At 35.9% G+C, this 72,089-nt stretch overlaps 2 protein-coding genes across 2 annotated transcripts in view; one reads left to right on the forward strand and one right to left on the reverse strand.

The window, feature by feature from the left end:
• nav2b (neuron navigator 2b) overlaps window positions 1–9,200 on the reverse strand; it is a 91,880-nt gene extending 82,680 nt beyond the window's left edge. The window contains exons 1-2 of the mRNA XM_058766618.1: window positions 9,072–9,200; window positions 8,238–8,707 (exon numbers count right to left, since the gene is read on the reverse strand). Coding sequence (XP_058622601.1) covers window positions 8,238–8,345 — 108 coding nt within the window. The 5' untranslated portion in view covers window positions 8,346–8,707; window positions 9,072–9,200. The remainder of the gene's footprint in view (window positions 1–8,237; window positions 8,708–9,071) is intronic.
• Window positions 9,201–24,756: 15,556 nt separating this feature from the next.
• Window positions 24,757–46,439, forward strand: mpped2 (metallophosphoesterase domain containing 2b). Its single transcript, XM_058767866.1, is given in 9 exon segments — window positions 24,757–25,327; window positions 25,471–25,584; window positions 26,203–26,415; window positions 28,719–28,900; window positions 29,558–29,783; window positions 43,346–43,461; window positions 43,601–43,696; window positions 43,699–43,713; window positions 45,267–46,439. Coding segments are annotated over 7 exon segments (882 nt in total). The 5' UTR covers window positions 24,757–25,327; window positions 25,471–25,584; window positions 26,203–26,287; the 3' UTR covers window positions 45,386–46,439.
• Window positions 46,440–72,089: the final 25,650 nt, after the last annotated feature.

Consider the following 72,089-nt stretch of genomic DNA (forward strand, 5'->3'; position numbering starts at 1 on the left):
TGTTATTAAACAGTTAGAAATATCTGATTATTATTAAATAATTTAAATAATCAAATAATTTATCATTATTATTATTGTTATTAATATTGCTAGAATTAGAAATATATTTATTATTATTAAACATTATCACAACATTATCATTATTTTTAATTCTAAATATTATTATTATTATTATTATTATTATTATTATTATTATCAGGCTGTCTCTAATGAACAAACCACCAAGTTGAAAAACATCAGGATACATTTTTAAATACATTTTATAAATGTATAAATCAAATTATAGCCAAATAAGTATTAAAATACATTTTAAATTAATTATTAAAATAAATTACATTTATTCAAATGCAAAAATAAAATAACAATAATAAATAATAATAGCATTTAATAAAATAAATAGATTTCTAAATTATTAATAAAAATAGAAAAATTAAAACAGGTAGTAGCAAATATATCTTAGAGCTCAACTGCATATTCTAATCAAATTCAACCCAGAAGTACTCATTCATACACTTACACTGTGCCATTTAAAAAAAAAAAAAAAAAACTGAGAGACAGAACTCAACTCAAATCAGTCTTTACGGTTTACAGCACTTCTACACATGCTGAATGATCTTCCTTCCTAGGCTAGGAGGTCAAAGCCATCGGCAGGGCTGCTTGAACAGAGAGGAGGTATAAATAGAAAGAGATAGAGAAAAGAATCACAGTGGCACGCGAGACACAATGGCCTGGAGGAAGCAAACGTGTGAAACGGGAACACACACGGAACAATGCCTCCGATAAAGAGATAAGACAAGAGGCCTGTGAGCGACCAGAGATTGTGTTCCTCTCCGTCCCATCGGAGAGCTACGACACAAGTGAACTGCAGTGAGACGTTGTATACATGGAGCAACAATGCTAAAAGCTTGAAGCTTCTCAGAAACTTCTAGAAATTAATATGCCTCTAAAAACCTCTCCAAATTGTCTCAATTAGGGGGTTTGAAAAGGTTTGAATTAGAGGAAAGGAAGAACACATGTTAAATCAATTGGCGACAGCGCCAGATAGAAATAAAAACAAACCATCCGATTAATGTCATTTTTGGGGCTGTTCAATTGTAGACTCCTTCACTGCCAAATCCTCATGGCTTTGATATTTGGTTAAACACACCCCCGTTTCTAGACTCCGCAGTCCAACTTAATGCTAATTACAGGAAACACACAAAAACCCAAAAACACGTCAACCTATGTGTGATGTCACTCATGCCCAGAAATTTCTTAGCTCATGGCAAAATAAACCAGAATATACCAGCCTACATGCAACCACTGGGACAAATGAAGTCAGGAACTACTTTAGAAAGAACATTTACAACCTTTTTGTGAGTTAAATGTGGCAACGATTCCAGAATATTCAGCAAGATAAAAGTAAAAGACAGTATTTCAATTTTTAGACTTCAAAACTAACAAGTACATTTTCAAAAAAAAAAAAAAAAAAGAAAAAACGTAAATACATACATAATTTATTTTTAATTTAATTATTTGTATTTACTTACTTTTCCCTTTTCATTTAATTTTGAACATTTTCTCGTTAGTTTTGCAATGTACAAATTAAAATACCATTTACTGTCTTTTACTTCTTGCTGAATATAAATAAAAATGAAAAATTTAAGGAATAAATAAATAAATATAGCTAGCTGGGCTCCTTCTTCATCTATGGGATATTTCTGGACCATTTTAAAATACAGGTTGCAATTTTAAGTTTGCACACATCATATTTTTGAATATTTAATATTTAAGTATTAATTAATATATATATATATGTGTGTGTGTGTGTGTGTGTGTGTGTGTACAGACAGTAATAGAGTCAAATTTAAAATCAGTCACAGAGAATAATCATTAGCTCAGCAGCAAGTTTCTTTGCAATTTGCAGCAGTGCTGCCACCTTCTGTTAGACTGACTCCATTACAACAAGTGAAGCAACATGCATTACATGCTGTTGTTGAAATATTTATAAAAACAGTCTTCAGATACCATATGAGACTGGAAGACTCACAATATGACATCAGTATGTCACTTATGCAAGGGGAATATACTTTGGATCTGGAACGCAAGCACTTCGCTTCACTGAAAATTCAAGGGTGTAAATACAAAAATGTGATTAAAAACAAGTGTCTCAAATAAACATACACAGTAATCAAACAGGCTCACACTAAACACACTGATGTAAGTGAACTACCCACTCATTGTGAAACTATTCAATTGAATTCCATCTGGGGGTCTTTGAGAGGCTTGTGTTCAGAAGCCCCTTACTCTGATTGTGAGGCATTTCTGAGACTTCATCTATTATTTAGAGAAGCAAAGCCATGGATGGGGGGAGGTTTGCCCTTTGAAAACGCACCAGTGCCGTGAGGTTCTCTTCACACCCAGTCCCAGTCACTTACTTATTAAAAAGCCACATTCTCGTTTCTCCACAAGGAAAAATGGAGGAGGAACAGATGAAAGAGGGTTAAAATACAGCACCCAAACACTTCTCATGCCTTCAATGAAGCCCTGTCAAAGATGAATTCACCCTATATTTGTATACATATCCAGTGTGCTTCTGTACCACATTTAAAAAAGAAAAAAAGAAACAAATCAGGCTGAGAAACAATAGTAAAGCCAAAGGCAGAGTTAAAAGGAAAGGAAACTCAGCTAAGTCTATCAGTCATCTCCCATCACATCACTGGGGCCATTTACAGTGCACTGTGCCACTGAGCTTCCAGCTCAAAGGAAGGACATTAAGAAACAGAACGGAAAAAGACAGGGGAACAGTATCTGCTAAGAATGACTTGGAATTTCCTTATCATAAAATGTTTACGACTCTTAAATTCCAATGGATTCCACACAGACATAACATGCCTATCATAAAAATGATAATGGAAAAAAAATATTTTGTGTGAAGGTGCAACGATGCACTGATAAGCATAGCATCCATCTTTGTTAAAATTCCAAATTATACATTACATTGCTAAGAACACAATTAAAGGAAAATCACCCAAAAATGAAAACTTCCTGAAAATCTACACACCAATTTACTGTACAACACCATAATATTGCTTTCTCCATTGGAAAAGTTAAACTTGTCTGAATCAGGAGAGAAATATTCTTCTAAACAAAGATGGATTTTAATGTAAGATAACAAGGAATGGAGTTTTTAAATGGAGAAAGCTTATCATGTTTTTGTTTTGTTTTTTTGGCCAGAAGTGATGGTTTAAGGTTAAAACTCCTTTATGATGATTTTTTTTCTTACAAACATGCCGCTTTTCACTTCACAAAACATTCATTGATGGCCTGGAGTCGTGTGGATTATTTGTGGATCATTGTAAAGTATTTATCAGCTGTTTGGACTCTCATTCTGACGGCACCCATTCACTGCAGAGGATCCTTTGGTGAGCAAGTGATATAATACAAAATTCCTCCAAATCTGTTCCAGTGAATAAACAAACTCATCTACTTCTTGGATGGCCTATGAGGGATTTTTGGGTGAACTATTCCCTTAATAAAATTTAATTTGAAATCAAACATTGCTGAGATTTAAAAAAAGAAAAAGAAAAAAGAAAAAGAAAAGATTCACATATTTATGCAAGTTTGGCTAGTCACTCACCTAACTTAACCCAAACCACAGCTGATTATACTAGAGAAGAAAAAAAATTGTGAATTAGCATTACAAGAGGTAAATAGAGAAGTCACAAAAGTGTCCTACAGAGTGTTATCCAATGGCACAGCAAGAGAGAACGATATTCAACCATAAATATTTAAAGAAACAGTTCAGCCAAAAATTAAAATGGCCACTTTTCTCCTTTTTTAAGCATTTGAAGCTCCACTATCTCTATTAAATTGTAAATACATGGATAAGGCAACTGCTTTCTTTTGTTTCCAAAGTCATACAGCTCTGAAACAAAATGATTACAGAATAAAAATTTTGGGTTAACTGTCCCATTAATTTCATCAATTTAAAACACCATTTTATAACGAAACAAATAGAAATTATACTAAACGTCTGTTGTTTAGGTTCAAATCTGAGCAAAACTGTTCACCGTCCTTCTATTGTGCTAAACATCAGTGATGAATGTAGCATCGTATAATGAAAGGCAGCACATGACCCTGGAGACCAAGTCCCAGCTCTTAGCAAACACCAGCGCGCCTCAAGCCTTGACAGTGGGACAATACTGGGAGCTTCTTTTGAAAAAAGAATGTGAAAAAAGCAAAAAATTACACACCCTCAGCCTTTCCGAGGCGTCCACATTTAAATTGAAAGGGCAAAGGATGCCCATCTCTTTGATTTGTGGAGATGTGGTGTGACACAGCAAGAGTTGGGACTTCACCATCGAATGGTGTCCTGGTGGCAGAGCCATTTTAACTCTGCTACCAATTCATGCCATTAATGAATTATGCATTTAGGACAGACATGTCTGTTTACAATGCAAAGACGTTTATTATACTTAAAAAAAAAAAATTAAACCAAGATAAATTCACCTGATAAGCAAAACTGTGACATTAAAATTCATTTTGTTTGTTTTAAAACTATTCCATAGTTTTTTTTTTCTATCCCATGAGGCCATGGGAACTGAGGAGCTGTCAGATTTGACTGCAGGTTCCAAGAAATTTGTTCCTTGTCGTTAAAATGTACTTATTTAACAACACCTGAGTAAATTATTTTCATGGTTATTGTATGTCAAAGGTCAAAGAACATAGGAGTCAAATAACAATACTTACTCTGAAACTACATTGTAAGTATATCGTCTTTTTGCAATGTATCCAACTGACTTCATATGCAACAGTTTATCAATAAAAAGTACAGAACATAAACGCTCTCGTGTGCTATAATTACGAAGCACAAAAGGGTTAGGCACAAACTTACAGTTTTTTTTTTTTTTTTTCGTTTTTGACATTATGATGATAGGACAGTTTAGACAAAGAACAGGTTGTTCTCACCAACCCTTGGCATACCCCATTTCTCTGAATTAAGAGAGAGAGAGAGTGGAGGTGGGATCAGGAAAGGTCCTCAAGCTGGATTCGAACTCGGGATGACCATAGAGCAGTGGCGCTGTATGTCGGCACCGCCCACAAAGCTATCGGCGCCAACAGGGTAGGCACAAACTTGATTGTGCTGGAAAACAAATGTTTACTGTGAAATATTACTGTATAAACTGATATTAGCTTAGCATCTCATTAGTTTGAATCACCTTGGGCTAACATGCATATTTATCTCAATATCACAGATTAATTTGACTGGTCTCATTTGGGAGTGATAATTAATTCCCTTTACATACGCCGTAAAGTTAGCAACAAGAAATACACTTAATACAGGCTATTTAATGCTGCTAATCTTCCAATGCAACTTGAATTACGAGAAAGAACCATCTCTTCAAGACAGAACCATAAATCTTGACAAAGGAACCCTCTCAACATTTAAAGATTGAATAGTAAATTCATCTTTGCATTGCTATGTTGTTTTTTACAAAACGCAACTTAACCCAAAACATATAACTTAAATGGCACGTTGATAATCGAATCTAAAATGACAACAGGGATGTTGATTTAATATGATTTAATATTTGATTCAAGTTACTTACATTATTGGCACAATATAGCCAGTTTCTTTGCTCAATTAATCAAATCCGAACGATTCGAGTGAACGATATAAACACTCGCTCGTAAAAACAGTTCCATGGTTCGTTCCTGAATGCTATTGAACGAATCAGTTGACTAAATGATTCAATGACTCACCCATTTGTTTTGATCTTGAATGAATCAGTGTTTTTGAAGGAATCAGTTGAAAGAATGAATGAATGAATGAAGACAGTAACTTCTCGCCATCTACTGGCGAATTGTCGTATAAATAATAATTTACAGGTTGTGCTGTAATTATGTTTTTTCCATCAAACACCCTTCAAAAACAATAAAGCTAATTATTTGTAAAATTTCAATCTGTGTAACTATTCAGACAGTGGCTCGATGCAACTGTTGGTTCAACAAGGTCATTTAGAAAATGTTCAACCTTCAGTAAGCTGCACTGGTTTGTTGTTGCCAATGATTAATAGTTGAAATGTGTCAGAATTGAATATGAACACATACACTGGACCATACTCACTGTTTCTAAACACAGGTGAACCAACAACTGAAAAACTCAAAAGACTTGAAAGCAAACCACAAACTTCAAAACGTTGATCTTCAGCCCAGTGGAACCTGGTTGGGCGAGTGCCTGGAATATAAAGCTAAATCAGAACAGCTCACATGCAAAGCTCACACAGCTCACACTCACTGCAAAGTTTAGCGAAAAGTCAGGCCGGTAGAGCCTAATGTCTACTGGCAAGCTCGTCTTCATTGAGAAGGAGGACTCTGGACAATTCCCCATTCCTCACGGCCCCTATAAAGTGATTAGATTCCGTGTCAGTGGAACCAGTTAATGGTGATGACAGGGCTAACAGTGAATTAACACAGAAGTCCACAGGCCGAGCTCAACTCGGTCGTGAAAGAAAAGCATTCAGAGGGGGGTGATCAGACGGGCTTCGACATTTTAATCTGGATTTATGTTGCAGACCTCAGTGGAAATTTTGCTGGAAAACCACACACACACATCGACAAACGGTTTCTGGAGAAGACCTGCATAAATAAAATCAACATCTCGTCTTAATTCAGAGAAATGGGGTATGCCAAGGGTTGGTGAGAACAACCTGTTCTTTGTTGAACTGTCAAGCTGTGACTCCCTTATAATCATAATGAATGTGCAGCTGCACTGCAGGTGAACTGAGCAAACACTCCTTCTTCATTGGAGGGGGAAAAAACTGATGTTCGATATTTCATAGAAACATTTTACAAGGAACAAGAACATGTCAGTATGAAGTGGCCCTAAAAAGTATTATAACATGTAGGCCAGGCATAATATTAGTATATCATTAGATATTAAAATATTTATTAGATATAAAATATCACTTTTGAGGTCTTTTTTAACCAATGATGTGATATTACTTTATTCATAAGTACATAAAAATGCATGACTACAGCTCTAGTATAATGAGCAAATTTTACATTTATGAATTAAAATTCACTTACAAAAATGTATTCACTAATTATTATTATTTGAATGCCTAATTATTAATATTTTAATCAGTTTTGTATACTGTATATATATATCATTTGTATTTAGATTTATAATAAAATACATTTTACCTGGAAAACTATACTTAATTAAGAAATAATAATTAAGAAGAGTACAATTAAAGCATCTAAATCAATTACATTCAAACATTTTATGTATCCACACTTTTTGAGGCCATGATATGCATGTAACTTTTAGGAAAACCACAGAAACAACTCAATCTAAAATATTTTTGTGCCATTTTTAAGTTAACACATAAACTATCATCATGCTTTGGCTAATCATAAGCCTAGTTCATCCAGACAATTAGCCTGGCATACATCAGGAGGGATTTGAGGCTGATTCTTTATGATGTTTAAGTTCCTACAAGGGCCTCTAGGTCTGTCTAACACCCAGCAAATCATTAGACATAATCACCCTCACTTATCATAGCAAATTAACTAATGGATTTGACAGTTAACATGGAATGTGGCTTCTTCAAAGCTTGCTAGCATGGATGTTGCCGCAGCTGTTCGAATATGGGCATCTGGGGTACCAGCATCAATAGAAACACTCCACCATCTTAAGATGAAGACCATATGGATGACATGCTGCTTGAACATCAGCTTTAATTCTAAACACATCCATCTCGGAATATTCCATGAATAAATGCTCGGAAATTGCCATGCATGTGGAAAAACAGAATTTTAGGTGTGTATTTTATCTATCAAAAATGACAATTCTGCTATTGTTTATTAACCCTCATGTCGTTCCAAACCTGTATTACTTGTTTTCTTATGGAACACAAAAGAAGATGTTTTGAAAAATGTGTTTCAGACCCCATTTACTTTATTACATAAGCAAAAACATTCTTCAGAATACCTTCTTTTGTGTTCCACTGAAGAAAAAAATTCATATGGGGTTGGAACGAGTAAATTAAGACAGAATACAAGACAGAATTTTTTGGGTGAACTAAATGTCTTAATTTTAAAAGTTCTTCAAGCCTTCTTGAATGAGACAAAAGTGTGAATAAAAACAGAGTTTGGTCCGATATAACCTTGCACTTTTCCAAACATTAGAGATGTTTTTGCAACAAATACGTAAAATAGCCATGGATTTGAAATAAATATTCCAAACTTACTTTTTTCTGGTCTTCGAGAGCATGGGTGACAGTCTTCCTCTTCTGCTGAAGCTGCTGTTGCTGGTGATGAGGACAGAGGTGCTGGCATGTCTCTGAACCTACCTCCATTATATCGGAAACCCCAGGGCACCCAAACAAATTTACACTCCGAAACGTGCGGGATATTCCTCGATCAAGATATTCCTTGATCCTCCTGATCAGACATTAAATTTGGTCATTAAAGCTACAATCAAACGACTGCTAACCTTCATTTTGGCTTCTCGGCTGCTCAGTGGATCGGTCCAGCACAACCATAGTTGAAGGATCAGCAAACACAGATCTTTGGTTCATGATCCCAAGTGAAGAGTAATGTAACTTGCTGAGGGTGTCTCAGTCCTAGAAAGTCCTTTTTTTTTTTTATACCAGTGATGCACGAGTGAGCATCTAATGTCACGTTTCATAGAGCTGTCATGTTGGAGATTCTCTGCCACCTAGAGTCACGCATGGATTGAGAAGTGTGTGTTGGAGAGAGAGGAAAAGAGAGAAAAGTTAAGGTACAAGTGTCAGAAACTGGTTCACTGTCTGTACATCTTAACAACAACTTTTGAACCCTGTTCAAGATAAGTTTTGAACCTATGAAGTTCAGTTTCACTCATCTGAATTTGGAATTGAGTTCAGTTCAGAATGCAGTTCATTTGCATTAAATTCATTGATTCAGTTGCACTAAATGACTTGCACTTTCTAACACTGTCTAGACAGTTTTAGATTTTGCATTCCCTTGCGATATCGTAACTCAGCAGACAACAAAAATAATATTTAATAGCAGAAAACTAGTAGAAGTAGAAAATAAATTACCGTGGTACGTTTTATCCCACTTCCATTTGGTTTACAAAACCGGTGCAACTCTTCTTTCGGATTTTGCACGCGGAGCCGGCTGGGAAAGTAACGGCGTTGTCTATGACGTCATGAGCAGACCGACAGAACACCCCCAAAACCAGGAGCATATTATGAGCTCTTTCAGAAGCGTTTATTGTTACCATGGGAACTTTATTGGTGAAGAATTTGTACGCCATCTAGAGGAGCCAATCCAGATCGACCCACGGACGCACACTTTCATTATAAAGGAGATTGGGGATGGATTTACTTCAAACTTTTTATTCCAGTGGATATTTGTCAGGGCAGGTTTCGTATGACTAAGAAATATATAGAACATTTTTTTTTTACTATTTTTTTTTTTTTTTTTTGGTGACAACATGCCCCAAAAGTCTCAGCCAGTGTAACAATGGCTGTTCAGCAATATTTTTAACATTAAAACAATTGTGCAAGAAAACTCTGCAAAAAATGAAACGGTAACACATAAAGATACAAGAAGATAACGTACACAAATATAAAACCACAAAAAAACAAACAAACAAACAAAAAAATTAAAACGCATGTTAATACCTAAAATGACAAACAGCCTGCCCATGTCTTAAAAACATGGTTTCTACCCTGTCGGTTAGTTAAAATATAACTGTATTATATAATTTAGACATTAGAATGTAGAATTATTGAAAAGAATAGGCTATTTCGGAAGAATGAAATGAATAAATCCATAAATTGTCATGAATTGTGTTGTGTTCATGATATAACAGCAAGAGGCGCCAGAGAGCTATATAACTGACATTATAATATAATAGAGTAAAACGCCTATACATTAGAGAAAACAAGAAAACACTCACACACACTCATTTAAAACAGCTGACTCTTTACATTTTAAATGTGAGGATGGAGCAAAGCAATACCTTTTTTCCATTACAAAAAAAAAAAAAAGAATTACTATATGGACACAAATCTCTTTAATAAAGATCCTTTAATATGACACACAGTGATCTCATTCAGAGGGCATTAATTAGACAGTGAGATCCGAATAAACTTTATTTTTAATTAAGCTCAGCAACAGCCGCTTTCAGGGCTGTTAATTGGATTTGGGTCATCCTCACTCTGATTAAGGGTTTAATTTGTGGATTACAGCAAGAAGACAGAGAGGAGGTGTCATGTTTACTTGTGGCTTTCTGAAGATCCATCATCTGTGATCTTGAACAGAACTCCTCTATTCAAATCCGCCTGAATTCTACAGAATTAGTCTGACTGTGTGATCAGATGGCCTGAAATCCCATGTAATAAATATTCACATATTTGTCCTTACTTTTAGGCCTACGGGATTTTATGATTAATGGGGTTGTGAATTTTGAAACCTTAAAGGCATAGATCAGCCAATAATGAAAATTCTGTTAGCATTTACTCATTGTCATGTGATTGCCATTACTATGGCTGGGAATCTAAAGGGTCTGGAGTGATTCTGGATGAAGGAATGGTCTCTGATCTCTTGTCAGGTGTTCTCTAACCTCATCAGGCATTATAGGAGAAAATTTAGAGCTGTTAAACTGGCAAACGGAGGTTTCAAAAAGTATTGAATAAAAGGGTGCCATTAATTGTGGCCAATGTGTATTAGAGAAAAACATTTATTTCATAATGATATCCCCCATTTTAAATTCTTATTATCCAATGAAAGGTTAGATTTTTTGTGAATTTTTAAAATAAAAGATCAAAAGGATTAACAATGCAAATTAATTTTCACAGCCTTCTTTGATCATATTTACCAAGGGTGCCGATATTTTTGGCCATGACTGTATGAATGATATACAGTAAATGATATTTATAATAATGAAAATAGATCATTATATCAAATGCTAATAAGATTACAAAAAGTAATTTAAGGTACTCATTTGAGTGAATTTACCTACTCATAAAGACAGTCATTTGTTTTGTTCTTGAGTGAATCAGTGTTTTGAAAGAATCGTTTGAGCAACTGAATGAATCATCGAATGCAACCTGCAGAAAGCTAAAGTCGGTCTTTATGAAACATGCAAACATACAGTATAGGAAAAGTAATGTTTGAACATATATATTTAAATGCAGGCTACTTTTAGAACGTCAATCAGATTGGAAAACCAGAATTGTTGTATAATAAGGAACAGAGGCTATGATTTGTTATCGCTTGTTATCTCTGTTTGACCGCCACCAAACTATATTCTTATTTCGAAGGCGGAACACAAAAGCATCCTTTGCTTTGTCTCATTCCATCCAAATTCATCAGGCCATTTTGAACTACGGCCGCGGAGGTCTGTCCCGTTATCGTTGTTTTTATGACACAGCAAGAGAGTTTGTCACTGATGTGAAATTGAATACCATAATTCCTCAAACAAAGCTCCTATCTGCGCTGTCAGTGAGTCGCGACGAGGCAGTTCATTCGCTGCTTTGCCAACGTGAGCACATAATAACCCGACAGTTGTCAGCAGCGCCCGGAAATTTATGACACAAAAAGATGCATATCATTGCAGCAATCTCTACTGCTTCGCAAGCTCCCCACTTGAAACACATATTAGAAGTGAGGCATTAAAATTCATGAAGGTTCTCGGTGGTCCTAAACGCATGCGGTCTGGAGGTATTTACATGTGTGACACGTCATGGAAAGCACTGATAGTGTTTGATAGAATTCAATTCTTTAATTTTGGCAAATAGTAAGTACGTCTGTCCTTTGTGGAAGAACTGTAACCTTTGATAAACCTGCTCTGGCAACATCAGTGATTGACGACAGAAGAATTAATTGAATCGGAGATTGAGAGAGACAGAGGTCCTGAGATGACAGAAAGGGTGGGAACGAGGTTGAGGTCTAAATAAGCTTTTTACCGAGACACACTGTCACTCTCTCTCACTCTCTCACTCTCTAGCCCATAGAAACAAGTCAGTGTATCACAGCATTGAGGACAAGGTGATAGCAAGGCCAGAGAGACACAAATCAATACTTCATTTGCTGGGCAAGATTTACTTTCCGTTGTCATATCAAACCCATCAGATGTTGTGAACAAAAGGGGTGAAAATTAAGAATTGTTGAAAAACTTCTTTTAAGACCTTTAAATTTCCTAAGACGTGCTAAATGTCAGAGAGGGCGCAGGCCTATTATAAGTCAAGACACATTTGCGAGGTCAGGCCCTGTATATGTTTAAACTGTTTTAACATATCAGCGAACAATATCTCTTTGGGGAAGAACATTTACTGCAATTCACATAAAGGTTGTTTTGCTAATTGCTTGATTTAATGGAGGAAAGGGAAAGAAACCAAAACAAGCCTCTGACGAATGTTCTACTTAATGTAATCCATTTGTCTTATGTGGTGATTTCCAGTGCAAAATTGGCCACCATGACGCTAGAATTTTGGTAGGTTGTTGCCAGGGTGTTTATGTGGTTGCTAGGGCATTGTTTCACACTCTGGGATCTTCTATGTGGTTCTTCCTGAAGAAACTCTCTTTATTTGACCCTCTAACTCTAGCACTCTCTATTCTAATTCTTAAAAACAAAACAAAAAAAACTTGCCCCTTTTAGACTTGCTAAAAAAAAGAAGAAAAAAAGAACACTAGCTTCTCTAATTTTTTTGTATTCTGTCTATTTGTTTCCTTTTTATTTATTATACAATTAACAAAAGCAAAAAAGGCCTCTAACACTAGCTTGCTCTATTTTTTATCTGTTTTCTTTTTATTTATTATATAATAAAAAAATAAATAAAATAAAAACTTGCTTCATGTTCTGCTTTGAGCTAAGTGAGACTTGTTATAGCACTTGCATATAATTGCTCTTTTGTTGATTTTGATTGCTTCCATTGTCTTCATTTGTAAGTCGCTTTGGATAAAAGTGTCTGCTAAATGACTAAATGTGAATGTAAAAATGTAAATGTAAATTAAACTATAAGTGGTGTTTGTCAGCGCCAAAGCCGGCACTATGTTAGGGTGTTGTGAATGGTTGCTAGGGTGTTGCTATGCAGTTGCTAAGGTGTTCAGTGTGGTTGCTAGGTGGTTTCTTTACACTTTGTGAAGAAATTGTAAGTGGTGCTTGTCAGTGCCAAAGCTGACACTATGCTAGGGTGTTGTGAGTGGTTGCTAGTATGTTGCTATGCAGTTGCTATGGGATTCTGGATAGTTGATAGGCATTTATAGGTGGTTGTTTGGGTGTTTTAGGTTGATGCTAGGGTGCTGCATTACACTTTCTGAAAAAATTGTGAGTGGTGCTTGTCTTTGGATGCCGGCACTATGCTAGGGCGTTGTGAGTTGTTGCTAGGGTGTTGCTATGCAGTTTCTAGGGTGTTCTGGGTGGTTACTTGGTGGTTTCTTTACAGTTTGTGAAGAAATTGTGAGTGGTGCTTGTCAGTGAAAAAGCCAGCACTATGCTAAAGGTGTTGTAAGGGTTGCTAGGCTGTTCTAGGTAGTTGCTAGGGCATTGCTTTGCAGGTGATTGCTATGCAGTTGCTAGGCTCTTCTGTGTTGTTGCTTTTGCAAGTGGTGCTTGTCAGTGCCAAAGCACTATGCTAGGGTGTTGTGAGTGGTTGCTAGGGTGTTTCTATGCAGTTACTATGGGATTCTGGGTAGTTGCTAGGCATTTATACATTTACATTTGGTAATTTAGCAGAGGCTTTTATCCAAAGCGACTTACAAATTTATTGGTGGTTGCTTCGGTGTTTTAGGTTGATGCTATGGTGTTGCTTTGCACTTTCTGAAAAAATTGTGGGTGACCCCTGCATATGCTGGTTAGGTATGTTTTGAAGCATGGCTGCTGGTTTGAGCTGGTTTAAGCTGGTCCTTAGCTGGTCATGAGCTGGTGTAAGCTGGTCTTTAGCTGGTCGTGTGCTGGTTTAAGCTGGTCCTAAGCTAGTCCTAAGCAACTAGCTCCTGTTCAGGACCAGCTGTTCAGAACACGCCAGCACCATGCTAGGATATTCCTATGTAGTTGCTAGGCTATTCTAAATGGTTGCTAAGCAATTACCTTGCAGTTGTTAGGGTGTTGCTATGCAGTTGCTAGGGTTTTATGTGTGGTTGCTTAGCCTTTCTGAAGAAATTGTGATTGGTGCTTGGCTGTGCAAAGCCAGCACTATGCTAGGGTGTTGTGAGTGGTTGCTAGGGTGTTGCTATAGTTGCTATGGGGTTGCAAGCCATTTTTAGGTGGTTGCTTGGGGGGTTTTGGTTGAAGCTAGGGCATTGCTAAATGGTTGCTTTACACTTTCTGAAGAAATTGTGAGTGGTTCTTGTCTGTGAAAAGCTGACACTATGCTAGGGTGTTTTGGGTTGTTGCTAGGGTATCACTAGATTGTTGTTAGGGTTTTCTGGTATCATTGCAGTCAATTGTAAGACTATAGACTTCTAATCCTTAGTATAAGCATGATAATCTTTGAAATAATTTTGCAAACCAAGTGTTACAGTGGATGTGTCTGGAATTGGAAAGCAGCATCAATAATGTGAGAAAAGCTTAAGGGAATCTCTTCTAATGATTAGCTAACTTCAAAATCAATTCGCAATCTACACAGCCAAAGTAAACAGCACCTACTGTACATTCTACTTCGATTGGTGTATGTTCTTGATCAATAACTGTACATCTCTGTTTGATCAGTATAGTTCTTATAACCCTCATTCATCCGGTACTGTCCCCTTGATAATACAGTACACATCCTATTGTTTGACTTATATGCAGAAAATGTACATTTACTATTGACTACATGTCGTTTATAATGACTGACAGCTGCGCTGGAGAAAAGCCCCCTCTTTCCTTATTCATTGGTATAGTCGAGTGCCCCATTATTATACTCCTCAGACCTCCAGTAATTATTGAAAAGGTCAAAGGGCACCGGGCCTTCCTCCTCCAAGGGGGTTAAACTGTGTACTGAAGTTCCAAAGGCCCAGGAAGTGACAGCGTCATGTGACCTTTGACATATTGACAAATATTCATGTTCATAAAAGACGCATAAACTGGGTTAGCTGGGTTGCACAATCAATATCAAACTCTACAGCAGTCAATGACGGATAATACATTTTCATTTCATATTCATGCAACTTTCAGTGTGATTTATCCATAAATGTATTATTCTCTCATATATTACAAAATATATAGAAGCCTTTTTTTAATACCTAAAATTCCAAATACTCACAATTCATAGTACAAAAAACAATCTGGTTTGAATCAGCAGCTGTCTTATTGTGAAATGAATGTGTCACTGTCAGAAAAGAGGGTCTAAGAAAGTGTGGACCTGTGCTGCCCTTTACTAATTACCCCAGCCTCCCTTCAGTCAATTCATTTCATAAGGGGGGACTCCTGGCAAGCTGCTGCAATTGTGAGGACTCTGCAGGGGACAGCAAATGCCCGGTGACTACTGCTGAGGACCCAAACCCCACTGCATTAGGTGGAATTAGTGTGTATTGATTCATCCTTTCTAGATTATGGATTTGGTCCTTTATTCATTACTTTGGAGGTCAGCTAGCGGTCATGTTTTAAAAAGGGTTCACTTTTACTGTACTGTACTTTGAGTGTGGTTTTTAAAGCTAGAAATGTAGTGTTCTATGAATATTGACTTTAATTAATACTTCAATAAAATCACTATGCAGCCTATTTAACATCCATAAAGTGACACATCTGAGGGAAGAAGAATATTCAACTTTTTTATCCATCAGGAATTAATCATATAATATTATAATATAATATTGTGAAAAGTGTTCTCTAAATGACCAGTGACACTTTTATTATTATTTTTTTTAACTATCATGGGCAAATAAAAAAATGATTAAAAATTACATTAACATTTTTTATATTAATAAAAAATTATTATTATTTTATATTAATATCACAATTTTCAAAATTATTTAATCATATTAAATTCAAATGTTTATATTTATTATTACTACTACTTTAGGTGTTAGCTAACAATGATCTTTTAAAAAGTTGGTTTTACTTAGTTTTAGTTTTACTGTACTTTGTGTGTGGTTTGTGCTGCTATAAATGTAATGCTCTATGAATACTGATTTTAATTAATACTTCATTAAAGTAAATATGCAACTGACGTTATGTCCATAAAGTGACAAATTTCTCAAGTCATATTAAATTTTTTTTTTTTTAAATTAACATTTCTATATACACTGAGCAAAATGATAAACGCAACGCTTTTGTTTTTGCCCCCATTTTTCATGAGCTGAACTCAAAGATCTAAGACTTTTTCTATGTACACAAAAGGCCTATTTCTCTCAAATATTGTTCACAAATCTGTCTAAATCTGTGTTAGTGAGCACTTCTCCTTTGTCGAAATACTCCATCCACCTCACAGGTGTGGCATATCAAGATGCTGATTAGACAGCATGATTATTGCACAGGTGTGCCTTAGGCTGGCCACAATAAAAGGCCACTGTAAAATGTTCAGTTTTACTGTATTGGGGGGGTCCGGGGGGGGGGGGGGGGTCCGAAAACCAGTCAGTATCTGGTGTGAGCACCATTTGCCTCACACAGTGCAACACATCTCCTTTGCATAGAGTTGATCAGGTTGGCCTGTGGAATGTTGCTCCACTCCTCTTCAATGGCTGTGTAAAGTTGCTGGATATTGGCAGGAACTGGAACACGCGGTCGTATACGCTGATCCAGAGCATCCCAAACATGCTCAATGGGTGACATGTCCGGTGAGTATGCTGGCCATGCAAGAACTGGGATGTTTTCAGCTTCCAGGAATTGTGTACAGATCCTTGCAACATGGGGCCGTGCATTATCATGCTGAACATGAGGTGATGGTTGTGGATGAATGGCACAACAATGGGCCTCAGGATCTCGTCACGGTATCTCTGTGCATTCAAAATGCCATCAATAAAATGCACCTGTGTTTGTTGTCCATAACATACGCCTGCCCATACCATAACCTCACCGCCACCATGGGCCACTTGATCCACAGCGTTGACATCAGCAAACCGCTCAACCACACGACGCCATACAGGCTGTCTGCCATGAAAAGTGTTTATAATTTTGTTCAGTGTATATTTCTATATATATATATATATATATATACACACTCATAGATAATTGCATATATATGTATTTTATTATTATTATTTTATATTTTACATACATTTTTAAAGCTCTTTTGAACATAGATTCTGAGCAGCACAACATCACAACTTACAGTATCCTGTATATGGTACATCTCCTGAGGGAAAATCATCCTAACATGAGAGGATTTGATCACAATCCATCCTTTGAGAACATTCATCACATATTTTATCACCCCAAAAAAGCTCATGGATGAATATGCACAACAAAGGCACCTAATATTGCTGTAGAACCAAGCAAAACACCCACCCACCAGCACATCCACAATCCCACATACACCAATACAACTGGGCTCTGAATGGAAAACAGCAGTAATGATCTGACGCTCACTCTCCTGTGCAGAACAGACAAGAGAGCAGTGCTGGTGATGCCAGGCTCTGTCAGTATAGAGCTGGATGACAGAAGGCACGGAAGCCCGAACAGCCTGGTTGCCATGGAAGTGAAATTCTCTTTCAGCTTGCTTTCCCTGCCTCCCTCACCCTCTGTTCTTCAAAGAATGCTTCTTCTCTCTCACACACACACATGCATACACACAACCTCAGTCAGTAATGACAACATGGCCATGCAAGAACAAAATCAGGGGTTCATTGTGCATGTGAAAATGTGTAGGTTTGGTCTCTTTCACTGTCACTGCATTAATTAAATAATTACACAATGGTATTTCAAAGTGTTATGCGACTTCATCAAAAAGGAAATAAGACATAAAAGTCAAGTTTAACATTTTTTAAGAAGATAAATGTGAATAGGGAAAATTAAAAATTGTTTAGGAGACAAAGTATAAATAAACGGACATTAAGTAAAACAAAATAATGCAGTGCAATAATATGGGAGCTGGTTCTAGATATAGGTGGTATAAGAGGTGTATAATGTTTATATTCTACAAGTATATCCGCAATGATTTATAAATAAGCAAACTTTAAAATCAATTTTAAACGTGACTGGAAGTCAAACACTGAGGCGATTAGTTCAGTTTATTTGGTTCTGTATGAATCATTCTGTATGAGCTGCAGCTGTCTGATGTTTTTTTGTGGGAAGGTTGGTAAGGAATCAGTTACAGTAGTCCATTTTGCTGCTAATGAAAAATGAGTTACATGTTTTGTAATGTTGACACAGCCACTGCCCTTATCAACCAGATGCAATGGCTGATTTTATGCACTCTGTAAACTGATGCACATAGTAATAGCAAGTTTCAAGCAAGATGCCCAGCAAGTTGCAAAAAAAAAAAAAAAAAAAAAGTTGACGTGTTAGATGGATAGACAGACAATAAATAAATAATAATAAAAATGGATATATGGATAGATATATACAGGTGCTGGTCATATAATTAGAATATCATCAAAAAGTTGATTTATTTCACTAATTCCATTCAAAAAGTGAAACTTGTATATTATATTCATTCATTATACACAGACTGATATATTTCAAATGTTTATTTCTTTTAATTTTGATGATTAGAGCTTACAGCTCATGAAAGTCAAAAATCAGTATCTCAAAATATTAGAATATTTACATTTGAGTTTGAATAAATGACCATCCCTACAGTATGAATTCTGGGTATCTCTTGTTCTTTGAAACCACAATAATGGGGAAGACTGCTGACTTGACAATGATCCAGAAGACGAACATTGACACCCTCCACAAAGAGGGTAAGTCACAGAAGGTCATTACTGAAAGGTGTGGCTGTTTACAGAGTGCTGTATCAAAGCATATTAAATGCAAAGTTGACTGGAAGGAAGAATTTGGGTAGGAAAAGGTGCACAAGCAACAGGGATGACCGCAAGCTTGAGAATACAGTCAAGCAAAGCCGATTCAAACACTTGGGAGAGCTTCACAAGGAGAGAACTGAAGCTGGAGTCAGTGCATAAAGAGTCACCACGCTCAGACCTCTTCAGGAAAAGGGCTACCAAGCCACTTCAGAACTGTGGGCTGTGGAGAAAAAGAACTGGACTGTTGCTCAGTGGTCCAAAGTCCTCTTTTCAGATGAAAGTAAATTTTACATTTCATTTGGAAATCAAGGTCCCAGAGTCTGAAGGAAGAGTGGAGAGGCACAGAATCCATGTTACTTGAAGTCCAGTGTGAAGTTTCCATAGTCAGTGATGATTTGGGCTGCCATGTCATTTGCTGGTGTTGGTCCACTGTGTTTTCTGATGTCCACAGTCAACACAGCCATCTACCAGGAAATTTTAGAGCACTTCATGCTTCCTTCTGTTGACAAGCTTTATGGAGATGCTGATTTCATTTTCCAGCAGGACTTGGCACCTGCCCACACTGCCAAAGGTAGCAAAAGCTGGTTCAATGACCATAGTGTTACTGTGCTTGATTGGCCAGCAAACTCGCCTGACCTGAACCCCATAGAGAATCTATGGGGTATTGTCAAGAGGAAGATGAGAGACACCAGACCCAACAATGCAGATGAGCTGAAGGCCACTATCAGAGCAACCTGGGCTCTCATAACACCTGAGCAGTGCCACAGACTGATCGACTCCATGCCACGCCGCATTGCTGCAGTAATTCAGGCAAAAGGAGCCCCAACTAAGTATTGAGTGCTGTACATGCTCATACTTTTCATTTTCATACTTTTCAGTTGGCCAAGAGTTCTAAAAATCCTTTCTTTGTATTGGTCTTAAGTAATATTCTAATATTTTGAGATACTGATTTTTGACTTTCATGAGCTGTAAGCTCTAATCATCAAAATTAAAAGAAATAAACATTTGAAATATATCAGTCTGTGTGTAATGAATGAATATAATATACAAGTTTCACTTTTTGAATGGAATTAGTGAAATAAATCAACTTTTTGATGATATTCTAATTATATGACCAGCACCTGTAGATAGATAGAATGACAGCAACAGGGATGACCGCAAGCTTGAGAATACTGTCAAGCAAAGCCGATTCAAACACTTGTGAGAGCTTCACAAGGAGTGGACTGAAGCTGGAGTCAGTGCATCAAGAGTCACCACGCTCAGAAGTCTTCAGCAAAAGGGCTACCATGCCACTTTTGAAACAGAAACAACGTCAGAAGCATCTTACCTGGGCTAAGGAGAAAAAAACTGTTGCTCAGTGGTAAATTTAATTTTGCATTTCATTTGGAAATCAAGGTCTGGAGTCTGGAGGAAGAATGGAGAGGCAAAGAATCCAAGCTGCTTGAAGTCCAGTGTGAAGTTTCCGCAGTCAGTGATGATTTTGGGTGCCGTGATGTTTGCTGGTGTTGGTCCATTGTGTTTTATCAAGTCCAAAGTCAAGGCAACCGTCTACCAGGAGATGTTGGAGCACTTTATGCTTCCATCTGCTAACAAGCTTTATGGAGATGCTGATTTCCTTTTCCCGCAGGACTTTAGCACCTGCCCACAGAGCCAAAACCACTTCCAAGTGGTTTGCTGACCATGATATTACTGTGCTTGATTGGCCAGCCAACATGCCTGAACCCCATAGAGAATCTATAGGATGTTTTTAAGAGAAATATGAGAAGCAGTGGATCCAACAATACAGATGAGCTGAAGGCTCAATAGTGCCTCAGCAGTGCCACAGGCTGATCGCTTCCATGCCACACCTCACTGATGCTGGAACTTGTGCTAAAGGAGCCCTGACCAAGTATTGAGTGCATAAATCAACATACTTTAAAGATCTTGAACTTTTCTGTTTTGCAAATACTTTTTTTGATTGATCTTAGGAAATATTCTAATATTTTGAGATACTGGATTTTTGACTTACATGAGCTGTAAGCTATAATCATCAAAATTAAAACAAAAAAACTTTTGAAATGTTTTACTCTACATGTAATGAATCTAGAATATATGAAAGTTTCACTAAATAAAAAAATAATGAACTTTTTCACGATATTCAAATTTTTTTGAGATGCACCTGTATACACACACACACACACACACACACACACACACACACACAAATATATTTAAATTTTTTCATACATATTTACATACCTCCAACATTATTCTTTTTTTTTAATAATTATTTTTATTGAATTTTCACTGTTATACAAAAATGACAAGACATCACCCAAAACAAACAAACAAACAAAACAAACAATAAAAACAAAAAAGAAAAAGCTCAGATTTTTACATAAAACAGGACTACCCCATATATAACAGATTACGGAAAGAAAAGAAAAAAGATCAGCAGAAAAGTTAAATGCCCAGAGAATTACACAATTACAATATTCCTTGTAGTATAATATGGCGAAGATGAGGTTCTATATAGTCCAGATATGGAGTTCAGACTTTATAAAACTGACCTGTTTTTTGATGTAATATATAGGGAAGATGCTCCAGGGGAATCAGCTCAAAAATTATCTTATGCCACCCTTTAAGTGATGGAGATTTATCACTAATCCATTTAAGTAAAATATTTTTTTCTGGCAGCAAAGGAGAGAATATTATACAATTTCTTGTTAGCAGATGAAACAATGCATTTATTAGGTATACCCAATACCAGTGAGACTGGGTCAAAATCCAACTGCATATTAAAGATCTTTTCCATTTCCTCCAGCACCAAAAACCAATACCTTTGCAGTCTGTTACATGACCACAGACAATGTGTTAAAGTACCTACTTCAGTTTTACATTTTAGACACATAGGCGATATAGAGGGGTTAAAAAAAATGCCTGCGGTTAGGAGAAATATGGAGTCCATGTATGATTTTAAATTTTATTTCTCTCGTACGTGTACAAACAGATATTTTCTTAGCATAAAACCAAATGTCATCCCATGTTTCATCATCAATATCAATAGCTAACTCTTCCTCCCATTTAGTTTTAATTCTCTGTGTCTCAGCAGAAGAAATTGAACACATAGCACCATAAAATCTACCCAAAGACATTTTTCTCGAAGATTCCAACATTATTCTAACAAGAAGAAAACTTTATTCCTTTTTACATATTTTAATAATTTGTAATAATCTGTTTAATATTTTTTATAATCTTTAGAACAATTGTTATATAAATGCCAATAGTTTAAGTTTGAAAAAAAAAAGTTAAAATCATTATGTTGACATATGGCTATATTCAGAGCTGGGTAGTAACTGATTACATGTAATCTGGATTACGTAATCAGATTCCAAAAATTAAGTACTTGTAATTAGAGTAAGTTACATTTTAAAATACTCGTAATCAGACTACAGTTACTTTTTTATGGATTACATGATTGCATATTATTCACACAATAGCAATAAATTATTCATAATTCATTGTTTCTCCCTAATTTCTCTTTTTCATCTTTTAAATTTTCCTTTCTAAAATAGCCTACTGATTATATACATATTATATATGTATATATAGTCCAGTTTTGTGGACATTCACACAAATATCAGTCATTATTAGTCAGGTGGTGAAAGAATTTGACCACTGGATTTACAAAAAACTTTTCAGGTTTAAGAGGGGTATCAATATTGCATCAACTACTGATGAACACATTCATTTTTATTTGAATTATTACTCTGTAGGTTTTTTTAACCATGTATTATTAATTATAACTAATTCAAATGCACATATTCACGTTATTTCTTAGTTACATATAATGCAGGCATTCCAAAACCTTTTGTCATCTAAACCTTACTCACCATATATATTTGTTTTAAGTACTCCTGAGATTTAATATATATATATATATATATATATATATATATATATATATATATATATATATATATATATATTTCAATAATTAAGTATCACATTTGTATGTTCACAGTTTCTGTGATGTTGATTAATGATCACATGGCATGCAGGTAAATAAAAATATTTCATCTTTTTTAGTAAGTGTTTTATTTACTCCTATACTTATGAATGGGAGAAACTGCAACGTGCAATATGGAGGAATAGTTCCACTTTCTAAATGAAAGAGCCAAATTTCCCATAGAAACCTGACTAGAGTCAATGCACATGCGCAGTATAAGCACGTTATGACTCCGCATGCGCATTGGCTGGTCTAGCCTGAAAAATAAGCTTTTTAAACGCTATTTAGCATAAGAAACAACATTCATGGGGCAATTAATTTCAGATTTTTGTTGTTGATTTGACATATGTAATCCTTGAAATTTCAGGATTCCCCCATTCATTAAGGTCTTGTACGAGCTGCCCGGAGGCATTGCAAATATGGCCACTGAGTGAAGAGACTTTCCTCGAAAGGGAGTTTGTTTTAAAATTATTTATTTTCATTTAAATTTTTTATGATTTAATTAATTGTCAGCTTTTCATTAAACTCACAACCACCCTGCAGTTACTTTATGAACCCTAGTTTGGGAAACCTTGATGTAATATAATGTTTAAATTACAATAAATAGAACAAGTTTTCTTACACTTTGCATTTTTTATATCATTATGGTACAATATAATGCTATTTAAATCGATGTGATAAACGAGTTAAATCAAAAGTAATCTAAAAGTAATCCAAAAGTAATCTGATTATGTTACCTTAAATGTGTAATGTAACTGATTACGTTACTGACTACAATTTTTGTCACGTAATCTGGAATCAGTAACGGATTACAATTTGTAAGTAATCTACCCAGCTCTGGCTATATTTATCACATAGCATAAATGGGTCTGTATACATATATAAAATTTGAAACTGCCTTCTGCCTATATGGTAAGTTGGGGCACTTTTTCATTGAGATGATAGGGAAAATGTCCCAATGTCCCAACGTGTGTGTGTACCTGTTTTTCTATTCAGGTGGGGACTTAAACCTGAATACACTCAGACTCGTGGGGACTCGTGTCACGGTGGGGACCTAAATTGAGGTCCCCACGGGTAAACAAGCTAATAAATCACACAGAATGAAGTTTCTTTGAAAATCTAAAAATGCATAATGTTTCCTGTAAGGTGTAGGGTTGGTGTAGGGCGATCGAAAATACAGTCTGTACAGTAGAAAAAGCATTACGCCTATGGAGAGTCCCCACAAGGATAGCAAACCAGACATGTGTGTGTGTGTGTGTGTGTGTGTGTATGTTGAGGTTTGGAGGGTGTTTCTGTATTCAGCGTTAAAAAGTTTGATAACCCCTGTTGTAGACCATAAAGACCAAACTGACACATGAACCAGCTGTTGCTTATAAAAACAGACCATAAACAACCCAAATACAAACCCATCTTAATGATAGACTATTTGCATTGTAATGTATGCAAAAAAATAAAAAGCTGCCAAATTCATTGGCTGTCTGACCTATCGCGTGCGTTTCCGGTGAAAGGTGCCACCCAATGGCCGTCCGTCTTTTTCCCCCTGACTCGACTGCTGTGCTCTCTGACCCCAGTGGCAGCGAGCGTTCATTGCACTCGTCTCTCTCGGGCTCCCCCTCTTCCCACGTCGAGGCTGTTCTCTCTCTCCTGTCTCCCTCCTTCCTCGTCTGTCGCATTTCAGTGAGAGCGCTAGTGGAGAGAGACCCCGGGGGTCGAAGGTTCTGCCCTGCCCGCCGCGACCTCAACCCCTCACGGCTTCCGAAATATCCGATGACCGTCGTTTTTTGACACATCAGCGGACAACCCCCGAGCGGTTTTGGGCCAAAAGAGAAGGTACACTCAAGTCGCTTTTGAAGAAGATAGCTGGGGGAAAAATAGCGAGGCACAAAGCGGTAATGGGTTAGAGGTGGCTGGTTGTCATGTTCGAGGGAAACCGTTTAGAACGTTGCCTCAGATACATTGGAACATTTTTACATCAGCGCAACGGATACATTTTAACATTTTCGCGGCAATATGTTGTAACATTTTCGCGCCGTCAAGTTTCTTTCACGTTCATAGCTCGGCGTCTGAATAAAGGAATTATGTAGAAAGCGGTAATATTAATTGGGTTCTATGTGCTCCTGCCTTGCTTTGTGCACAAATTATGCGTTATCAATGGGTTATTTATGCTATTTGAATGAACGTTTTTGATTCAGCTGTCTCGTAGTAAGCAGAACAGATTTCGCATTATCCGTACAATGAAATATAGACTTTCCTCGTGCAGTCTGACGCCAGTTTAGAAGCTTGGCTTTTGTTGACAGATAATTATGGAGTCAGAGGCTGCCAGCTCACCGCAAGCTGTTGGTCATAAGTGTTATTAATGTGGCCGGTCTGAAGTCGTCCAGGGAGGGTGCGAAAAGTTCAAGTTTATGGCAAAAGGTTAGCCCGCCAGAGACGGTGTGAGGCGGCGCAGCTGAACAAAATAAATGAATGCAGGTAACAATGAGGGAGATTTGTTCTTAAAACAGTCTTGTGTATGTGTTTAATTACCCGCAGAACATATTAACACGACTTAAGATCAATAAATAGACATTCATTTTTTTAAACAATGAATTGAGCTTTTCTCTTTGTTGTTATAGGGAGAAGGCTGTAAAGCGTTGTGGGAAAGGTGCATTTGACAGTTGAAAATGCATGTTGCAAAAACAAACAGGAAGCAGAGTATAGGTTTTCAAACTCCGAAAACATTATGAAGAGTAAGTTATGTATGGAATAATGTACAGTTAGTTGGTCATTAACAATAAATATACTCTGACAGGGTGGTTAGGACCCCGATGCAAAAATATTAATTATTATAACTATTACTCCATGTCACTTCTTCTATGGACTAGTTATGTGTTACATTTATTGCTTTATTTGAAGTTGTCTGCTATTCACCTTTTTTTTTTTTTTTTTTTTTTTTTTTTCCTTACCGGTTCTTTGTTCTTCCCAGCATTTTTGGTGACCTCTAAAGTTCTAGCATCTATGAAAGGGTTTATGCTCATAAAATTAATACTGGAGTAAAATTCATGCTTGTGTTGGTATGAAAATTATTTAATCCTGCCTGGTAAATTAAAAAAATCCCAAAATTAAGATTTACATAATTATAAACTGAAATAATACTTTTCAAAGGGATATGGTGATGGGGGAAACCGTATGCAAGGAAAAACTATGTTTCAGTGTTTTTGCACTTGCTTAAAAAGCTTTTGTGTTTTCTCTCATTGATTATTTTATGATCAGATTACTGAAAATATTGATACTGTCTCAGTACCATCTCGTTAGCTGTATTTGGTTTTGCATCATTGACATCTTGGCATCTCTGTTTGGTGACTCAGATCCAAGCCTTGGGACTAAAGGATGCTTGCTCACCGGATCTGCACTGCACTGCTGTGACCTGCTCATGCCCCATCCCGAGGTGCCATGGCACGTAGAATATCCTCCCAGGGGAAGGTCACCATCTCCGTGGATGAGTACAGCTCCAACCCAACCCAGGCCTTCACCCACTACAACATCAACCAAAGCCGCTTCCAGCCCCCTCACGTCCACATGTGAGTGTCTGTGTACAGTGTTCCTGTAACTGAAACATTGATTTAACTGATTGATTGAGGACAGAACAGAATGTTGACAGAGAGGACATCTGGTGGCTTTTGTCTCATATCGCCCGACAGGTGATCCGGAGGCTCCTGCAGCTTCACTTCTGTTGTAATGAATTATATTGACCTTTCTAACTTGATATTGTTGCGACGTTTGCATATTAAACATTTTAATGAGATTTTTTTGAAGGCATAACAGGGTTTAATAATGCTCTCATGTCTAAGAAAATGGCACTGTGTAAATCTAGTCCAGTTTCAAACTGGCTATTTATTATTTCTTTGTTGTTTTTTTATTTTCAGTCTTGTAGACTGAATGCAAAAACATTTTAGGTCATGTACACTTTCAGTCAATAGCTTGGAATAATTCAGATTTACTTTTAGATATATTTTTTATGTTATGCTCACCGTTATGTTCACCAAGGCTGCATTTATTTAATGAAAAATATAGTAAATATTGTGAAATATTATTACAGTTTAAAATAACTGTTTTTGATTGCTATATATTTTAAAATGTAATTTTCCTGAGATGACAAAGCTGAATTTTAAGCAGCCATTACTCCAGTCCTCAGTGTCACATGATCCTTCAGAAATCATTCTGATATGCTTAATAATTGTAATTATTATACAAACTTTCGACCAATAATGTGTATATATAATCAGTACACATACATCTTTTTCAGCAATAAAGCATTTGTATCCACAATTCTTTATTGTAATAGAGATGTTAGGGTTAAAACAGTGTAAGACGCGCCTCGTGTTCTTGTACTTATTAACCAGAGGGAGGTCAAAGGTTAGTTGAGTTGATTAGCTCTTTAACAATAGCTCTTTGACCCCAGGGTCAGAGCTCACCTCTAAAGAAACCTGACTATTGACTGATGCTGATGATGGCATAATGAGGCTTGGTGCAGATACTAAAGAATGGACCAACCTGATTAGCTGAGCCTTTGCTGCTTTAATGATACCATGCAATTAAGGCACATCAGCACAAGCAAAAGGGATCGACCAGGATGCATGTGCCATTGAATTGCTTTTAGCTCAAGTGTGGAAGAAACAGCTATTTGTCATTAAATTAGGTAACTCAATGCAGTATACTTTGAGCAACAAATGTCCAGTGCAGAGCGATTTATCAGTGCAATGTATGGCAATAATCCTGGAAAAATAGGTAGACTGTGACATAATTCAAATAGGAAGCTCAGAAAGTGGTTCTTTCTCCTGCCACTTTCAATTCACACAAATTTTGTTGTAAACCTGTATGACTTTCTTTTGCAGAACACAAAATATATATTTTTTTGTCCATACAATGAAAAAAAAAAGAAAAAAAAAAGATATTTTGAAGAACTGTTTTTGTCTATACAATTAAAGTCAATGGTGTGCAAAACAATTTTGCACTCAATTGACTTTAATTGTATAGACAAAAACAGTTCTTCAAAATATCTTTTTTTTTCTTTTTTTTTGTAAGGTTGTAGAATTTTCCTGGGCATCTTTAAAAGGTTAAAATTGCTGAAAATTAACCCTCAAGCCATCTGTTTCTTCATCAGAACAGAATTGGAGTAATTTTGCTTTACAGCACCTGCTCACAAATGGATCCTCTGCAGTGAATGGGTGCCATCAGAATGAGAGTCTAAACGGCTGATAAAAACATCACAATAATCCACATGACTCCAGTCCATCAATTAACATCTTGTGAAGTGAAAAGCTGTGCTTGTAAAAAATTCATAGTTAAGATATAGTTCTATAATATCGGTTTCTCCGGTGAAATAGTTGTCTGACCTGAATCAGGAGAGAAATATGCACAGATCAAGCACCATTTACAAGCAAAAAAACATTTTAAACAAATATGTTGGTGGATTTTGATGTAAGAGGACAATAGCGAATGGACTTTTTTTTACTGGAGGAAGTGATATTATGGATTTTGGACACAAGTGATGGATTTGTTTCTTTCACAAATTTTCATTTCACAAAACATTAATTTTTTAACTGAAGTCATGTTGTGGATTATTGTGGTGTTTTTATCAGTTGTTTGGACTCTCATTCTGACGGCACCCATTCACTGCAGAGGATCCATTGGTGAGCGAATTATGTAATGATACTTTTCTCAAAATCTGTTCCGATGAAGAAACAAACTCATCTACATCTTGGATGGCTTGAGGGTGAATACATTTTGAGCACATTTTCTTTTTTGGGGTAAACTATTCCATTAACCTTTCCTAACTCACTAATAATCTTTACATATAAAGAAATGTTCCTTTTTTCCACAGGGTAGAGCCCCTTCCCTACGATGCACCAAAGCCTGCGGGTCATACACGTTTCGTCTGCGTCTCAGACACACACTCGAGGACAGATGGAATCCAGATGCCTTTTGGCGATGTGTTGCTTCACACGGGTGACTTCACTGAACTCGGCCTACCGTCTGAAGTGAAGAAGTTTAATGACTGGTTAGGTAAGTGTGCAAAACCAGTCCTGTTACCTTTGCTGACATGCACTTCCCCTGTTCTCACAACATGATTTTTTTTTTTTTTAAAGAGCCTGTGCTATGGTGGCCTATTTTAAGATTGATGCATATCAGTGTTGTATGTTTTGTAATTTCAATGCAAAAAAAAACATTATTATTGTTACCTGATTTTTACTGAATTTAATAAGCTGCAATGCACACAGCATTTCTAGCGAGTAGGAAGGCCTTTGTTATTGCTGAGGGTGAAGAAGGTCAAAATGGAAATTGAAAAATGCCCAGCTGTTGGCTTTAATAGGTGCCCTTCAGCCTGGTCTTATTGGCCTCGGCAGCAATTCACTTTGATGAAATCAGGGTTCTTTAAGGTTAGGGAGGTCAAAAATATTGTTTATCTGGTGAAATCAAAGTCATGCTTCCGCCTACAATTGGCAGCCACAGTGAGCTGTAAATGTCTCTAGTCTGTCAAAGCTATTAGAAATTTCTATATTTCATTTTATTTCAGATGCTAGGTCACTAAAGAATGTGGTCTAAAATGTCACTTCTCAACATCTGAATAGTCATATGGCTGTAGAGAGCATGATACTGTGAAATATTGTTTTCTGTTTGCTTCCAAAATCGGTCATTCTCATTATCTGTCTCCTCTTACAGGCAGTCTTCCCTACGAGTACAAAGTTGTCATCGCTGGAAATCACGAACTTACATTCGATAAAGATTTTATGGCGGAACTTGTAAAGCAGGATTACTACCGTTTCCCCTCAGTTTCCAAGCTGAGGACTGAAGACTTTGACGATGTTCAGTCCCTCCTTACAAACTGTGTGTACTTACAGGACTCTGAGGTCACCATTAAAGGATTCAGGATATACGGGACTCCGTGGTAAGCATTTCTAAATAATTGCTGTCATCACATTGCTTGTTACTTCCTGTTTGTGACATCTGTCATGCAGAATATTAAGTGAGTTATTCAACATTTGAATCGGATATCCTCAGCCAAGGCCATAACCAGGATTAGTTTATATAAAGTGAATTATGAAAATCATGCTCTGGATTACCCACTTTTCACAATCCAGTCAATTCCAGATGGATAAAATCTTGAAATCTTGTCCTACATGTTTTTTCTAGTGGAATATTTTCATGTTCACTACAGTAGATGGAGTATAAATAAATACCTATATATATATATATATATTAGTAGTGGTGTAACTGTTAAAATTCCTCACGGTTAGGTTTAAGTCACATAACATTGCATATTTGACTGTACAAATTAAAGATTAATTTTCATTAAAGTTACTTTATTATGTTATTTTATGTTATTTTACATTTGATAACTTTATTCAGTTTCTGTACCTAAAAACTAATATTAGACCTACCTAAAAACCTTAAATAATTTAAATAAAACACATATACATATATACACACACACACACACACACACACACACATATATATATATATATATATATATATATATGTATGTGTGTGTGTGTGTGTGTGTGTATGTGTTTTATTTAAATTATTTAAGAAATATAAAATCACTTATTAAACTTAAACTCCTTGCATTTATTTGACTTCTTACATTGGTAGTTAGGGGCACAAATGGGCTACTAGGTGGTCCCTGAATAATCTGATTTGATTAGACATGGTACTTGGTCTGAAAAGATTAGGAACCACTTCTGTAAAATATTTAGAAAATCCAGCAAGATCCTTTTTGGTAAACCGTATTTCCAAGAATACATTATTTGGTGCTGTTTTCATATTTGCTTTCATCTTTTTAGGTTAATATAGAATCAGTAGCTGCAGTTCGTTTTGATAAAGCTCCATAAATCACAATCAGTGCTATGTATATACAAACCATATGCAACATATGTCAAGTTCGTTAGTTAAGTAACAGATGGCCGATTGACCTACATTAAGTTTGTATTTGATTTACTGAAACTGAATAAGGTTTATGTCTCTTGAATGATTTCTCATGGCTGTCTTATACCTTGAGATAAACTGATTATCTTCAGCCATGGACAGAAAGACCTTTGTAGACCTGGGTTATGTTAGACGCTGTTGTACTCTCTGCTCCGCAGGACACGAGACGTGTTCTCACTCGCTACAGATAGTGTTACACACACACACACACATACATACGAACATTCACTCTCTCTCTTTCATTCCATCTCTGTTTCTCTGTTACTCTTTACGCACACACAGCCGTCATCACACATTGGCATCTTTCATACGAAGACCTCATCGTTTGATGAGCAGACCATTATCTCAGTTAACCCTCACCCACTGGGCTGCCCCTCTCTCCCATGGGACGCCAACAGAGCTGTGTTAGATTTCAGGTGTGAATAGATGCCTAGCAGTGTTTGGCACTGAGAGCATTGTGGCAGTGTGACACAATTGTCGACAGCTACTAGAAGCAGTTTATCACCTGGAGACGACGCTGAAGAGTCAGCTGAAAGTTGATGAGAATTGCTTAAAAAGTTAAAAAGTGTGTATAAATTTAATGAGGTTTTTGTCATCTATTTCACAAATGATTCACATATGCACATAATTGTTTTCCTACCCTCATTCTAATGCTAATGAACCCAGATTATTCAAAATAAATATTTTAAATATATTCTGAATTTGCATAAAACATGCCTAAACAGGCTGCATTTTAAAAATTTTTTTTTATATATTATTAGTAATTTTTAATATTTCATTATATAAAATATAGTTAGTACTTTTTATTAACTATATTATAATTTATATTTCTGTTTCTACTACTACGAGTAATAAAATTATTTTTACATTAATTGGTAATGATAATAAAAAAAGTAAATCTCATTTGCATAACTGTCAAACAGGCTGCATTTTGTAATTTATTTGTATTTTATTATATAAATATATTAGTGCTATCAAATCGATCAATTTTGTTACATACAATATAGCTAGTACTTTTATAGAGTAATTTAAGTATTTTGTTTGTAAGAATAATATCATATGTTTATTACCATTTTAAATTATGTATATTGTTTTCATTTATTTTATTGTTTGCTTAATTTGTCAAATTGTTTTTTTGAAAATTTGGGATAGTTTTTAGTGCTAACTTGCTGATAATTTTGATTTCTGTGTAACAAATATTACACAGAAATACTCACTATTTGAACCACCACATTGTGATTTATTTAGCTTGATAGTCCAGACACAATACTATCTAGTCTATCTGAAATATCTTAAGGTCTTCAAGCCAACCAGAATTAGAATGCTAATTTTGGTAAGAAGTGGGAAAACCAGACATCTGCGATGGGTGGTCTTGGTGGGGGTGCACTTTGGTCATAGTTTTCCCAGCCTCTCCTGCAGGAAGTGCTTTTTGTTCCAACACATCCTGGTGCTTTGTTGAGAGCCAGGATCAAAACGTGAGGCTGACCCCGGTGTGCCCCTCCAAGTGCGTGCTCGCAGTGGGCCACTCTGACCCTCCTGACCCCGGCCTCAGCTATCAAGGAGGTCATTTACGCAGCTTCATTCTTCTTCCTTACAAAGTGCTCAGTCAGGCTTGACTCTCGTCTAGCCCAAGGTAGAAGATGAGAAGGTTTTATGTACATTTATTTATCGGCATTCCCTTTCATGGCGGTACTCCCGTCAGTACATTGACCTTGACTTGATTACTCTCTACAAATATCCAATATACCTTTGTATGCCTAACCATAACATCTAATAGAAGCGAGGCTGTCTTGTATAGCTTGGCAACCACTATCCTGATAACGCTACATGTGGTAATCCTGCTTACGATACGCCAGATATCTACACTGATATGTCGCGTATATATTCCAGCTTGCAGCTGTGATTGGTTTGATTAACGTGTAAGCTGGTTGTGCAAGACGTTGGTTTGGCTTTTGAAAATCAAAGGCTCTTTAATCCTCTTAGGAAAGGCAGACGCAAGTCATGTGACCCGAGTTCATCTTGGGTGAGTGTTTGCAAGGCCAGGCTGTAATACATAGTGGGTGTGTGTCTCTTGCTGCCATAGAAACCGTATCACTGCTTCATTCTTATGATTATGATGTGCTTGTGAATGAATGATCGGGGATGATATAACAGTCGATTGTGGTTTTTCAGGACACACAACAAAGCTGTTTATCTGCATTAGTATGGATACTAGATATAAAGTGTAAGGTTTTCTCTCTGTGTGTGGTCAGAACTGTGTGAAGCTGATAGCGCTGATTACTTCATGATAGTATTGGTAGCATTAATATGTCATTTAAAGTGAGGACAGTTTGTCCCCATTACTTTATGCTTATGTCAATTGTCCCCAGAATTTTATGAAATGGCTCTACTGTTTGAAGTCAGTAGGATTTTTATTTTCTTCAGTAGGGGTGGGTGATATCCCGGTAGACACAATTAACCAACAGAAATTTGTCAAACGACAGAGATTTTGGAATGTCGTCTCTATCAAGGTTTCACACTCACATGACGCTGTGCTATGTGGTCATGAAAACGAATTGCTTGCAGGTATTTTTAAGCATTGTGGTGTTGAAACGACAGTATGTTGGATCCGGGCAGCTCTTAAAGTGACAGCAGTCTAATATTCCCGCTGTCTCTCATTCATGTCAATCAAACAACTAAAGAGAGAAAATCTCTCACTGCTCTTGACTAAATCACTTTTGTAACTTAAATAAGAAGAAATAGCTATATATTTAATTCTTATATAAAATAAAAATCTTAAATTTTCATATTGCATACTTTTTCTATTTTAATTTTTGTTTTGAAGGTATGGTAAATACTGGTAAAATGTACCAACAATGACATTTAAAAATATACACTTTTTGATATACCATAAAAATAACAGGTAGTCCATCTGAATTATATAACATTTAGGCTATCCATCTCATAGTAGCCTACCAAAATTTTATTAACAGTGAAAGTGAAATCTTATTGTAGTCTTCAAATCTGGGTACTGTCTTGTGTTTTAAAATCACTTACAGAGGAAGTTTGGTCCCATTAGTCTAACATAACAACTCATGCTGCTGTAAGCTTTTCTTTCTTTTTTTTTTCTTTTTTTCTTCACTCGCAATCTTTACAACACACATTACATTACTTCATGGCACACTCGTTTTATGCATATTTGGCACCACCTATTGTTGTCTAAAGTCTAGACCCTGAATAAGATGACCGCATTTTTTCAGATGTATTTCCAAGAAAAAAACATTCTTATATTCGGGTCAATATGGCAGTTTTTTTTGATATTCATCAAAGAAAAAATGCAGTTTCCACTAAAATATTAAGCAGCACAACTGCTTTAATCATTGATAATAAGAAATGTTTCTTGAGCAGCAAGTTGAGTATATATTGAGTCTGATTTCTGAAGGATCATGTGACACCGAAGACTGGAGTAATGGCTTTTCGGCTTTGCCATCTCAGGAATAAAATGTATTAAAACAGAAGGCAGTTATTTTTAAATGGTAGTAATATTTCACATTATTACTGATTTTACTGTGACCAAAAAATGCTTAGAGAGACTTATTTCAAAAACATACAATAAAAATGATTATGCTATTAATAATAATAATTATAGTGATATTTATACAATTATTTTTCCCTTCTCTGTATGATATATATTATATGATATAATTGGGTCATATGTTTCCTTTCGATCAGGTATGCAAACTTTTCTCAGAAGGCTAAAAACAGATGTGTTGTGTTTAAAGTAAATAGTTTGAAAACTATTGGACCTTTATTACTAAAACTGAACTTATGCACAGTTTAAATGTGAAAAACATAAATTATGCATTGTTGTAATCTTTTTAACAGTACAGAAACCAATGCAATTTTTACAAATGGCTGTATTGATTGCTTTGGTCTAAATAGCCAGTGTAGCATATTGGGTCTCCTGTGTAAACTGACCACCTTTCTAGATGATTTCATTCTCACCGGCAAGGTTGAGAGAAATATAAACATTTTGTGAAGTGTTAAATCACATAATGCACTGACTTTACTACACACGTAGACACACAGGCTTGTTATAACATGTTGACAGCTTAATGTGCTTTAACGTACTGTACCTCAGTAGTGTTGACTCTCGAAGGCCTGCTAATGAATAATAATGAACTCATCTGAATTGACTGAATTAAGGTGTTGACATGTATCTATAACAGTCTGATGCTTCTCATCTCTCCTCTGATTTCACATTCACCCTTCCACAATGTGATGGCTTTCACATGTTCACCGAGCATCGATCCCATGGCCTTGTTGTTGCAAGTGCCACACTCTTGCAGTTGAGTCATATGCTTCTTGTTCTTTAGCTTCCCCATGTTAAAATTTTTTTTCATTCATCATTGACCTTCATGGAAAATTCGCAGAACTCGCATACTGTGTGTAAATGTAATTACCCCGTCCATCCGGTCCTCTCAGCTATCAACAGGAGCCTCTATAGAAGCAACAGTTTTCTCCGGCTCCTGACGACAAGCTACCTGCTCACGTCACTGATTGTAAGCTGACCCCTGGCCCAAAGGTGGCGTCATTTGTCAGTGGTAATTAACAGCTGACATCTCCTCTGCTGGGCCTGAAGGCTGGTGGCGGTTGCGGTACCAGGCAGGGAGGATTGAGGTGGAGGGCATAGTGAGGGCACAGTGAAGGAGAGAGCGATGGGTCGACCAAAAAAGGGGTCAGATGCTGTTAGTAGGCAGGCTGTACAAAAATATGTCAGCCATATAGAAGTTTCTCTTAAAACTGATCTATTCACAAGCATAAATAGTTGAGTGGGCCACAAGGTTTTTTTTGGGGGGGGTGGGGTGGGCAATGTGCAGACGCATGTTTTATTTAGTCGTAGTCTACCTTTGTGGTCAGGGTTATTTTAAAAGTTTGTTGACAAGTTGTTTTTGTTTTGCTTTGGTTTAACTGCAGTCTGGTTAGCTTTAGTGCAGCATGACAAATGTATTTTGGCCTGTATTTTGTTTGGAGAGGAACAGTTTTTTTTATTGTATTTCAGTCATCAAGGCTGTTGTGGTAAACCAGCACTATCAAAGAGGGGACAGATTAAAGTTGTTTTAATATTTTTATTTTAACTTGTTTTATTGAGAGGCTAGGTCTTGTTTTTCTTTCTTCCTTAGATTTGTTTGGATTCAGGGGGTCAGTCTTTTTTCTTAGCAAATGAAAGAACAGCTTTAAGTTAACATGAAGCAGTCTTTCCTAAGCTATTTCTCATCCATAATGTGAGATTTTTTTGAGTGCAACAGCACTAATTCAAAGAGAAACAAACTACACTAACTGTTAAAAAGTTTTTAGTTTTTGGAAAGAAATGAATAGTCCTGTTCAGAATGGATGCATTAAATTCATTAAAAGCGACAGTAATTTATAAAGAATTCTATTTGAAATAAATGCTGTTCTTTTGAATTTTCTATTCGTCAAAGAATCATGAAAAAATTATCAGTTTCAACAAAAATATTAATCAACATCTGTTTTAAGCATTGATATTAATAAGACTGAGCAGCAAATCAGCATATTAGTCTGATTTCGTGTGATACTGAAGACTGGAGAATTAGCTGCTGAAAAATCAGCTTTTCCATCACAAAAATAAATTACATTTTAAAAATATAGTAAAGTAGAGAACTGTTATTTTAAACTGTAGTCATATTTCACAATATTGCTGTTTATACTGTATTTTTGATCAAATAAATGCAGCCTTGGTGAGCGTAAAATACTTTTCGAAAACCCCAAACTTAGACGTAATGTATTTTCAGACTTTGATACAGGAGTTGTTTTTGGATTCATTTACATCGAAATGTAAATGTTACATGTCTGATATTTGCACCATATTATTAGGAATATTGAACAGATTTGCTGTCAGACTTGCTCTGGGATGTGCTCTGCGTGGGACATTCACAAAATCACACTAGACAGGAAATCCCAACAATGTCTCATTTCCTCTCTACTCTCATTTCTCTTTTTGTTCCATGTCCAGCTCTGCTTTTCTCTCCTGACCGTTGATAACCTTCTCCAACATCACTTTCACAATCACACATCTTTCCCTGATCCCCCTCTCTTTTGCCGTCCTGCTGTCAGGGGCAGATAAATATTTCAGTAATCCTTTTTGCATGTGAGGTGTTTGAAGGACTGGCAGGCCTGTGCATTAGAGTAACACACTGATTCCAAAGTAAGCACTGGGAGTGTGTGTTTGTGTTTTACTGAGGCTCAGCCGGCTGCTCCTGTGTGCCACTGTGTGTGTATGTGTCCAGGTCACCGGGAGTTCATCAAAACAAAGTGCTGACGCAACCAAAACAAACACACACGCAGACACAAATAATACACTTGTGTCTCTGTACTGAACAGAGTTTCTGACAGTGAAAGCTTTCTTTTCTCTTTTCTCTCACTCTCACTCTCTCTTTTTAAACTTACATGGTTAAACTTTATTTAATTTCTTCTTCTTTTTTCTTCAAAAGTAATGGGCTTAAGAAAATATAATGATTATATTAACTTTATTCATTATAATTAGAGGTCGACCAATAGTGGATTTTACCGATACCGATAGCTAGGTTGGAGCACACTGGCCGATACCGATTTATCAACCGATAGTTTTCAAAATGGATACTGAATGAAAGCTAGTGCTTTACTATTTAAAAAAAAACAAAAAAAAAACAGTAACAGTACTGAACCATACTTTGTAAATGAATAAAAATATTAATATTATTTACTATATTGATCATTTAAAGTTATTTCATAGTTTGCTAATGTTAAAAGAAGAAACTTTAAAATTTTAAATTGTAGCTAATAGTGAATGTTGAAATGAACACACTCTAACAAGGAACAATACTTCTACAGTTTTCATTAATGCTACCAATGGACTCTTATTGTTAAGTGCTAACATTTAATTTCAACTGTCATGCTTAAAGATGGCCATCTTTAAATATCTACACAAGGACATAGCATTAAAATTACATACATATGGATATTGTATGTGTACTCACACACTTTATTTGCTTCTATTTTTTTAACACTTGATAATTATCTAATCAAAAAAAAAAAAAAGTTAGTCACACACCGGGCAAAAGCTCAGCGCTGCGTCTAGGAGAACTCAGAGGTATCACACACACACACCAGACGCTTTGCGTTCAAATCAAGTGGCGGTCTAAAACCATTAATTTAATCACCAAACAGACATAAGTTTGCTTCAAAAATGAACAATGTGGCATAAATGAGTTTGAAGTTCGGTGTTTAAAAAAACAGAGCAAGCTGAAAGAGAAATCGCGATCTATTACAGCTCTCTATATGAAGCATACAGACTTTATTAGAGCCACAGAAAGACAAATGTTTTGCTGAAAAATGTACAATAATTTATAGCCCAGGGTGAAGTCATTATGTACACTCACAGCGATTTGAGACAAATATAATGTAATTTAATAGAAAACTATGTGAATGGCGCTCTGTTCCATGACATGTCAGCTGTATTTAAATGCGAGTCTGGAGTTTCCCGCTCTGTGCCGCGCGCAGTGTCACGTGTCAAAATAAACATGTGCTGTCAGTGATTTCCGCCTCTATGCCAGTGGACCCTTCTCAGCCACTCCAGCAACAGTTGCAAACCGGAAAACTATCGGCATAGATTTTTGCCGATAACCGATAGTTGCAGCAATCAACTATCGGTGCCGATGAATCGGTCAACCTCTAATTATAATAATGTTTAATTATGTTAATTATATTTAAAAGTCACTGAAAAATGTTTTGGGTTCATTTTACATCAAAATTTTGTAAAATAATTATTCATTTAATTATCGGTGATCTTTAAATTTACCGTAAAGAGTAAAACCAGAGGTTTATTTTTGCAATAATTACCAGCTGTGCTATAACTCTGTTTAACAAATAATAAACAGACATTACATACTGATAATGAGATATTTATATTGAGAACAAAGAGACCATAAAGTGATATAAGAGGCATGAACCTGGCACAGTGTTTGAAATTGGTCACTAGGGACGAATGTATAAATTGAAATTTAGATTGACCAATCAGAATCAAGTATTCCAGTGCGCCATGTAATAATAAATTTCCTTTTACACTGCCTGCCTTTATTTGTTTTCTGTCTGTGATTCCCGTTTTTATGTGCATGTCGGGAAGTAATGATATCTCATTGTCGACTAGCTTTGAAGTACGGATGAAAGCCTGACTCGGGTGCTGACGTTTATGTGTGAGTTAAAGCAGATGGGCCTGAGTATGTTTGCATGAAAGCTACCAGGGTTTGAGAGATTGTACCCATGAGTACCAGCCTGGTGCACAGTGTTCGAAAGCAACCACTCGCCTTTATTTGCCTTCCCATCAATCAACCACGGACAAGCCCGGCTACCCAACATACACACATACACTGAGACCTCAGCAGCCATTTCCTGTGTTCAGGCTCTATTTGATCCACTATCAACTCCATTCTCTCAAATCTATGATGAAGTGCTAATGGATAGACAAACAGTAGACAAGCCTGTGATGATGGACATTAAAATCCAAAAACGACTGCTCTTTAGTTTGGTTAATGACGGAGGATGGCAGTAAAGCAACTGCTTGTATTTGAATATCTGGTTATAATCAATGTTAACCATGTAAATCCAGGATTAGTCCTAGACCATGTACTAACCTGGAAATTTAATCAGTGTTGTTATTGTAAGCTAAAACTGTTAATAATTTGAGTAATTAAAACAAAGCTGAAATAAAATAAGATGATAAACGGAGAAATTGTCTAAAAAATGCTGCTTTGGAAACTGACTGAAATTAAAATCAGTTGAAGTACTAAAGTTACTAAAACTGAAACAAATCAAATAAATTAAAGCTATAAAAAATAATAGAAAAAAAATAAATTCTAGCTATAGAAATATTAATAAAACAAAAACAAATAAACAAATGACAAGCATGTAACGAAATTACTTAAAAATTAAAATAAATTAAAAACTGAAAATATAAAAGCTAATAAAAATTGTATATAAATAATACTAAAATAACATTGGATGCAATAAAATGATAAACAAAGGCTGTGTTTTTCATGTAGCTTACAGTTTTTGTCTGACAAACAGCAATGATTGACATTTTGTTGATAGCTTGGTTCCTATTTCTATAACATTACTGTGTGTGCCCACAATGAATCTCATTGGTCCAAAATGGTCTGCTCTCATTTTTGCTTTCAAAGTTTCTTTTTTTATTTATTTTTTTGGTTTTTGATGATTGATAAGTATAATTCAGCAATTTTATCTTCCGTGTGTGTGTGTGTGTGTTTTTTGTCACGTCTGATTAGGAAACGTATTTGGAGAACAGCTGTCTTATTTGACAGACCTTGTTCTTTTGCAAGGTTTAACTGGGTCTCTAAGTTTAATTTGCAGTTATTTTAAAGCGACAGTCTCCATGCTTTTCCATTTTTTTTTTCCCTCTAAAACCTTTTTCACTCTCTCTGTAATTGGTTTTCAATACTCCGCTCCAGGGCTGTCTTTCTATTGTTATTCTTAGGTGGTACAAATGACTGGGCCCTGGTCCCTTGTCTATTTCAACATAATTCAGTGAATGAAAAAGAAGATCCAGGCCTCGGGTCTCAGAGAACATGTTATGAAAACCCTTTCCCCCTCTAGTCTTAACCTTCTGCTTCTCGGAGGCTCTGACTTTGTCAAGTGCTCGTTGTAAAATGACCTCTGGACAGCTGGGCATGTGAGCTCATACATATATGTATGTCTGTGAGTACAGTAGAATCAAGCTCTTTAAGACTCATTAATGTGATTAGCTGCTACAATTAAGCTGTTTAGTATTTGTAATCTCATCCTTTCAAATGCTGCTTTTGTTTCAAGCAGTTTTATATTCATCAGATTCATCCGTCAGGTCATATCACAACAGAATTCACAAAAGTCTTGTTTTGTGTAGTGATGTAATTTCTTAAGATAAATTAGAATTAGTTTGTAAGTCAAAATGCTGCGTTTTTGCGCTGCCTGCAGATTACTGTAATAATAATAAAGAGGCACAGTGTTTTTGATGCGACTGGCTTCATGGGAGTTCATCACTTGAACATGTCCTATGTAAGAATGCTTTTATATGTGCTGAATGCTGCTTAGAATTTTCATAATTAGACAATTGGAATTGGAAATTAGCAGATTTTACCTTTGTGGTTTTAAGACAAGTCTTCAAGGGTTAGTTCACCCAAAAATGAAGATTCTGTTATTAATTACTAAACCTATAAACACAAACCCATAAAACCTTCATTCATCTTCGGAACACACATTAAGACATTTGTGATGAAATCAAAGAGCTTTCTGACCCTGCAGAGACAGCAATGCAACTGACACGTTCAAGGCCCAGAAAGGTAGTAAGAACATCATTAAAATAGTCCATGTGACATCAGTGGTTCAACTGTAATGTTCTGAAGCTACGAGAATACTTTTTGTGCGCAAAGAAACTAAAATAATGACTTTATTCAACAATTTATTCAACAATTTCTTGAACGTGGTAGTTACTCTGCTGTCTATGCAGCGTCACAAAAAAATTGGTATTTCATCAAAAATATCTTAAGTTGTGCTCTGAAGATGAATGAAGGTCTTACGTGTTTTGGAATGACATGAGGGTGAGTAATTTTTGAGTGAACTATCCCTTTAATTTAAGCAGTTGTAAGCATGCATACTCACAAATTTTTGCATAAAATCTGTGTATGAATGTCTTTACGAATGTCTTTACATCTTCCAAATGGAAGATTAAATTTCTATTTCCCAATCTTGGGCACATGGTTGCTCATTTAAAGTACTCCAAATTCATTAACATCAGAACAGAGGTGTGTGATATTGACAAAAAATATCTCAATATTTTCTGGGATTTTATAGGTAACTATAATTAGACGATATAAGTTAGTTATTGTGCTGGTATCTTAAGGACTGCCGTGGACAGCTGACTCCTAAAGTTTTTGATATTCTTCATATTCTGTGCAGTGGTCAGTTCACACTGATAGAAATTAATCTTTTCCAATAAGTTTAAATAAATTTTTCCCTTTTAATTGGCATTTTTACCTTTCTAAAATTGTGCTTTATCTTTTGAGTCAATTTCTTACATTTAAATCAGTGAATTAGAATGAGACATTTGGGCTCTTACCAAGCAAATGAAATCAGTATCAATAAAATGTATCTTTGCAATGCAGGGGAAACACTGAAGCTGCATCTGATTTGGCATTTAGATGTATTTACACACTTATTTCTATCCTAAGATAGAAATAAGACAAAAGTAGCAAAATTGTACTTTTAAGACTGGAATCCAACCCCAGGGGTTTCCTTGCATCCAGACCATTCATTTTAGCTATGCTGAAAAAATGGGCCATTCAGAAACGGTTGTGATGTCACAACTAGGGGTGTAACGATAAATCGATTAATCTAATGCATCGCAATTCTCTCTGAAATCGATTCTGAGCTTAGTTTTAGCAGCAGATGGCACTGTATGCTTGAGAAACAACTTGCTTTCAGTTCCTTACACACACACACACCACTTGAACTTAAAATAATCATTCATAAAGTTCAAAAAGGTTGAAGCGAATTACAAGAGTGTTTACAGTGGGTTGTGTTTACATTAATCTTGCGTCATAAAAGCAGAGGTGCAAGTACATTTAACAACTCAGTTGAAAGCACAAGCGGTCTTCTTCGTGAGCATTTGAGTGTGCAGTTATTAGAGCGCCATCTGCTGTTAAAAACTAAGTTCAGAATCGATTCAAGGGAGAATCGCGATGCATTAGGATAATCACAGACTCGATCCATTAATCGATTTATCGTTACACCCCTAGTCACAACCATAAGCACATTAACATAGAGGCACTTCCATTTTAGCGTTTGTTTCAAGCTCTGTTGAAATCCTGAACCGTAGTGCAGCCTCTAAAGTGCTGTTGAGCAGTTGCAGACATTGCTCTCCGCAGTGCTTCCAACACTCATTTGTCTGCACTGCCTCCATCCATCACCCAGCTCTGCTTATCAGCATGGGGTCAGTTCCTGCCCTCTCTACCAAGGCCTACATTTAGCCCTGGCCTCGTGCAGCCTTGTCTAGCTGGGGCCAGACACTTGGCCCTTATCAGACGGGGTCTGAGAGTGGTAAATAAAGGTCTGGCCCGGGTTACCACAGGCTGTCAGCAGGCCCGTCCCAGAGGGGAAATAAAACTCTTATTAACATGCTTCTGCTCATTGGTGCTGACAGCTTGATCAATCTGCCTCCTCTGCAGATGACCTCTGCGAACCGCCGGACGCCCTGATGGAGACTGAAATGAATAGCTTGAGTTGCGCCATGGCCTCAAATCTGATACTGCAATACTCTGAGGCATTTTTTAACTTTTTTTTTTTTTTAATGCGCCTTACCAGCTAGTTTATTTTGAAAATCTTTTTGATAATACTGTCAACTTTTGCGTATGTGTGTGAGAGCAGCATGCAGGTATGTGTATGATGATTTAGACATTTATGAAGTGTGTAAAATGCGTCGGTCTGCTCCCACAGGACCCCGTGGTTTAATGGATGGGGCTTTAACTTACCTCGTGGCCAGTCTCTCCTCGATAAGTGGAACCAGATCCCTGAAGATGTAGATATTCTTATGACACATGGGCCTCCTCTGGGTAAGCACTGAAATGTTGATGCAACTGTAGATGTAGAGCATGTATACATCAGTTTGTGTCTACAGATGGACTGTTGTATTTTAAAGTCATCATAAATGTGGTGATACGCACTAAGGATGTGATGTTGGACTTTGTCCAGGGTTCAGAGATTGGGTCCCAAAAGAACTTCAGAGAGTTGGCTGTGTGGAACTACTTAACACAGTACAAAAGAGGGTCCGACCCAAACTCCACTCATATGGGGAATCCATGAAGGTAATAACTTGGCACTCTTATATACACACACGTATACATATATATATATATATATATATATATATATATATATATATATATATATATATACATATATATATACACACACACACACACACGCATACATACATGTGCTGTGTTCGATACATCGATACGATGATGTATCATCACAGAGATTTGACGATACGAGTATTGATACAGCTGGCCCTGTATCGATATTGTGGCACGTGTGCAGCAGTGACCGCGCTTAATTTGAATACAAGAACACCGTTTAAAATGGAGTAGAAAAGTGTGAGGTTTCTAAAAAAATAATGAATAGAGCATAATATATAGGCTACAACTAGGTTTTATCTGGCAACAGAGGAACACAACTGTGTTGCCTGATATAAAGAGATGTAATCCCCGAAACAGAGCCTCCCACTTGCACAATATGGAAATATCTGCTAAATGTGATGCTTATCTTTGTCAACCTGGCAACCATGTGCACGCACTCTCCACTGTGGATAAACGCGCTTGCTTTCTGAAAACACTGGTTAGCTTGCAGTTTAGCGATCTCCACTTCAATACTCTATTATCAGAAAAGTGTCATTTATCAAGTGTTCATTTACGAGAGAGAGAGAGGCTGTGTATGCATGTATGAATTACCACTGTTTTGCCGCGTTTCTCTATTAACAGTGAAGCTGTGGCTTTAATTAGAAACAATATGATGTTACTAGCCCCTTGTTGAGAAAGATAATGTAGCTCTTGAGCGATTAAGCTATTTAGTTGATAAAATTGCAGGACAGTGCTAAAAAGTTTGTTCCTGAATGTCTGTGTGCGGTCGCAACGTGATCTGTGTGAGTGACTGAGCGTGTGTGTGCGTTAGATACAGTGAAGACAGCGCATTAGTTTACTTTAGAACTCTTCTAATTTTTATTTTTACTTTTTAAACGTAGAGAGTGTGCATCATTTGTATCATTTGTGCAATGATAACCTACCAGCAATGTAAAGATTTTTTTTTTTTTTTTTATATATTAGAATGAGTACGTTACAATATAAATGTATTATTTATGGGCATAAAAACAAGATGCAAACAATAATAATTTTGTACCTGGTGGGGAGTGCCCAATGTAAACATGAAACATGTTATAGAGGCCCTTTGTAATGCAGAGCTCAACTGCCTGCTCTGCCTATAGTTAGAAATGACCCTATAGTATGCAGTGTTTAATAAACAGCTGTTTTACTAAATTCTGCTGAGGTGAAATTCAGTGCAGTCCTGTATCGTGATACATATCGTATCGTGGCCTCAGTATCGTGATACGTATCGTATCGTGACTTTGCTGGTGATACACAGCCCATACACAGATGATACACACATAATTTAAACATTTTGAATAAATATAATGTATATACAATGTTCAAAATATTGAAGTAATAAAAAAAAAGAATTATAAAATAGAAAAATATTACAAATTGTAATATTTAAAATAATATTTGAGGATAAAGTATAAATATTTAAACATTTTATTGTATATAAAATAAATGTATAAAAATGTTTTCTTTCTCATTCTCAGGGTATGGTATAATGACAGATGGCTATACAACATTTATCAACTCCTCCACATGTACAGTCAGCTTCCAGCCTACCAATCCACCAATCATATTTGATCTCCCCAACCCAGGAAACTCCTGAGACTCATTAAACCCCACCCCTTTTTCTAAATAACTCTTCCTTACTTAAAAGTAATAGTCTTTTTGTACTGCTTGTATTTAAAAATGCATGGAAATGAAATATTTTTTAAAGTCGGATTGAAGCCGACACCATTTGAATGACTATTGTAGGCTAAGAATGAGTTGTGAATTCATATTTGTAATTTGTTTGCATCAGTTGCCTTCTGTTTTTCCTTTTTTATTGGTCAGGATCTTTAAAAAGTGCATTATAAAGGTACTCCTAAAAGCGTCAGCAATACTTGACCATGTCTGATTTAATATTAAATGTGCTTTGTAAATTTAATATAAAGTTATTTAAAGTTATGAACTCTTTGTGTGGTGCATTCAATTTTGGATTTAAATGAGTAAGCGCATACTTCACCCCGTCAAAGGGTCCAATGGGTCTGATATTTATTACTCCAATCAGACTTTGCTCTTTTCTCATCAAGAAGACACATCTTTATCTACCAGGCCATTAAACACTTTTTTCCTTTCAACATAAAATAGAGTGGCACAGTTTATCAAAAGATGGAAGCGATTATGTGTTGTGAATTGAATTTCGCATTATTGCTTTGCTGCTTTTGTCCTACAATTACAGTTTAGAAGAGGCTGAATGTGCAAATTCTCCAGATCATAAAGATACCTGGTCTGATTTTGCATTTGGCACATATTAAAACTTTCAATATAATTGTGTCTGCCTCAGGAGATATACAGAGATAAATCTGGTACCTCTCTATAAAGATTCAAACACAATTGTTTATCCCAGATTTGCAATGTCTTCGTATTCTATTGGTTTCAAAACTGGAAATGACATTACAACACGAAGCCATTTCATTTCTCCTCATCTCCATTTTTAGTTGTTGTAATAATGTGCATTGTATTTTTCACTGTGGATCTGCAATCTTGTGAGCACAAAAAACATTTTTCTGTAATTTCTGCTATTGTAAATGCTTTCTTTATATGTTTTGTGACTTTTTTATCCATTGTGACATTTAGCCAAGTTTATATGCAAATAAAACTGCAAGATTTTTATCTGAGGTCTGCCTGTTATCTTTTTGTCTTGCGAGTCAGTCAAAAAAATAATATTTTCAACATTTATACACCCTTATGTCTCTCTAAACCTGACTTAGTTTCTTCTGTGGCACATAAAAGAGGTTTAGAAGAACATATTGAGATGTTTTCCCCCCTACACAATTACAGTGAATGGTGACCAGGGACTATTAAATAAAAGGCATAATAAAAATAGTCTTAAAGCCAATATACTGACATGTTGCTTTACTGTATGTGCTTACAATTCACTTTCATTGTATGGAAAAGAGCAGCTTTTACAACTTTTAGAAATATCTTCTTTTTTTTGCTTCACAAAAGAAACAAAGTCATATTGCTTAGGTTGAGTAAATGACAAATGTTTAATTTTTGGGTGAACTATCCCTTTAAAAGCTTTGTTTCTTTCCCACACAGTAAATAACCATGCATTTTATCTGTAGTTTAGCAACGGCTTTGATTGATTAATGAAGTCCATTAATTACCCCACATCTGTCAGACTTGAAAAAGAATAGATAGCGCTGACAGGGATGGCCATAACCTCGTGTTGTCCTGTCAGATGCTATTGATCGTGGAAATTTGTCAGTGTAGCCTTGGCGTGCTGGTCTGATGGATGTCACAGGCTGATGCTAACTCTGACCCCATGTGCTCCCGCTGATAGCAGCGGCAAAGATGTTCAATCAGCCGATGCTTCACGGTGTCAACTGATGCTAAACGCTAAAAAGAAGAACATAATGGGTCGCTTTTTCAGCAGCGTAACATCAGACTCTCAAGGTCAGGCTTAATACATGAGATCAGACGCGATGCTTGGGTTCACATACCCTTCCCCCAAGCAAAAACGTTTATATCTTGAAAGTGTCCTGGAATTTTGGGAGAGCGCTGTTTCCTGTTCCTTCCATTATACACTCGTGACCTGCTCCCTTTTGTGGAACCCATACAGTAAAATTATAGAACATTCCCATTAGGGATAGATTTTTCCATAAATAGATAGAAAGAGACACACATTCTTATACATATATAATGGATTCGTTTCAGGAGGTATATCATTTGTACTTGATATAGCCTACATCGCTCTGAAATACTCAAATCTGATTGGTAACTCACCGCACCTAGAATATTTCCTAATATTGTCTATAACAATGCTTATCCGGTACCAGGTCCTTCACACCAAAAATGATAACTAGGCCTATAAAGATAGCTATAACTATATTAGCATCCACATCAACGGACGATAATGTTCTGTTAATTATAAGCCCACGCTGCAGTTTTATCGTCTGCTGCTTTAAATGCGTTGTCTCTTTAAAGTGGATTCTGATTTGCTGTAAATGTTTTTCATGTTCATCAGCTGGAAAAAATATCCTGTTTCCAATGATATCATTCCTCTTTGTCCATATCGTTAAGGCCCGTTCACACCAGTCATTTTTGTTTTCTTTGTGCACAAAAAGTCTCGTAGCTTCATAAAATAGTTGAACTACTGATGTCACGTGGACTATTTTAATGATGTCCTTACTACCTTTCTGGGCCTTGAACGTGTCAGTTGCATTGCTGTCTATACAGGGTCAGAAAGCTCTCGGATTTCATCAAAAATATCCTAATTTGTGTTCTGAAGATGAACGAAGGTCTTACGGGTTTGGAACGACACGAGGGTGAGTAATTAATGACAGAATTTTCATTTTTGGGTGAACTATCCCTTTAACTTCTATCTTGTTCCATGTTTAACACCAGTCGTTTGTGTCACCTTGCGTTACAGGACATTCCCTATTCTTTCCAGTCCTTTCTTAATCCTAATAACAATCTTAATCCTGTGCTTAACCTGATCTTGATCTTGAAACAAATCCTAATCCTATCCATCCCTAATCTGAGAAACCAATTATTGCTGCTCAATTCATTATAATATGCTTTATAGATGTATATACCTTAATTAGACACACATAGAGAACAACCTTTGTATGGCATTTGAAAATACATCTTTGATATGCCTAAATTAAATCAACTTTCAAATCATTAAAAATAATCACTAAGGCATTTTGTGCATATTGTTAACCTATGCATTAAACAACTCACAACCTGCTTTTGCTCAGTTTAAATATCAATGATGGTTAATTTCTATTGATAATAAACAGCCTTATCTAACTCATAAACATACTGTTGTTGAACTGCTAATGATGCTAAACATGATGCATAGAGCTTTAAATATATTTAAACATGTACCATATAATTTAATAGACAAAGCCCAGTCTTGAGGGTTTTGGCTCCATCTTGTGGCCAAAGAAAGCTTGTTAGAAACTGATATGATTATATAATACAAAGGGTTAAGTAATTTTTCTATAATTCACCATTTAATGTAATTTATCATTTTTGTAGTTTTGGGTTATAGTTGTTAATTGCATTTAGCTTAAAAATATATGTGTTTTTTATCTGCAGGTTTAATTATAACTTAATTTTACTGATTGTACGTTTAATTAGTTGCATAAGATATCCTTTATGTTTATTATGATGTGGTTTCCATTTGAGTGGAGTAATGTTATCATTCTGCTTGTATTCACAGTTCATATTCAACGTACCTGGAGCTGGGATGAATATAACTCCTTCAAGACATCCCCTCTTTGCTTGTGTTGACAGGAAAGCCTTTGAGCGTGTCTTTTCTAGTGGTTCAGAAGTCGAGCGCTGGTGGATGCAGAATGAATTCCATCTTGAGCATCATGAACACCCTTGGGTTTCATCAAGTAGGCTATACATTTTCATGTGTACAAGATAAAAAAACACAAACAACTTTTCATTTATTTATGCATCCTCTGGGAAAATGCTAATCCAATACATGCAAAAACACATTAAAAAAAGTGCATGCATCCAATTTAGAAATATTTCAGAACTACATCATTACTACCGTACTTCATTACCTGATATAGTTCATTATTAATTAATAAAAGATTAGTATTAGAACACTGACGAGTTTTGTGCTTACATGGCTGTATGATATGAAGCATAACTGCTGATTTGAAGGATTCTGACACCCCCTGTTGACCAAGGAGGTCATAGCGGCCAAATGCTGCAAGTGACAAAGGTAGAGCCTTAAAAATGTAGTCTAGAACACACACACACACACACACACACACGTTGGGTTTCCATCTTTTATGGGGACATTCCGTGGACATTATGGTTTTTATACTATACAAACTGTATTTTCTATCCCCTTATCCTAACCCTAACCCTCACAGGAAACTTGCTGCATTTTAGATTTTCAAAAACTTCATTCTGTATGATTTATAAGCTTGTTTCCTCACGGGGACCAAAAATGTCCCTACAAGGACAGGGATTTTGCATATTGCCATCTTTGTGGGGACATTTTGTTACATAGGGAAGAGCTGAACAACACACACAAATTTCCATAACAGCAACAACAACAACAATAAATATAGGAAAGCCATTCTTATCAAATAGACACATTTGTCTTTAAAATTATGACATAGGACATAAGGGGTTTCAGCTGTCTACTGTACAAAGCGTGATAAAAAGTACAGAAACCTGAATTTTGTTGTATTTATTCTGACCACTAGGGGGAACCAGATCTCCATGATCTACACTTTTTTTCATTTTTTTTTCATTTATTCAGTTTATATATATATATATAAAACTATGAACATGTTTAACATGTTTATATTTTATTTTATTTTCATATTTACATCATAATTACATAATTATAGTATGTGTGTGTGTATATATATATGTGCAAATATATTTTTACATTATATTTATTTTCAGATTTAAATACATTGTGACAGTTATTATAGAATTAAGTTACACAGATACACACAATCAGAAGATTAAAATATAAATGTCACTTGTGTCTTTGGGCAAATATGAGTGTTAATGTGTGAGTGTGTGTCCTGAGGGTAAAGTTAGTCAATTTGAAAGTGCCTTTACATTCTAGTGCCATAGAAACATACTCAAACTCACGGTCTCTAACATTTTCTTTATATCAATATTGTTCTATGTTTCAAAAGAAAAAAAAAAAAAGGAATGACTCACACTAGATTGATAGATCACAGTAAGGCAGACACAGATGGGGTGTGTTAATATTTCATTCAAAAGAGAATCAATAATTCAGAAAGCTGAAAGTAAAGTGGACACCCAAAAAAGCCAACATGAGACAACAAGCATAGCTGAGGTCAAAAGTCTCTGTCATAGAAACTAGCCTGCGATCAAACTCACTATACAATAATCTTAAAAAGTTCGATTCAAACTAGCAACCAGTCAGTTAACGCTCAATGAGTGTTGGAACACTGAATCGTCGCTATAATTTTCAACCCTCCTTTCTGTACCTCTCAAACTCTCTCTCAAACTGCCTGGGCTTTCATCCTGAAAATAGCTTTCAAAATTACAGGCCTCACATTTGTTGTAAGACCAAAACAATTATGAAAGTCTAAAGAATCGACTAATTAAAAGGTAATTTCATCTCATCAGATCACAACCGCACCCCCCTTTCCCAAACATCCCGTCTCCCAGCCCTCCCCTGTCTGCAGTTGGGGTGGCCCATCAAGGCCTGACATTTAAATGGGCCGATGTTGAACACATGCGGAATGATGGGACTGAATCAGATGGAGCTCCCCGCTGGGATGATTAGTGTGCGGCTACTCAGCCACATTGCTTTCTCTCAATCAGAGCGAAGCGTCTTCATTTACATGCGCTGGCTGCTGTCATTAGTGCTTATGCAAAGGAGGCGACTGATTCTGAGGCCGGCTCACCTGCAGCATCAAAGGCTCAGGCGGTCTGAATGTGAACACGTGAACACACACACACACACACACACGTTTGAACAATTATGTTCAAAAGTTTACACACCCTTTTAAGTATGCATTTTTAATAATAAAAATCTTTATTATCATGAGTATTTTTATATTAATTTAAATTTTATTCAAATAAAAACATTTTAACATAAAATTAGATTTTTATGTGTTTTTAATTCAAATTTAATAAAACATTTAATAAAATACTTAAATTAAATTTTTACTTAAAGATTTTAACATGCTTTTTTAACAATTTTCAAAAGTAAGCAATATAATCTTAAAAAATAGTCATAAAAAGAACCAAAGATGCACAACAGATATTTAACAGAAAATGACAAAATATTTAACAAAAAACCTTTTAAATTTTTTATATGAAAAAAGATTTAATAATTTAATTTGATACTTTATTGAATGATTAAAATTTTTATTGTTCTTTTTATTCTATCTTTTACAGATTTTTAACAAGATTTTTTATATTTTTCAAAAATAAGATATAAAATCCACACAGATATTTGCATAATAACAACAAAATTATGTTTTCAAATAATAAAAAAAAAGATTTAACAGATCTTTTTAAATTAAATATTAACAACAACAAAAAAATCATTTTATAAATATTGGTAACATTTAAACAGAATTTTTTTTTTAGAAATAAATAAAAAAGTCATTAAAATGGCCCTGAAGAAGATACAAAACAAATATTTGCATAATGACAACAAAAAAATATGACAAAATAATATTTTACTCAAATTATCCAGTCCAAAACTTTACATACGGCTGGCCTCAAGATCTCAACAATGTCTCAAACGTCTCAGATTTTTATATAAATAAAACGAACATTAAATTCTTCCAAAACCAAATAATCTAAACTGTTGAAATTTTATAGCTCTATATTCACAACAAATATCTTATTTGTGTCTGTTATAATCTAAGCACCAAAGTTAATACCTCCATAATTAAGTCTCAAAGAGCACAACTAAGCAATAAAACTATGCGGTTTTAAAAACAATAAGGTCTATATATCATTTAACTACCGGAGTAGAAGAAAATGCAGCGGTCATGTGGTATTTTTTGCTGCTAGTGTCCAGTATGGTGTCTCAGTTTGACTCTTCATATGTAGCACGCATGTGTGTTTGTGGAAGTGTGCGTGTCCTCTTCAGTTCCCCCAGGGTTCCTGGTCACCTCCTCAGCAAACAGACGACTTTGCCACGCTGTGGCTAAAGCACCTTCTGCAGCCCCTCGCTGACCATCACACCCCGGGACACCCACCCCTGAGTGGACGGCCGCAGCTGCTGCCGATGCCCCACAGTGACCACTTCACACAAAACCTCACGTCTACACACACACACACACGCAGAAACCCAAGGTCGTGTCACCACGGGCACGCCTGCCTTTCTGTTGGGATATGGTGATGATGCTTTGTGATAGATGGAGGAGATCCGTCTTGTGTCTGTGTTCAGGCCTAACCTGACCCACAACCACATAATCAAACACAGCTTCTATCTTAATGTTGCAATAACGTCTTGTTTTTATGTTCTCTTTGCTAGAGTTAAATGTTACAAACTTAGTATATGTGCTAGATTGTTGTCTAGAGAGTTTTTAGGACACATACTCAAATTAATAGAAAAGAGGGGGGAAATTTGCTTTTTTTCCATTGTAAGAACAAATGGAAACTAGGCCATATATGTTTTTATATTCTCGTGCTACAATAAAAGTAACATTTAAATGGAAAAAATATTTTACTGTAACAATAATAATAATAATAATAATATATACTATTTACAATAATAATACTTCTTACTAAATATTTTAAGCATTCAAAAAAAAAAAAAAAAATTATATATATATATATATATATATATATATATATATATATATATATATATATATATATATATATATATATATAGTGCTGTCAAATGATTAATTAGATTAATCGCATCCAAAATAAAAGTTTTGTTTACATAATATATGTGTGTGTACTGTGTATATTTATTATGTTTATATAAATACACACACATGCATGTATATATTTAAGAAAAATATATCATGTTTATACATTTAAAATATTTGTATATAATATCAATTATATGAATATAAATAATATACATGGAAATATTTTCAAAATATATACTGTATTTGTGTGTATTTATATATACATAATAAATATACACATATATTATGTAAACAAAAACTTTTATTTTGGATGCGATTAATCGCGATTAATCGTTTGACAGCACTAATATATACATTTATTATTATTATAGTTTATTCCAAATAACAAACATTTAAATTAAAACATATTTTAACATTTATTGTTTGATTGATGTTTAACATTTTAATTGATGGATAAAATGTTAAAAATAATGTCATTAATTAACCATTTTTTCATAATACCAACAAAAAAATATTTCAGATTATGCAGTCTATAACTCAATGTTGGCCTCATCAAGGATCTCAATGTCTCAAACTGTTCTCTGATTTTTTTAAATGTATATTTAAATAAAATATTTAATAAAACATTATTTAAAATATTTCATACATTTTTATTTAATTATTTATTAAAAACAACTAAATTAATGTTCCTCAACTGAGATATAGTAGCAGCTCCAAGGTTGTGGGTTCGACCCCCAAAAAGCCTTATAAAGTATATTCCTTGAATGCAATTAAAAGCATCTGCCAAATGCATAAGCAGCATGTTTTTGCTTGTCTAGTGGGAATTCTGGGTAATTTGCACATTGTATCATGTATTTCATTTCTATCCATATTTGAAATTGCAACATGAAGTCTGAACAGAGATTTACAAATATGGAATAACATAATGGAAGCCACATCACTTAAAGTTTATAGGCCTCGCTATTGTTGACGTATTAAAAAAGCATTACCTTCAAAAAATGCATTTTTTTGAATGAATTAATTTCTTCAAGGTATCAAAATGCATTTTTTCAAGGTATCAAATGGTTTGTCAGTCTCACCCATATACAGAAACTTTGAAACTCGAGTGTATGTGTGATCTCTCTTTCAAGTGTAAAAAATCTTGTCTGTTCGAATTACTTTTGCCACCTCCTCCCTACTGTAGCTAATTACTGTACAAACAGCCTACAGCGTTCACACACACAAACACACACTTTTGCAAACACATACACGGTGCGCAGGTCTATCCACAAATATCATGTGACAGGGCAGTGGCTCCCATCACCTGAGGTCAGAGAGACTGCGGACCTGCCGCTTGGCTGGACACCACCAGAGACGGACAAATCGGCAACAGATTGTTCCTGACACAATTTGTACGGCAACCTGACAGGACACACAGAGCCGGTGCTGCTGGGTGCCGCTACCACTGCGCATCAGGGGTGACAATCTGCTGCGAACGAGAGGTTCGCTAAAGGAGCGACCGCACGCTTGAGGAAGAGTAATGGACACAAACAATGGATGGATGAGTGCATAATTGAGAAGGATGGATGAATGGAAGGTGCCCAAATGCTTCAAGGTTACTTTCAGAGGTTTGAAATGTCACAGCTGCAGAGATGTTCACTAAACCATGCAAAATCGTTATAGCAGATTGAAAAACTACAACTTCTAAGACAATGTTTTTCTAAAAAATTATATGAGGCAAGTTGTCATTATGGAACCTGTCATTATTAATAGACCATTATAGGCTTTTCAAATTAATTTAAACAATAACAAGCTAAAATGGAACATTGGTTTGGCTAATATATAAAGCATTATTATATATATATATATATATATATGTATATGTGTGTGTGTGTATGTATGTATATATAATGTTTTGGTTAACCTATAAATTTGTATACAATTTGTAAACCATATGTAATAACTTGGCTTAATAAAAACTGCTTTAAAGTGAAACTTTGAAACAAACTTAAAAATACACTGGTACATAAAAAGCTAATCATAAATCAAGCAAATATAATATAAGCAGGTAAAGACTTAAAATTGAACATTTAGCTTTTGCTTAATTCTTATCAAAGCATTATATGTGAAGAGAGTTTTGCCTGCTCAAAAGTTCCATATAATCGTTAAGCAATCTCATCATAGACGAGTAATAATTAACCAAGCCAGAACGGTGGGCATTACCCACTGGTGCCAGGGTGACAGTTAAAGCCTTGCCTGCTTTTGTGGGCATCAGGAAGAGGGCACAGCTCTAATGGGGGTCACCGACTCTCCAAAGCAACATAAGTCACGGCCGACACAAGCTCCTGTTGTTTACCTAGCGCCTGAGCTCCACTCTTGAGAGCTTAATGCAACGCTAATGTGCTACTGCTGGCAAGTTAATTACAGTGCACACAAAACAAAATGGCACTAGAAAGTTTTTTTTAGTTGCTCGCTCTCTCTTTCCCTACTTGGATCTGACATGGTCAACACAACACCCACCAGTGCGCAGGGTCTTTAAGAGCTGTGTTAATGAAAAACACATTAGAGCTGGATAATTCAAATACACGTCGGAGACAATGCGGTGCACAAGGAGAATTACTAAAAGTGCTTTATTGAGTTTATGCAAAATGCACAATGCATGTTGGGGGTTCAACATTTTCTTTTCTTTTCTGCCGCTGGTACAACAATGGATTTTAAACAAATGGAATGTTTTGAGTCGACCGTTATAGGCATACTGTAATTTCCCAGTAATTTACGTGATTCCATTTGAGGTTCCATTGTTAGAAGGAGAACAATGAATGATTAAAGTAAATGACAAAATATAATTTCACAATTTAGATAACAAAGCCTGTTTCATAAAGGTTTTTGTGTTTTTTTCTAACTAGAGTACGGCTGTATTATTGCAGTAAAAACACTTTGTATCTTTAAGTATTTACACAGAATAATTAAACTGCAAGCCTTTTTTCTTTGAGCCGTGATTATGCCTTCAGGAATGAAATGAATATGAGCTGAGAATAAACCTTTGAGGGACAGTTTAATGATGACTAATAATTAACTAGACAGCTCTATTATATCCAATAGCGTATATGAATATTATGCAGAAATGAGGCAGTGTTGCTGTTGCTATTAACGCCTGAATAAGCAAATCACTTGGAAAAGTCATAAGAACCACTATTTGAGGACATAAATAGGCATTTTGACGGTAATGCAATCGTTGGTTTATAACATTTCAGACAGGTAGACTGTTGTGCATATAATGAAAATCATTATGTTAAGAGACGTGCAGAGGTAGTTTCGTGTTAAAATGGCAGAACTGAAGGAAAGAATGGCCTGCTGTATCACCATTTTAATGATTGCAGAATATCATGAAGCCCATTAGCCAAAGGTGACATTAAAATAATATTATTGCTTTGTAATCTTTTTAGATTTGGCTAGTGATTTTTTGCAAGTTGAAAAATATTAGTAAATTATGGAAGCAAGATTGCACCACAAAGTACAGAAAAAAAAAGTTTAATATAAGAAATGAACTGTGAGATATACAGGTGCTGGTCATATAATTAGAATATCATCAAAAAGTTGATTTATTTCACTAATTCCATTCAAAAAGTGAAACTTGTATATTATATTCATTCATTACACACAGACTGATATATTTCAAATGTTTATTTCTTTTAATATTGATGATTAGAGCTTACAGCTCATGAAAGTCAAAAATCAGTATCTCAAAATATTAGAATATTACTTAAGACCAATACAAAGAAAGGATTTTTAGAAATCTTGGCCAACTGAAAAGTATGAAAATGAAAATTATGAGCATGTACAGCACTCAATACTTAGTTGGGGCTCCTTTTGCCTGAATTACTGCAGCAATGCGGCGTGGCATGGAGTCGATCAGTCTGTGGCACTGCTCAGGTGTTATGAGCCCAGGTTGCTCTGATAGTGGCCTTCAGCTCTTCTGCATTGTTGGGTCTGGTGTCTCTCATCTTCCTCTTGACAATACCCCATAGATTCTCTATGGGGTTCAGGTCAAGCGAGTTTGCTGGCCAATCAAGCACAGTAACACTATGGTCATTGAACCAGCTTTTGGTACCTTTGGCAGTGTGGGCAGGTGCCAAGTCCTGCTGGAAAATGAAATCAGCATCTCCATAAAGCTTGTCAGCAGAAGGAAGCATGAAGTGCTCTAAAATTTCCTGGTAGATGGCTGCGTTGACTGTGGACATCAGAAAACACAGTGGACCAACACCAGCAGATGACATGGCAGCCCAAATCATCACTGACTGTGGAAACTTCACACTGGACTTCAAGCAACATGGATTCTGTGCCTCTCCACTCTTCCTTCAGACTCTGGGACCTTGATTTCCAAATGAAATGTAAAATTTACTTTCATCTGAAAAGAGGACTTTGGACCACTGAGCAACAGTCCAGTTCTTTTTCTCCACAGCCCAGGTAAGACGCTTCTGACGTTGTCTCTGGTTCAGAAGTGGCTTGGTAGCCCTTTTCCTGAAGGCGTCTGAGCGTGGTGACTCTTGATGCACTGACTCCAGCTTCAGTCCACTCCTTGTGAAGCTCTCCCAAGTGTTTGAATCGGCTTTGCTTGACTGTATTCTCAAGCTTGCGGTCATCCCTGTTGCTTGTGCACCTTTTCCTACCCAAATTCTTCCTTCCAGTCAACTTTGCATTTAATATGCTTTGATACAGCACTCTGTAAACAGCCACACCTTTCAGTAATGACCTTCTGTGACTTACCCTCTTTGTGGAGGGTGTCAATGTTCATCTTCTGGATCATTGCCAAGTCAGCAGTCTTCCCCATTATTGTGGTTTCAAAGAACAAGAGATACCCAGAATTTATACTGTAGGGATGGTCATTTATTCAAACTCAAATGTAAATATTCTAATATTTTGAGATACTGATTTTTGACTTTCATGAGCTGTAAGCTCTAATCATCAAAATTAAAAGAAATAAACATTTTAAATATATCAGTCTGTGTGTAATGGATGAATATAATATACAAGTTTCACTTTTTGAATGGAATTAGTAAAATAAATCAACTTTTTGATGATATTCTAATTATATGACCAGCACCTGTAAAGTCACACCATGACAGTCGCAATTGTGAGAAATAAAATTTAAATTGTGAGAATTATGAAAATGTCAATTTGAGATATGAAGTCACGATTGTGAGATATGAAGTCGCAGTAGTCTGTTATAAAGTGACAATTATGAGAAATCGCTCATGAGAAACAGTCATACTTGTAAGACATGAAAATGTATGTCAAAATGTAAGTCACAATTGTGAGATATGAATTTGCAATTATGAGAAAAACAGTCTCAATTATGAGATATGAATGGGCAAATTTGATTTAAAAAGCTGCAATTTTAAGAAATAAGAATTTGAGATATAAGTTGAAATAGTGAGATATAAAGTCACAATTGTGAGAAACAGTTGCAATTATGAGAAATAAAATCACAAATTTGAGATACAAAGTCATAATTGAGATAAAGTCATAAATGTAGGAAAATATGAAGATCCTAATTTGAGATATGAAGTCGAAATTGTAAGGTCGCAATTACACAAAATAAAGTCACATTTTAGAAATATTTTGTGTGCTGAAATATGAAAACGCTAATTTAATATACTCAATGAGACCACAACTGTGAGGTATTAAATTACAGTTATGATAAATAAAATCACAATTGTGAGATAAGAATGAGCAACTTTGAGACACAAAGTCGAAATTGTGAGATATAAAGTCAATTGTGAGAAGTAAATTTGCAATTATGAGAAAATCACAAATTTGCGATATTTAAAGTCATAATTGTAAAATACGAAAATTGTAATTTGAGATATAAAGTCACAATTATGCAAAATAAAGTTGCAAATATAAGAAATAAAAATGTCATGAAATATGAGAGTGCAAATTTGTAATGTAAATATTCTAATACGATATACCGTATGAAGTCACAACCGTGAGATATTATGTTGCAAATGTGATAAATGAAGTAGTAATACAAAAGAGATGCAAAAGCACAAATATGAGATATTAAAGGGATAGTTCACCCAAAAATGAAAATTCTGTCATTAATTACTCTCCCTCATGTCATTCCAAACCTGTAAGACCTTCTTCATCTTCAGAACACAAATTAAGATATCTTTGATGGAATCTGAGAACTTTCTGACCCTGCATAGACAGCAATGATATTACCACGATCAACGCACAGAAAGGTAGCAAGGACATCGGTAAAAGAGTCCATGTGACATCAGGGGTTCAAACGTAATTTTACGAAGCTGCGAGAATACGTTTTGTGTGCAAGGAAAACAATAGCAGCATAATTTATTCAGCAATTATTCTCCCCGAGTTACCATCTTCCACCATTTTGGAGAGTACCCCAAAACGTAATCACCGTATCATATCAGCGTTATTTACATTCAGTAGACGGTGCGCGCATGCTGAACGTAAACAACAATGATTACGTTCTGGGGTACTCTCCAAAATGGTGGAAGACGGTAACTCGGGGAGAATAATTGCTGAATAAATTATGCTATTATTGTTTTCCTTGCACACAAAACGTATTCTCGTAGCTTCGTAAAATTACGTTTGAACCCCTGATGTCACATGAACTATTTTACTGATGTCCTTGCTACCTTTCTGTGCGTTGATCGTGGTAATATCATTGCTGTCAAAATATCTTGAACGAAGGTCTTACGGGTTTGGAACGACATGAGGGTGAGTAATTAATGACAGAATTTTCATTTTTGGGTGAACTAATCCTTTAAGCTTTAAATGTGAAAAAAAAAAAAAAAAAAAAAACTGCGGAGAACAAAACTAAATTTGCAACTTCAAAAAGCTTTCTTTCGGCCACCAACACATCCTTTTTTAATGAAATGGTTGCGCTCATTGTAACGAATTCAGATTATGACAATACAATACAAAAAAAAATACAATCTTTTGATGTTGCCACATTTTGTGTGCCAATGTGCAACCCCTCCCTGAGAGATGTGTGCTCATGTTAATGATTGAAGTCAGAAGATAATTTCCAAAGCTTTCTGGAAAGTCAATTATCTCTCTCTGCCCCTCCCGCCCACGAGCGATCTCCCCCCGTAAGCTTCATTTATTACCTTTAGAGACTTTTGACAGAAATACCATTAAAAAAAGACACTGACATTACTTAAAAGAAAGGGCATCACACAGTCGGCTGATGAAAATTAAGCGCCTCATGCGCTCGTGCGCATTCGAAATGGAGCTAGACCACTGTGATAGGAAATGCGCATCAAATGCGTCGCTGCAGTGGCTAATAGCCGTAGCGGTACCGGTGATGGCGAACGAGGGGCAGAACTCCATCAGCCACCCTCCTTCTCCGCTGTCCCTCCCTCTCCTGCTAAGAGAGTGTGTATGTGTGCCACTCAGGCGGGCGAGAGAGTCGGCCTCCAGCTGGGCCGCATTTAGGAAATGCCAGTGAGCATGGGCGGCTTGCTTGACTAAGCGCAGTCTCACAGAGCCATGCACCACTGGGGATAGTGTGAGAAAGGGTGCAGAACGCCGCCCTCCCCCTTATAGGGCAACAACGCGTTTGCTGTCACACACACACACACACACAGGTCCGCACAACACAGATGCATGGATACAAACATCCACAGTGGCCTGTTACACTTTGAATCTCAGACGTGTGCAAAGCTGCCACAGCTACACCACCCACCTTGTGGCACGGATCTTCGCTTTGATGGTTTATCTACTCATGTAGAAAATGGATCAATGGTGTGAATGTGTGGAAGGTTCAACTGTGTGTCTGTTATTTTCATTGTCTGACGACTGACATCTCAATCCAACTCTGAAAAGCTCTATGTAACTTCGGCCGTGGCCTGTACACTTTTCACTTGAAGTTGTTGGCAAGCAAACGCTCGTTCTTGGCACTATGCTAGCTGCAGGCTAGCGGTAAGGCTAGGTCTCAATTAGCTTAGCACAGTGTAACCTCTGGAAGTGCACAGCAGAGGGCACAACCCTGATAGCACTGGCATGCATCTGATGTACACACTTGCAGAAGAATAGTCTTGTCATTTGAAGCAGTAAGCAAGTAATCACTGTAAATGTTATGGTTCACAATAATGAGTCTCTATACAACTCATATTGCTAAGAGGTTGCTCTTTCTCTAACCTTTGTGAAAAAGAAGTGTATTTTAAATGTGCACTTGTAGTGTACTTCAAATCTTCAAAGTATACAAAAAAACCCTAAAATACAATTATTTCATACTAAGTATAGTTCAAATCTAGTAACGCATTTACTAACAAATTGCTCAAGACTTACTGATTTAAAAATTATAATTGGAGTACTACTTGTGCACAATGCACATTTCTTAATAATAAGCCTAAAATGTGTTTTAATGTCACTATTGATGAGGATTCTATGATCTTTGAATAATATTGGTCTTTAAATGCAAGATATTTAAAGTGTACCAGAAATATACTTCCCAATTTTATCACAATCAAATTAGTTGGACTTCAGCACTACCTCCGCACAATCAAAGTACATTAAGTGCAAAATTATTTGTTCTGGTTTAGCAGACTTCATGTATGCCAGTTCAGTATACTAAAAGTACAATTGCAGGGTATTTTTATAAATATGTAAATGTATTTGTAGTATTCTTAGCATGAAATAAATTCATTTCAAATATTTCATTTTAGTATATTTTATTTTCACTAAGGAATACTTGCAGATCATATAATATTAATCAAATAAAAGGCAACTTTGGTGTACTTACTAAAAAGCTTAAGAAGTGCACTTTGTAAAAAGGACAAAGTTTTACTTTAAAGTACTTTTGGAATTAGAGTATGTTTTACAAGAAAATTCTATTTTGGTCTTTCTACTTAAAAATGTCATGTTTAAATCAGTGTATTACTTGCTATTTCTTTGTAATTAATTGTGAAATTTACTAGCAATTTCTGAGTGAAAATAGTTTTTCAGTGTATAGACTCAACAAATCTGAGTGTGGTCTTTTTTTTTTCTTTTTTTCCCCCCAGAAGACAAATCTGAGGTGCAAGACACTTCAGCAAATTCTCTATTTAGTCTCATTACAGTCTTGGAGATACATTATACAAAAGAGATTTCATGTAACCGAAACTAAACATTACTGTAGCACAAACAGTAGTGCATTTGTGCATGCAAAATCAAGGTCAAGGGTTCGATGCCCACGAATGCACAAACTGATAAAATGTATATCTTTAATGCAATGTGAACTGCTCTGGATAAAAGTCTATGCCAAATGCATAAACGTAACATTAAAAATATTCCCTTAATGATAACTGAGGACAGTAACAAACAGTAAAACATCATAATTATTACATCCATGGCACAGCAAGCATTATTAAGATGATTATAATTTCATTATCGGAGCTTTGCTTTGTTTACAGACAATTTGTATTTACGTGGCAATAAACGTACCAATTGGAAGACCGAGCTAGTGTGTGTGCGTATTTTGAGGCAGTGTTAAATTGTCTGTCACTAAGGCCTACATCTGTACTGAGGACGATGTTTCCGCCCGAAGCAGAATGAGTCGGTCTCCCAAGAGCCCAAAGCTCATGTACAAAGACAATCAGGCACTGTTTCTCTTTCATTTTTTAATCTCAGACTGAATGGAGCGCAGACGGATAATCTTAGTGCTGTTGTGAGAGAATGCAAAGCTGTTTAGAGCAAGAGAGAAGGATATCCACAGCACACGTGCCAAAAACCTGCTATTGGCAGAGCGGCTGTTAACCAACCTGACAGTAACAACCAAACTTGGCAGGGACTGCACCAGAAATTATGTGGAATTTTCCTTGATTTAATGTCAGAAATCGAACATAATAAAATCCATAAGTTGGAATATTTACTACAAGAAATAGAAGTGAATGCACAGAACATAAAAGACATTTAAAAAGTTCTGTGAAATAAATCAAAACTCATGGCAGCCAATCATTACAACAATTTAAAACTAAACAATGTGAAGTCTATTAATTCAGTAATAAGAGGAATGATAATGCATTTAATATATTGTTAAAACAGAGGGCTTCAGAAGAGATGTCAAAAGAGCCTTTGAATACAGCAAAAGAAAGAAAGAATCAGAAAAGGCCTGTTCATAAGTCTGATGTCGGTAAATGAAAATCGTCACTTTTTTTTGTATCAAATATAACCATACAAGTCTGATTGTTATTAGAATGAAAGCAAAATAAACTTAGTGTTTCTATAATTAACAATTAAAATATTCAATATATCCATTGAATTATATTATGAATTTTAAAAATCTGAATTAAAAGAAAAATTAATGAATGAATCTTAAAAATCTGAATTAAAAGAAAACTGAATTAATCAATGAATTTTAAAAAATCATCACAGTACAACCTATCAATCTTGATGTGAAAGCATTTTATTTGTTTTAAATATATGCCCTGCATGTTTTTCAAGTCACATATTGACACAAAGCTACAACACTTAAATTTAGTTTCAACTAAAATGTTTTTTTACTACAAAACAATTAACTGAACATCACATAAACTTAAATTTTGAGATTATTGCATGAATTAATTTGTTTGTTAAACTGTTTAAGATGGTCAAGACAGATCAAAATGATAAAAATGACAAAAAATATATATTTTTGTATGTATATACTATTTAATATTTATTAATATATTGAATAAGCTTTTTTTATACTTTCAGTTTTAATTTTTAGTTAATGTTAGTCATTTTCTGATGTGCTTTTTTCATTTCATTAGTTTTTATTAATTTTTATTTCAGTTTAATGTTTAGTAATTTTAGTACTTCAACTTCAAGACCATTGTTTCCAAGTTTTTAATCTAATATTTAAATAGAAAATATTATTAGTCGTTCTAATTTGAATTAACAGCAATTAAAAATGATTGCAGAAAGTGCCAATAATAGAAACTATAGAGGCTACATGTACGCACAGCTCTTTATGTAAAATTCCTTCAAACAGCTTTAAATGGGCCAACTGGATGAACTGAAGACAGCAAAACAGGTCCTTTGACCTGTCCATGTCAGAGTTTAATGAACTATTGAGGTCTTACATGACCCTGAACTAGTAACTGAGTACCGAGGACAGACTAAGGGATTAGCGGCTCCCTACGGGCCACAGGCCTGTCGCTCACCCTGGGGTAAGAGCAGGGGGTTGTCACCGCAACCCCAACTGCCACTTTCCCAGCCTGGTTACGGGACGTCAGACACGACAGACGCTAATAATGCTAAGAAGAGTTCTCGCAAAACCATGTTGCTAGGAATCAACAAATAGTAATAATATGGATTTAAATGTGGAAAAAAAAGAGACAAAACGCGTGAGGGTCGAAGAGGAAGAGGCACAGAGAGGGATAGAGAGAGGGAAAAGGGGGGAGAGGATGAGAGCGTCGCCCCCTCAGCAGTGCAGCTGCCCAGCAGGCAGTGGGAAAACAACAGCGGGGTCCTGCACAGCTGTGCCCGGAGTGGGGCCTGTCACTAGCGCTTAGGCTGACAACCACTCGCCGCTCGTTGGGGCCCCCTCACAGGTCAGTGGGTGACAGGAGGGGCCGTCACGCTCAACTGAACAGCCCCCTCCCCAACGTGCGCACACACAGTCACACGCGGCCATCGGCATACTGGGAAAAGGTGTTCGCCACCTCATCTGATTGGCTTGTAGCAACAACTCCATTTGCAGCGCTCCCCAGGTTCCAAATCCATGTTTCTAATTAAGTGTTACAGTCACACGAAGTCTAATGAAGATGTGGCCTTTTCAAACGAGGCCATGTAGTGTTAGGGAGGTGATCATGGTCGACATTAATGAACCTCTAATGTGTTTGAGGCATGTGTCAGTCTCAGTTCAAACTATCTGGGCTATAATGTAATTACGCATGATCTGAGTTATCCATCCAAAAGAGCTGACAAAAGCATTGAGGAAGTTCATTTCTGCAACTATTTGCTATCTGATCTGATCTAATATGTGCTAGCGAGCGTAGTGCTGCAGTACCTTCTTCAGTGAATATCTCTAAGGCGTTTTTCTTAATATTTCACACTGCTTGATTATTCTGGACTCTGCAGATGGTTTTGAAACTATAGCGCAACAAATCAACGAGAAAGCTTACCATTATGATAAAAGAAACATTGTAAATCATTTAAGGAATATTTCAGGTTTAATACAAGTTAAGCTCAACTGAAAGCATTTGTGGCACAGTATTGATTACCTCAAAAAAAAAATATATTTCCACTCATCTCTCCTTTTCTTTAAAAAAAGCAAAAATCGCAAAGATCTCGGTTACGGAAAAAGGCAATTACAATGGAAGTCACTCGGGCCAATCCGTAAATGTTTCTTTGTAAAGTTATATCCAATTTTAAAACTTTGTTGCAGTGTTTTTTTACTATTATTAATATACTAATACAGTATTTATTCATATTTTGAATTAGCTTTTATTTTTATATTTTCAGCTTTCGTTTTAATTAAAGTGTAGTTTTAGCTATTTTGTTATGTGATTTTGTCAGTTTTACTATATAGTTTTTTTTTAAATAAATATTTCTATTTAGCTTTCATTTGTCATTTCAAATAATTTTGTTAATTTGTATTGTATTGTATTGATTTAGTTTGAGTTATTTTAGTATTTAAATTTGATTTCCGTTAGTTGCCAAGGCAAGATTTATAATTTTTACTTAAGGTTTTTATGTTAAGTTTTTCAAGCTTTCCATCTAATATTTATATTTAATATTTATATTTAGTTTTATTTCAGCTTTATTTCCATTAATGAAAATGTTTTTTAGTAATAGTTTACATTAACAATAACCACACTGCTTAATCGGCATGACAATATAACACCATGAAAATGGTTCAAACTGGTGTAAAATACTTTAAACAGCTTACACACGTTTTAATAGGAGAATTAGGGTTATGTACATTTCTACTTTAAATCATCCAAAACTTGGCCCTATTCGCTTCCCTTGTACTGTGCATGCCTTACCAAAACCTCCATTTGTGCTTTTTGAGGAGTCAAAATGATTTATAATTATTTATCAACATTATGCCTCACATGCTGTAGATTAATGTATAATGAACCCAGAATATTCCTTAAAATAAAGTTCAAACATCAAGATGATCAAGGATTCCCCTACGAGGTCATGTGGCAAATATTTACACATTTACTATGAGTGTATTGTTTCTCCATTTAGCATCAACGGTGCCAAGTGGGGCAGAAACTCGCCAATAAGCAAATCAACTACAATGCACTTGGCTTCAAATGCAGAAGGGGACACTGCTCGCCCCTAATGCTGAAACTCTGGTGATGGGATGATGAGTCTGGAAGGTTACACACCTATTAAACATGGTGGAAGTATTGTTCTGTGCCTTTAACACATCTGGGCCCATCAAGCGGTGAAAGCTACTTGTTGAGGTGGCTTGCTGTGATTGAACGTACTGTCATTATGAAATATGAAGTGGCAAATGCGACATTGTTAAATTGAATTACAGAGGCTGAAATTAGTCAACAACACGCACCACATGATACACTGCCCTATGTATGTTATGCATGCATCTGTCTTCTATTTGATAGTATCAAACTATTATATGGAGGAACAGTCCCCTACGTGGTTGAATGACAAAGAAGCATGACTTGACTTGACATTTGAATGCTATTATAATAATGTCCCTTTATGCGAGTCTGATATTAGTAAAATGCTCACACATTTGGATGCAGATTTCATTTAAGACGCAAGGGGTAGCAGACCAGATCAGGTTCCTCACATCATTTCTATGAATATGAAATCAGAGTGAAGCAATAACACTGGCTTATGAAGCAGTAAAATTCTTTGAATATGTAAAGTTGCAGTTCATTGATTACTCAAGGCCTTTAAACCTTAAAATAACTGTAGGGATTTTAACTTACATTTATTGTCTTATACATGTAGGTTTAAAACTGCTACAGCATCAATAGCAAGAGCTACCATAAGTAACTATTAGTAAATGTAGCTAATATGTCACGTCATTTTCATACATTTTTCCATTCAGACTGAAATGTCATTCGATTTTACTTGGCATTACATCTGTAAAACATATTTTTTTAGAGTGTTTGCTCATCTGCAATACGTCTATAGGACGTTTTCTATCAGATGCCAAATAGACGTTTATTAGATGTCTTAAAGGGGTCATCGGATGCAAAATTCACTTTATAAGTTGTTTGAACATAAATGTGCGTTGGAAGTGTGTGTACACATCCATCCTATAATGATAAAAATCCACCCAGTGTTTTTTTTTAAATCCCTATTTTAAAATCCTCTCTCTCAAATCAGGCTGTTCTGAGACTCCTGTCAGAATGACGTAGTTCTGTACAGGCCCCTCCCACGATAGATGATTACCAAGGCCGTCTTACCTTAGACCACTAGCGTAGCCAGAATTTTTTAAGTGGGTGGGCCTACATGAAACTGGGTGGGCCAGGTGTGTATATGAAAACTGCATGTCAAATTGCCAACAAAAAATACAGCACCAAGGTTCATTACACAGTACTTCTAAAGCATGCATTAACATTAGTAATTTATTATATTAATGTTCATTTCAAAATTTACTAATAGGACATTATTAAAATTAAAAGTTGTATCTGTTAACATTTGCCTGAGCTGGTTAACAAAGATGAATAAACATGGTAACAAATGTATTGCTAATGTTAGTTAATGCTAACGTTAACTAAAGGAAGTTTATTAAAAAGCATTACCTCAGTGTGAAACAACGGGGCTTCGCTGATGAGTTCATGATCAAACGTCTCTGTCAGTTCACGCACATCGAGGACCGCAGAAATGTGCGCAGCTGCAAATTATGCAGTTTGTTGTGGCGACCAGGATCTAGCACAATGTTTATGTGTTTCTTTCCACAAAGGACGCATCTGTTTAGCAGATCAAACACTGTACCTATGCTAATATGATGTTTCAAACACGCTTGGTTCAGAAGTTTCCGATCGATAAATCCAGCACCCTCAGGTGGTCTCTCGGGTTTCATTTGTAGATGGTCCGGATCTGCTAAGACTTTTTCTTTTTAAAAGAACTGATCTGATTTATGTTTGCTTCACTCGGCTATTTTCAAATTTAACTTCACAAAGCGCAGATTTTACTATTATATCCGTACGTCGTAAACATAGGTTGTAAACATAACATTGTGGGTGGGACTAACAGAAACTGACGAATCATCATTTTGACAAGCATATGATGCACCTATAGGAAGAGGGAAAATGACCTGTAATTGACCATGAAAACAAGCGTTTAATATTGTTAATAAATAAAGTTACAGTGAAATAAGACGTTTATTAGTATCGTTTAATAAATTACATCCATTTGAAAAATTACAAACTTCTCATTGGGTGGGCCACAGATGAAAGTGGGTGGGCCCGGGCCCACCCAGGCCCACCCGCAGCTACGCGACTGCCTTAGACCCGCCCTGAGTGAGCTGAGAGCTGTCCACCATTGTGTCGACTCCGGTGCAGGGGAAGACAAGAATGTCTCAGATTAAGCGATTGAAGTGTTTAGTTGTTGGATGTAATAATGAATATAGCAGTCATCATTTACTGCCGACATCTGAGCTGCTGAAGACGCAGAGGATTAACGTTACTTTCATTTTGAAGGGAATGCTATGATCTCCGATCTGCCTAAATGCGTCTATGTTCGCACAAATCATTTGTGATACAGCTTCATCTACAGAAGAAGTGAGTATAAGGGTTTTTACGAATCTTTGCAAATCGCCTTTCCTAGTAATGAGCTAGTTAGCCAGTATGGCGGCTAAAGTAAACAGTCACTCCATGGAAGAGAGGGGTGGGGTGAGCAGAGCTCATTAGCATTTAAAGCAACATGGACTATAGTGGCTTGATGAAAACGGAGCTGATTTTGACAATGGTAAAGGTGTTTTTTACACCACCATTGAGAAATTTTAACCAAACTATGTTATAGACTTTTCATTAAGACCCTAATTAAGAATCATATCAACTTGTGTAAATTGGGCATCCGATGACCCCTGTAAGATGTTTATGATTTAGAATGTATGTAAAACTGACATCTTACAGACATCTGTCAGATGTTTTTATACAGTAGATGATTTCCAGACATCTTGCAGACATATGTGTTATAACATTTTATTTTCCGATAATGTGAAAAATGACAAAAAAAAAAAAAAAGAAAAAAAAGAGTTCAATTCAGTAGTAGTGACCTACTCTTATGTTTCTGCCATCCCAGATATGTGTGCAGTCTATGTTCAATGGCCTCTGGTTCTTCTGTGGGATCATCTTTGACTTTCTGGACCCATCCTATAGGTCACCAGGGGTAGAGCTGGTGCCTGACTCTGAGGGATGAGGAAAAAGGCAAAAATAATCGTGTAATTATAAAATACTTACTTCTATCTAAACTTACCTAGGTGTAAATAAGCCATTCGTATGTCAGCTCCCCTTATAAGTGCCTCTGTGACAAAACCGTAACTTTTTGTCACCGCAAGTCCGCAACTACAACAGACATCCGTTTCCCGAACAAATGATTCTTATGAATCGGTTTTTATAGTGAATAAAAAACATACGTACAGATGGAATATTGCAGTCCGATAACCGGTCAAATGAAGTTCGCAAGTGAATTAAATTTTTTTTGTTCGAACAGTGTAGTCCGATTCCCAAACGAAACAACTCTTGTGAATCGGTTCTTTATAGTGGATCTAAAATACCAAGTTTACCTTCTGACTGGTTGTTCATATGACAAAGTGCGGTTAAAGACACATGAGTTTTGTCACAGTATTATTTCATAAAAATCAGCGAGTGAATGAATGATGTTAACATATTTTCTGTTCGTTTAGTAGGCAATTTTTATTTAAAATATATATTGGACTGCATTTTTGCCATCCCTTAAAAGTTTGTGTTAACCATTTGCAAGACCTGTAAATTGAAATGGGCACACTTTATTTTAAGGTCCAAATTAAATGGTTTTACTACAAACAAACAAAAAAACATGGTTACTATAGTTAAACCATGGTAACCACAAATTAACCATGGTATTTGTAGTAAAACCGTGGTTATACAAATGGTAATCAATACGCCAAAAATCCATGGTTACTACACTTTTACTAGAATAAAACCATGGTTAATTTTCATAAGGGTTTGCCTCAATAAACTCCTTACTTGCTGATTATTAGTAGTTCGTAAGGTAGTTGTTAAATTTAGGTATTGAGTTGGATTAAGGGATGTAGAATATGGTCATGCAGAATAAGTCCTAATAATATATTTTATATATTTTAGTAATATGCACGCTAATAAGCAACTAGTGCAACTAGTCACTAGTGAGAATTGGTCACTAAACTCAAGTGTTACCATATTTATTATCAAAATAATCATATCTTTTGATAATGGAATGGCATTTTTCCAAATATTTTATATATATATATTGGCTCAACCAGTAAACCGTAGCCCAACATGAATGCCACCTCACCCCCCATCCATGTCTAATTCCGTGTTACTGACATAATTTTCCTCATTAGATAAATTTAGTGACTAGACTAGCATGATGCCTTTCTGAGCTTTGAGTTCATTGGAACAGATTAGATTACTCAACAGTGATCCAGCGATTGAGATGGTGTCATCTTCTGCGATTAGGCTTCAGAGGACAATCCCTTCCGTGGATCTCCGGCCCTGGAGGGGAGGCAGCGAGGGGGAAGATGGTTGCGCTTGACACATATTAGAGTAAAGTAAAGTAAATCAGCAGAGCTTAGAGCTGACCTGTGCTATCTGTTATGTATCAGTCTCACACTAACTCCCACACTTCATTGATTTCACACTCCTTTTACCACAAATAACTCCCTTTCCTTTACTTGTGTGAGAGGCACTGGGCCGTAAGAACCCTACTGGGTAATTATAAATCATATAGTAAAGCCCGTATCTTCAGGCAAGTTCATGAGAAAGATTGCATGTGAGCCATGTAGCATAATGAGACTAATGTAATTTGAAAGATCCACAAATATAGACTGAAGCAATATGCCTTTTTTGTTCAGTTTATATTTTCTAAACTGCATAATTCTGGAGCATTTGGGGGAGAATGTGTGAAATCCAGATGAGTCTGAATCAATTCCAGTCACATGTGAATTTGAACGCAGACAGAAAATAGACCGCAGCTCGATTCACTGATCCTCACCAGGCTCGCTGAACCAGAAATCACCTGAAAACCCAACTATAACAAATGTCCTAGTAACAGAAAGCAGATGTGGTTAGGAAAAGTATTGTTGTCGAAAATGAAGACCTGGTATGACCTTCTGAATTCGGTTTGCCAATAGAATTTGGAATCTGTTCAAAATCACATTCTCCAAATACCTGGATACTAAAACAGCTGTTCTACTCTGAGATATTAAAAACAAACACACACCAACCTGACAAAAAAAAAGACATTGCATATATAATACATGCCTCAGCATGCCACCCCTACAATAACTTAAGTTTCTTTGAGTTGAAGCATGTCTAATTATATGTTATGTAGATGCTACTTTTAAACAGCACCTTTCCGTTGAGTTAACGAAAGGACTTGCCCTCTGCGAGTGCGTCGCCACCTCAGACGGAATTGCACCTAATTAATGCATAACGTGTGGGAAGACATATCATCTTCTTTCAAAGAAAGAAAAAGTTTCATTCCAATACACTGCAATTATTAGCTTAGGTTCGTTTGTATATGCATTCGAAGCCTTCAAGTTTATTCGCTTCACTAAACTTAAACAAGGATACAGTAAGGGAAGAACTCTCATTTTATCACTCTAGATTTGAATTTTACCATTTAAATTTCTACTTTCAATGTCAAAAGTAGTCTTTTGGGATGTGCAGTGCAATTTATTTGGTCAGAGTGAATCCCAGTTTGCAGTTCATTTTACTTTTGTAATGTTATATATTTCTGAGTGAAACAGGAAAAAAAGTAGCTTGACATTAAACTTATTTTTGCAGTTCTTGCTTTCCCTGGGAATTAAAC

This window comes from Onychostoma macrolepis, chromosome 25, assembly GCF_012432095.1.
Source record: "Onychostoma macrolepis isolate SWU-2019 chromosome 25, ASM1243209v1, whole genome shotgun sequence".
NCBI classification, from domain to species: Eukaryota; Metazoa; Chordata; class Actinopteri; order Cypriniformes; family Cyprinidae; genus Onychostoma; species Onychostoma macrolepis.